Below are 70,913 nucleotides of genomic sequence, written 5' to 3'. Positions count from 1 at the left end.
TTTACCTCACTATTATGAAGTTCCACAATTTTCTTATCATGTTGTTGAGAATCAATGACAACAATATACAACCATTAAATTCTCTAAATTAGTGAACCATTCAAAATAAAAATTGAACTGTCAGTTCTGTCAATAAAAATTGAATTGTCAAAATTCCAAATATAACTACAAGTTTGCTTCTGTGCATTTCAACTTCAACAAAAACTTCTTTATCAATTTCTGAAATGGTTCAATCATGTTATTCTTTTGACAAAGAGAAGAATATTAAATATGCTATGAATACTATTTAAAACAAGCATATCATGGTCAATATACATTATGTATATGTTTTTGTGTATATATATATATATATAAATAAATATATATATATATATATATATATATATATATATATATATATGTGTGTGTGTGTATAACAAAAACTTCTTTATCAATTTCTGAAATGGTTCAATCATGTTATTTTTTTGACAAAGAGAACAATATTAAATATGCTATGAACACTATGAATTCAATTACCCATCAAATTATGAAAAAGAATTTAGAAACAAGCATATCATGGTCAATATACAGTATGTATATGTTTATATATATATATATATATATATATATATATATATCATTAGTATTATTAACAAAATATCTTTTTATGTAGGTGAAACTCTTACTCAACCCAACATCATCAACTTAATTACCAATAGATTGGATTTTGAGGAAACCATTGAAACACAAGAAAATCATGGTAATTATATAACTTTGTTTAATATTTTATTTATACAAATTGTCCATTGTTTTCAGTTCATATACAAGATGAATTTACCAATGAATTGTATTCACAAGCTGAATTCCAAGGTTAGAAAATCATTCATTTCATCACGTTATATTGTTAATAATTATTGCATTAAATTGTTTCATATATATATATATATATATATATATTATAAACATATATTAAGGACATGTATTATAAAGATGAATTCTCTTTATGTTGTCAAAAGGAAAAGGTATAACTTCATGTATTATAAAGACCCCCGCATTTTCTTGCAAGTTCACTAAACGGTAAGGATAATATAAGCAAACAATTTTACAAAACATTAGAAGTTATAACATATTTGTTTTTACTCCTATTGGTGGTAACATTCATTTCTAAAACAATGATAGATATGTGTAAGACCCGAGAAATTTAAATAATTAAATAGATAATTATTTAATAAATGCGGGTAGTATGAGCCTTTATGGCATTTAATGTGGATTGTTATGATGTGAAAAAGTATTAACTCAAATGGTTGAGAGCACTTGATTGTGTAAAGGGACTTGGGTTCAAGTCCTATGTATGACAATTGTATGTTATTTACTTAATAAGTGCATTATTTTAATGTCATGTTTGAATGTGAGTAGTGATAATGTAATCCTAAAATTAGAGGAATTACCACAAAACATGAATTGGTCATATTGAATGGTTATGTGTTGAAACCTTGCTCAGAACAAATTTCACTTTTTTTTTTTTGCCAAATTTTTCCTTTAGCATGAATATGAAAGGGCAGAAAAACCCTAGCCGTAAGAAGGGCAACCTAGGGGGTTGGTAAGGTAGCCACTAATGGTCTTTGAATGGCCATTGACACCCAATTCAAAGCCATTTTCGTTTTTCTGTCATTAACAAGCATTAAAGCTTAGTTAATGGTCTAATTAAGGAGGTTTTTGGAGAAGAAAGAGAGAAAAAGTGAGGGAGCATAAGGTAAACAAAATTGATAGAGAGAAAGAGAGTTATGAAAGTGATCTTTGGGTGAAGTAATACAAAACATCAAGGGCATTAGAGAAGAAACAAAGGTTGGGCTAGTGGTGGCATAAGAGAAGTCTTGATTCTTTCAAATTGAGCAAAAATTGTCCAGGTTAGGGGAGTTCTTTTATGTGTATGAATTCTCTGTGATTATTTTTGTATTGTAATGTATGAATATGATGCCTTGCATGACCAAAAGCCTATTGTTTTCGCGTTTCTGGGAAAATCCCCAAAAACTGCCTGACGGCTTTGAATGTGTCACCAGACGACACATAAGTGATGAACCCAACTTTAGGTTCTCGAGATGAACCGCCTGGAGGTAAGTGTGAGTCCGCCAGGCAACGCGAGCATTGGACATGTTCTTTAATTGGTTTTTAGTTCTGTGATTAATTGGATTCCCTAGAATCATTCATGTGTACAATGTGAAATTATGAGATGTGTTATATTTTGAATGTTACCTATGCGTATGAATCTTAGGAATAGAATGGGAAGCATTTGATCATGGTAACCTTGTTAGGGTTTGTTGAGTGATTTTTATAGTGTAATAAGAACGAAATTGAGATTGTATGATTTTACTGGAAGAGAATGAAGAAGTAGGGAATGATATGATCTGGCGTTATGTAATTAACTGAGTGAAATGCGACTTAGTGGATTTTGGCATGTGCATTGCGTGAGAAAAATCTGGGTTTTCACCCAGAATATGATGTGCCACCTGGTGGCAAGAATGCACCGCTAGGCGAGAAGCGGTGCAGTAGCGACGATTATGGCTTTTGACGCATTTTGGGTTATGTATGGGTAAGTTAAAATTCTATCATTAATGTGTATGTCAAGGTGAATCAAAGGCTAAAGGAGAAGGGTTAAAATAGGATTGAAAGTGAAACCTTGGGTTAGATGTAGTGTATATTAATTGAATGAGGTATTTGGTAACCACTTTATTGTTAAATGAATTGGTTAGGTATATCTGAGGTATTGAGAATAGTTACACATAAGGCAGGTGATTAGAATTGGTTGATGGAAGTGGATTCATGAAGGAAGTGGGGGTTGGGAAATATTAAATCATTGGCATGAGTGTAAATGAATATACACTTGTGGTTTTAGACTATTGAAGTACATATTGTCCTAGTTGAAACCTTAAGTTAAGTCGTGGGATAAAGACCTTGGGGTATTAAGGACTTGGCCAAGAACTAACTAGAATAAATTAGTTGGGTGTTTTGGTTATTATTAACTTATGTGTTAGTTTATTATTGTGCTCACCCTTTCTATTTGTGCTTGGCGATGATCGTGTGACTTGTTACACATGAGCAGATGATATTACAGGTGATGTTGTTGATGCATAGAGATAGATATAGAGCTAGCTTGGGGACTTTGAGCTAGGGATTTTATTATGTTTTCTAATATTTTGTCATATTTTGGAACTTGTAATAACATTTATTACTTTAGTTTTGTTAAGTTGCGGCGCATTGAAAAATATTTTAAATTTTCCCGCATTTGGGAATAATAAAATTATTACGTTTGATTTTCAATTCTTATTTATTTATTTTAATTAAGTAATTTCTAGTAGGGACGTTACAATCTGCATCTCCTTAGTCCATTCTTAATGGACATAAATGTTGACAAAAGAAGAATATGAACATATATTGCTTCAATAAAGAGTTTTGATGATGATGTCTTATGAAGAAGTGTTAAAGACTTAATGATGATTCATGGAGAAATGTTGAAGACTTAAAGAATGCTTATATTCAAATACATTGAAGACTTAAAAGTTTAGTAGTTTAGTTGTTGAAGTCTTGTAATCTGTGTATCTTAGTTAAAATAGTTAAATTAGTAGGTCAAGAGTCAAAAGACAAAACCCAAAGTAGTAGAGCACTTAGAGAATTTTATTTATTTGCAAAACTCATTGGAACAATAAGTTATTCTTAGTGATAATGAATGATCTCAATGAAAAGTGATTTTTGAGAAACGTTTCTATGATAATAGATTATCACTTTTGATAATCGATTATCAGTGATAATTGTGACTTGACTCTTCAATTTCTTGACCCAATTTTGGAATAGGCTTCTATAAATAAAGTGGCAGGCTTTCATTTGAAAACACAAAAATTAGAGAAGTTTGAGTACTTGAGAATTCTATGTGGAAAAGCTTTGAAAAACCTAGTGTGGGTAGAGCGAAAACTCTCACCAAGTGGGTTCTTGTGTGATTGAATATTGTTGTTGTTGTTAGGAAAGTTGTTCATCCTTTGTGTGACTCAAAGGAAGTGTTTTTTCATCTCTAGTGACTTTAAGTGAGGTGTATTCTAAACCCTATAACTTTATTATCCATGATTGTGTTGGCGTTTATTTTAGTGATTGAGTTAATCCCTCTTTTAAAGAGATTAACAACTGGACGTATGGTCTTTTGATCTGAACCAATATAAACATCCGGTGTCAATCTTCTTTTTCCCTACGCTCTTTATTTATCTGTAGTTACATTAAAGGAAACATTTTTCTAATTGAACGTAAAATTTTGAGAAAAATTTTAAAGTATTAAGTTTTATTAATTAAACCAATTCACTTCCCTCTTGGTTTTTGTCCACACGTGAAGATTCTAATGTGTGATTCTAACAATTGGTATTAGAGCTTACTTTAATAGTCATTCAAATTTTTTGAAAATGGTTGAACAAAATCAAATGTTTGCAGAGGGTGTGTTTATTAACAGACCTCCACTTTTTACTGGGGAAAGTTATCCTTTTTGGAAGGTAAGAATGCCAATATTTTTAGAATTTGTTCATAGAGGTATTTGGGATGCTGCTATAAATGGTCATTTTGTTCTTACTATTATTGTTAATAATGTCAACCTAAGCTCTTTTTGCAATGGACTGTGCAAGAAAATAGAATGTCTCGATATGTGGTTTAATCTTTGATGAGTTTTACATGATCTTTGTGTACGAGTGCTCAAGAGATGTGGGAAATTTTAAGAGTAACCCATGAAGACACAAATGATGTAACCCGTGAAGAAAGAACTTATTGATTCAAGAATATGAGATGTTTCATATACTATAAGGAGAAACAATATTTGATGTGCAGAAAAGATTCACCCACATCGTCAATCATATAATATTTTGAAAATCACGTCTTGTTCTTAAACTTAAAAAAATGATATTTATTTTGAAATTTAATATATAATTTTACTTGTTTAGATTTTTTTTCCCAGTACCACGTTTGTTTTTAAGTTTCTCTTTTTAAAGGAAAAATCTTTAGAAGTCTAACCAAGGCCAAAATTTCATCTTATTAAGTGGTTAAAAATAATGTTTTTAAGATTTTTCTCGATGTCACATGTTTTAGAAATCTCTTGAAGTGATTATAAAATGTATTAAAGTAATAAAAATATTTAAAACCACCTTCCATTCTCAAACCTAAGAAATGTCACATCATACCATCTTGCTTTTTATTTGTTTTTCAATAAAATAATCATTATAACTATTTCAGAAGTCTAAAAGAAAAAAAGAAAAAAAAAGGCCTGACGTGAATCAACAATAAAATATATGAAAACTTATTCGAAATTATATATATTTATTCAAATTTACCCCTTTAATGTTTCAATAGAGTATTCATTAACATCTATGAAGGGTTTTAAACGTCACTATAGGTAATTAATGAGGACCAAGTATATAAAGGTGACTCATTAAGATAAATATATCTTAACCTTGTTATCATTTAGGAGTGCAAATGTGAGCTTGGCACAACGGACCAAGATATTGAGCCTGTTGGCCCGCATAAAGCCCGACTCGCTAAAGGTCGCAGGCCATGTAGGTTGGCCTGCAGTCCAGCATCCCGTAAATATAAATGAATATATGGTGAAAATTATTTTTTTTATTAATGCTTTGTTACATATTTGACATTTAAATCCTTCTAATCATGGTGTTGAAATATCTTTTTATCTTTCTTATTATTAGACTTGGTTTTGAGTTTTTTTTTTTCATTCATCAAAATAAAAATGTCTTAGATCTTGCGGCAAGGTCTTCAATTTGGATCGATCAATTTTTCTGTCTGCGTAAGTTAAGTTTCAGCCATTTTCCTTGGATTTCTTCTAGCTTCTAACGCATGTGGGGTTTTTCTACTTGCATGTGTTCTTTTAATCTTCTATATGAGACTCTCTTGATCGGTGATTGTGACGGTAGGTCATGATCGTTCTTGTGTTGTTCCTAGGTACAAAGAGAGCATCATCTTGTGGAGCAAAAGGTGTTGAGTTGTTTTAGGGTTTTTTGTGCAGTTTGTCAGGTAAGGAAAGCTAGTTTTCATTTGAATTGATCATCTTGATTGTTATTTGTAATGTGATTTGTTGAATTGATTAGTTGTATGTTAAATTATTTGATATTTGATCTGTGTTTGGTCTTGATTTGGGAAAATGTTTGAATTTGTGTTTTGAATGATTGGGTATCAATTTCTTTAACTCTCTAAAACCATTTGAAATCAAAAACACTAAAGGAAGGTGCCCAATCAGTCAATTGCATATGATCATTTTTTCCTACATTGTTTTTTTGATACAGTGTCGGGTGTCGTTATAGTGCCATCGGGTGCTAGGCCCTTGACTTAGTGTTGTCGGGCGCCACTTTTGGACCGCCAAACACTAGAAGTTAGTGTATTCTAGGGGCTAGACACCAAACACCACTTTTCCATTGTTGAGTGTAAGACTCGAGTGATGAGTCATTATTTTCCTTCATTCCACTAGCCTTTGTGTACCCATTTGACAGTTGTTCAGTGCTTAATTGTTCATCTTTAGAGTGTTTTCATCTGTTGGGCTTTATTGAGCCATTGTTCCGAATTTGGACTAATTTCACATTATTTGGCCTAATTTTTGTTTTTAATAATTTTTAGGTATTTGGGTGAAGAAATTTTGGAGCTTGGACATTAATATTTAGTTGAAGAGACTTGCCACATCATTGCCACATCATTTCCACATCATCTGAGTGAATGGGCCAACATTAGAGGCCTAGAAGTGACATTTTTGTAATTCTGAGTGATAGAATGACATTTTTGTAAATACTATGGCAATGGGTGATAGGACCACGAAAATTAGGTTTGGATGCATGAGAACAGCCGCACACTCTTCTTCTCCATTCATTCCAACCTCAATTTTTGATGTTTTTAAGCTTTGGAAGGTGACCCATGGAGGCACAAACTAATTTTTCACGTTTTCCACTCGTTTTTGACATTTTATGAGTCTTGGACAACACCTATTGCTTGTATTCACGTTTCCTACACCTTGGGTAACATTTATAGTGAAGCAATTTCGTTTTTTGTTGGTTGTTTTGGCTCTTTCCCTGTTTCTCCTTACTTATTTTCGTTTGTTGCACCATTTAAAGTTTTCTGCATCAATTTGAAGTCATTTGAATGGTTGAATTGCATATTCTGTTGAACCCTAATTCGGATTCCATGAGGAACTAAGTTTAGGTGTTGATTCTTTATAGATAATGAATTGAAACCTTGAGATTAGTGTTTTGTTCGGTGGAGTTATGTTAATCTCTCCATTCTGAATTTGTGTTTGGGTTTAATTGAAGAAACCATTCTATTTTTGCTTAAATTGTAGAGTGAAATCATTGTGTGTTCATGCTTAGTTAACTGTAGCAGATTCATGAATGTGTGCATTGCTTAATTACACTTAAGTTCAAGTTAATTTGCGCTTAGTAATTAATTCGGGTCTCATGAGAGTTAATATAACCATTTTGATTTGTAATCCATGATTGGTGGATGTTCATTTGAAGCAAGGAATTAACGCTGTTTTTACATCGATTTTACACATTTGCATTTAAGTTTTCAATTGTGTGTTACATCCGTAAATCTGCCAAACCCCCCTGTGTTATTGTGTTGTGTTTGAATATGGAAATTGAAGCTTTGAACGAGAACATTGGTCGTTGGGAGACGACTTGGTTCACTTTCATATACTGCATTTTATCTGTTTTAATTTGGTGGGGTACGACCTATATCACTGCGGAATTTAAATAATTAAATAAATAATTATTTAATAAATGTGAATAATGGGAGTCTTTATGATGTGAAAAAGTACTAGCTCAAGTGATTGAGAGTATTTGGTCATGTTAAAAGGACTTGGGTTTGAGTCCTATGTATGCCAAATTTTGTGTTACTTTTTAATTGTGTATTTTCTTTTTAATGTGATTGATCATGAGGAGTGATAATGTAATCCTAGATTTATAGGAGTTATTATGAAACATGAATTGGTTGTGCTCTTGATTTGTAATTGAATGGTTCTGAGTTCAAACCTTGTTAAGAATGAATTAAGCTTTTTTTTTTCCAAAATTCTTTTCGGCATGAATGTGAAAGGGCAGAGAAACTCTAACTGCAAAAAAGGTAGCCTAGTGGGTTGGGAAGGTAGCCAATAATGGTCTTTGAATGGCCATTAACATAAAACTTAATAGCATTTTTGGTTTTGGTGGCAATTAAACCTAATTAAGGTAGTTTTTGGAGAGGAAAGAGAGATGACGTGAGAGAACAAAGGAGAAACTAAATTGGTATTGTGGAAAGGGAGTTTTGAAGGTTGATTTGAGTGAGAATCCAAGAGATAGAGTCTATTGGAGAGGAGACAAGGGCTGAAATAGTGGTAGTGCAAGAGAAGTTCCAATTCTTTCAAATTGAGCAAGAATTATCCAGGTTAGGGGAGTTCCTTTACTTGTATAAATAATCTCTTATGTTTTCGTATTGTGATGCATGAATGTGATGCCTCTACACAATCAAAGTCCCTTTGTGTATCAACAATTGTGAGAGTCTTCCTCCTTACAGAGTGGAGTTCTTTTAAGCCTTATCTTGAATCTTGATTCAAGTGGCGGCACACATCCACTCCTCTTCAAGGTTGTCATGGCTTCTTCTAGCCTAGCCTTGTAGTGGCGTGCTTCTCACATTTTTATCATTCCTTTCCTTTCCATTTTAAGCTTTCTTCTTCCTTTTTGTGTGTGACTTGGGTTTTACTCTTTTTATATGTTGTCCACTCTTATTTGTTTTGAATCAATCCATTCTTCTCTTCTCTAGAACCTTGGAAAGGAACCTTCACATCTAGATAGCTTGCTATTTTAATGTCCAATGGGGATTTCCTTGGTTTTCTTAATCAATCATCACCATATTCATTAATCTTCTAAAAGGAACAAGATAATCCTACATAAAAATGAAGAAGAACAAACCTTTTAAGAACGTTATTCGTGCTTGATAGCCTTGCCTTTGTCTTTAAAGAGATATTCAGTCTTCTCCTTCTTGAAGATGTCATTCATCTCGGAAACAAAAACAAAGTTAAGATGTGAGAAAAGAAACCCCACATAAACAAAAAAACAACACATAAATGATAAAAATTAAAACTTTTAGAAAAAAAGGAGAATGATTTTAGTCTAGTAAAAATCAAACCTTTTACAAATGATCTTTGTCTTGTCTCGGTCTCCTACCTTAAATCAAAACAAAAAGAGAGATGCTCTGAGATAAAAATATTATCCATTGCAAACCATATAAGAAGAGAAAAGAACAACGATAAAAATCAAACCTTTTCATCTCAAGGCACGTATGCATCTCCAATATTTTTTACATCTTTAAAACAAAAACAAAATTAAAACATAGAATCATAAACACAAAAGAAAAATACAAAAGAAAAATCATACCTTTTAAAAATAAATCCTTTTAAAGATGATATTCGTACTTTTGCTCTAAGAGCTCTTTGATATTCTCCTTCTCTCATTCTTAAAGATTTCATTCATCTTGAAAATAAAATAAAAACAACTTTGAGGTAAAAATATCAACCATTGCAAACCATATAAGTATAGAAAAGAATAACCAACATAAAAAACAACACGAAAATGATAAAAATCAAACCTTTGAAAAAAAATTGAGGAATGATCTTCGTCCTTCTACCGATAAAAATCAAACCTTTTTCATTTCGAGATATACATGCATCTCCAATATTTTTCTGCATCTTTAAAACAAAAATAAAATTAAAACATAGAATCATAAACACAAACAAAAAACACAAAAGAAAAATCATAGCTTTTAAAAATAAAACCTTTTAAACATGATATTCGTCATTTTGCTCCAAGAGGTCTTTGATATTCTCCTTCTCTCCTTTTTAAAGATTTCATTCATCTTGAAAATAAAATAAAAACAGCTTTGGGATAAAAATATCAACCATTGCAAACCATACAAGTAGAGAAAAGAATAACCCACATAAAAACAACACAAAAATGATAAAATCAAACCTTTGAAACTTGAGGAATGATCTTTGTCCATCTACCAATAAAAATCAAACCTTTTCATCTTGAGGCATACTTGCATCTCCAATATTTTTTGCATCTTTAAAACAAAAACAAAGTTAAAAGATAGAATCATGAACACAAAAGAAAAACCAATCCTTTTTAAAATCAAAGGTAGTTTGCATCATCACAAAACAATAACCTATCATCAGAGGTCCCAGAATGAAAATATGAAGAGAAAATGAGGTAAACTGATCTGGATAAAATCTTACCATTTCACATGCATGTGTGTTAAGAGGTTTGAATCTGAGTTCTAAGGATTGATAAAACATAAAAGATGAAGAAGCAAGTAAAAGAGAGAGGAGAAAGATGAGAGGGAAAGAGAAATAAGTAGAGAAAATAGAAAGTCGAGAGAGAAAGATGAAAGTTGTGTTATGAGATAGGTTTAGGTTAGAGATATATATGATGCAGACATATGTGTGTTTTTGATTTTGTTTTTTATTGAATGGAAAGAGCACCTAATGACACGTTAGTGTTTTTTTCTCTCTGTGAAGATTTTTTTTTTTGAATGATAGTGGTGCATATATATTATTATATTAAAAAGTTTCCGTTTGTTAGGTTCTCAATTGTATATTAGATTAGATGTTATATTTTTGTGTGATATTTGTTTTATTTTCCTATTTTATGATTATGTATGAAAAACAAAATCTTATAACTTAGGGGGTGAGTGTTAGTGACTATATAATGGACTTTAAGTCCACAATGTTCCTTGTCCCGAGTCAAAGACACTTCAACAAGCTTATATTTGACTCTTCTTATTTCTTATACTCTTGTAATAAGAACGTTGTGAGGTTTGGGTTAAATTATTGTTTTGGAAAGTGTAGGTGTACTCGGGGACAAAGGGCATGTGTGTGTTGTCTATGTGTTTCATTTTGTTTATTTTACTTCTCTATCCAACAATGATTATTATATATGAAAAACAAAATCTTATAACCTCATCATAGATGGCTGCTCTTAACATGTCTGACCCCTTCTTTGCAGACAACAGGAAACGGAAAATTCTATCATCAGCTTCCTGAATGCTCCAAATGCACTGATTATCGTTGAAGTGTAGAGTGAATAGTTAGGTGATAGCAAGAAATAGGGAAGCCTTGTGTGTCGTGGCGGCCGACAGTGTTGTGGAATCGCCAAACGTTCTGCACTAATATTTCACCTGGCGGCGCTTAGGCTGCGCCAGGCGATGGTGCAATGGCAAGGTGTGATTATTATTATTTTTATTGTTATTACTATTATTATTATTATTCTTATTTTATTATTATTTTTATTATCGTTATTATTATTATTATTATTATTTTATTATGATTATGTTATTTTATTATCATTGCTTTATTTTATTTATAATTTTATTATCATTTATTATTTTTTCATTATTATTATTATTATTATTTTATCTTATTAAAATTATTGTTTTATTATTATTGTTTCATTTCATTTTATTATTATTTTTTTTATTGTTTTATTATTATTGTTGTTGTTGTTGTTGTTGTTGTTGTTGTTGTTGTTGTTGTTGTTGTTGTTGTTGTTGTTGTTGTTGTTGTTGTTACTTTTATTATTATCATTATTAGTATTTTATTGTCCGTGCGATATTTTGGGACAATAGTTATGTGTTATTACTATTATTATTATTATTATTATTATTATTATTATTATTTTATTTTACTATTATTATTTTATTATTATTATTACTATTATTATTATGATTTTATTTGATTATGATTATTATTATATTATCTTATTATCACTATTTTATTTTATTATCATTATTATTTTTTCATTATTATTGCTTTATTTAATTATTATTATTATTGTTTTATCTTATTAATATTATTGTTTTATTATTATTGTTTCATTTTATTTTATTATTATTTTTAATTTTATTGTTTCATTTTATTATTATTATCATTATTATTGTTGTTGTTATTTTTATTATTATCATTATTACTATTTTATTGTCCATGCGATATTTTTGGGGCAATGATTATGTGTTCTTCGTGGTTTGTTTATTGTTTGCTTGTTCAGGATTGTGTTGGGTATAACACTTTGTTTTGATGATTTTATATGAATTAATAAAGGAATAGATGTGTGCTTATACTTGAATGATGCGTATGAGTTGTGATGTTGTAAATTTGAGTATATGAAGTATATGAATGCGTATTTTGGTTTATGGATGTTTGTGAATTGAATTGTTGGATGATAGAAACTGAATTAGAGTACCTAAAACCAGTAGTGTCACATTACTGATGTAGCGCCTAGCGGTGCAGAGTGAATAGTTAGGCGATAGCAAGAAATAGGAAAGTCTTGTGTGTCGTAGTGGCCGACGGTGTTGTGGAATCGCCAAGCGTTCTGCACTAATATTTCACCTGGTGGCGCTTAGGCTGCGCCAGGCGATGGTGCAATGGCAAGGTGCGTTTTGCATGGCCTATTATGTTGGTCCTGGTCTGGAATATGCTTGACCGTATCACGAGCGGGTAGGTTCGTGATTTCTGATGGAACGCATGGTTAATATGAGCGGGGATGTTCATATTAGTGATACTCTTGTGTGATACGAGCGAGGAGGTTTGTATGTTCCGTGCTCACACTTGAGAGTTGCTGCGAGCAGGGAGGTTCGTAGCTGGATGCACATGCGTGTTGAACTACAAGCGGGGAAGTCCGTAGAGTTGGACCACGAGCGAGCAGGTTCGTGCAAGCATTGGAATCCCTAAGACCAACTTAAGTGTGTATCTTGTATAGGGCAGTTTGTTTTTCTTAATTTCGTTTTAATGTGTTGCGATGTGGACTTGGACTAGGAGGTGTTTAATTGTGTCATGAGAGGGTAGGTTCATGGCTAGTGGTGAGCACGTGATAATATGAGCGGGGAGGTTCATATTATGATGCTCTCGTGTGAGGATACGAGCGAGGAGGTTCGTATGTTCCGTGCTCACACTTGAGGGTTGCTGCGAGCGGGGAGATTCGTAGTTGTGGGATCACGTGTGTTGGACTACGGGCGAGGAGGTGGACTACGAGCGGGGAGGTTCGTAGAGCGGGACCACGAGCGGACAGGTTCGTGGAAACATATATATCCTGGGTCTATGGTCAAGAAATTGTAGGTTGGAAACCTTAGAGCAGTAAGGTTTCTTTTTTTAAGCATTGGCTGAAATAAAGTAATTTGGGGGTGAACTCTATTTATTAAATTATACGTTTATATTGTTACATGAGCTCACCCTTTCTATGTGTGTTGTTTTAGGTGGAGCTAGTGACGCTTAGAGTCGGAAAGGGGAAAACTTGGAAAGTTTTATAAACTATATTTAACTATTTTGTAAACATTTAGTTAATCAATTTTGAATTATGTAAATTTGGAGTTTATTTTATGGTTTTGAATTTCGAGACATTTTATTAGGGTTTTAATTTTCTGCGTTTTGGAAAAGAACTTTGAAAAATAATAACATATTTAATATCAATTTACTTTATTTTATTTAAATTAGTAATATCCGACCGGGATATTATACCAAATGCATCGATTATCCTTGAAGAATAAATTGGAGTCACTTTTTATCTATCCCCAATAATCCAAAAAAAATTTATCCATAACCTCTTTCCTACAAATGTTTAGAAGCTAGTATATAGGAAAAAAAATGTAGTTAAATAATACTTTTTTTTTAATATAAAAAATATAATATGTACTAAATAGTGTAAATATAAAACGCATGCAGTACTATAAAATATAAAAATATATATTATTTGTAGAATTTTATGCTAAACTTTTATAAACATATTAGTAAATGAAAAAATAAAATAGAGGGAGAGACGTCAAATAAATACATTTAATTCTTTCTCGTCTATTTTATTTTGAAATAAATAAAATTTATCTATATTAAAATTAAAAAATAATAATTTAAAGATCATAATAATCGTAATAAAAATAATAATTTTATTATTTTTTATTATCATAAAAATAAAAAAATGTAAAAACACATGCATAGGTCTATAATAGGTTTTTTATAATATTTTTTCTTTTCTCTTCATTAATATTTATTTAAAAGTTATTTGGATATAAAACATAATACAGTAGAATGGAACTGTTCTCAATTAAAAAATACACATTCACAGTAAAAAATGGTCTTATTTTATTAAAAGTATTAACTTCTATAGGATTTATTTATATTTTAATTAATTTTTTAACAATCTAAAATTTAGGTCGAACTGTGGAGTTGAGAAACTTTATTACATTTAGTAAATTATATTTGAAGCCTTAAAATGACAGTTGACTCCCGCACAGCAAAATAAAATGTAATTTTGAATTAAAATAACTGACGAAGTTATACATTTTCTATTAAATATTTTTAATTTATATTAAAATGTTTATATTTATATTTTAAGATTAAAATTAAATAAATAAAATTTTATGAATTAAAATTATATTGATGAAGTATGTTTATTTAAAATTTAAATATAAATGTAAAAATTGATTTTGACGTATTGATTACTGTCCATAGACCTATTGATTACTGTCCTCTGTGACCTTTTCTTCAAACTTCACAATTCTATCTTTTCACTTTATTTAGTCTGCGATGCTTTAACCATCATCTTCTTGTAATTAACATCTGAAAAAATAAAAAAATATGTTTTAATACATATACAAAGAGAAAAAGTAATTAAGAGTAAGTAAATAAAAGAATGTGAAATGAAAAGGAAAAGACAGAGAGTAATGATGAGGCAGCTAAGTTAGTAGTGTTTACAGTGAAATCTTGTTTTAACTTATTGTTGTGTTCCAAAAATACATTAAAGAATATCTCTCTCTGCACTCAATCCTTTACGTCTTCCTCTACACTGATTTCCTTTCACTTACTGCCCCGTTAGAGTCCCACACCGTATAATTACTGCAAAAGCTCAATCTTTATAACGGAACAATACAGAGAAGATTAGCATGGCCCCTGCGCAAGGATGACACGCACAAATCGAGAAATGGTACAAATTTTTTTTTCTTTCTTCCGAGTTCCTTTTATGAAGTTTCAGTTCAGGTTTGTTTTTATTTTCTTCTTTCTTCCGAGTTCCTTTTATGAAGTTTCAGTTCAGGTTTGTTTTTATTTTCTTCATTTTACAGGGAATTCCTGTCTCTATTCAATGGTATGTTTGAACAAATAATGGATGTAGTTTCAACATCACGTCTGGCGCCAGATGCAACAAATAAATCCATCTCCTTTCCAACATATTTCCTTTCAACTTTTCACAATCAAAATAAATAACCTCATCCAAAGCATCTTCAGATTGCAAGTCCCAACAGGTACTATAGTCCCATATCGAAAGAGTTTTGGAAAGTGAACATGTTTATAAAGCCGGACTTCATACATCTAGTCACGACCTTACTTGAACAGGATCTGTTCTATAGGCTCGTACCTCTGTATCCTTAAGTTCTAAGGAGACAGGAACTGAAGTCTGGTGGATGAACTATGACCCTGTGATCAGAGCGTGATTAATGGTTGGATGGGCTTATTCTCTGGACTGGGCTCATCTTTGGCTGTAGAGGATCGTTCCCAGTCATTAGACCTGGGATGGTTACAGGGTTGTCTGACAGACTCCCACTCAAATTCTTTTTTACATTTTCTCCTTTTCATTATACGAATTTTTTTCATAACTTCATTTACTTTCTCATCTCCTCTAAAACGTTCAATGTTTATTTTACAATTTCAATTTTAGATTATTTAAAAACTAATTAATATATGAATAATACTTTTAATCAGATAAAGTAACCAAATTTTTGTGTGGAACGTCTGGTTTTGAATTAGAAACATTTTGGGTCTACTATTTTGTCTTTATAAAAATAATTATTAGATATATATTAATAAACTAAAAGATCGAGAATTTGCAATGAAATATTAAGGATATTTTTGAGAAAACATTAAATGAATTCATTATTTAATTCAATTTATAGTAAAATGGAAGGTTAAGATGAAAAATAAACTATTCTAGTTACTTTTGAACTAAATGAAATCTTATTTATTCGTTTATCAATATTATATTGTCGTCTCATTATGAAAACCCTTTTTACAGAAAATGTTATTTTAAAAAATATTTTATTTAAGAAATATGTAACTTCGTTCTTTCAAAATCGGATAACGTCTAATCGAGAAATAAAATTTTCTTTTTATTTTACTTTTACTTTTTTTGTTTTTGTTATCGATTAGTGAGATTAATTAAAAAATGTAAGAATTTAGAGAATTGTCGAGGTGATCTATCTAAAATGGAATTTAAATATATCATTATTAAACAAAGTTTATAAGTAGAAAAGATGTTTATAGAAGTTTCATTTTAAAAAACTATTTTTTCTCTAAACTTTAATTTGTTTCATTATGTTGGTATTTATATATAGAAATTATGGATATAAATCTAATTTTATAAATTATTGTATAACTTTAATTTGTTTCATTATTTTGGTATTTATATATAGAAATTATGGATATAAATCTAATTTTATAAATTGGTATATAGTGTATAAATTTTATTTTATAAACTGATTTTATAGATTTAAATTAAATTTAAAATTGAATTTTTTAACATGCATTCAAAAAACTTTTGTTTAAATATATATATATATATATATATATATATATATATATATATATATATATATATATATATATATATATATATATATATATAAATAAGATTCTGATTAGTAAAAGAGAATAAAAAAATATGAGACAAAAATTTAAAGTAAGTTTAATCGTGAAAGTAAAGATAACTTTAAATAAGAAAAAAAATGACAATAGAAAGAAAGAAAATATGGATAAAGGAATCGTTAAATTTTAATCATTTAAACGAATTCTTAAGGTGTTACTTATTTAACTTTTACTAATTAAGATAAGATATGGACTAAGGTTAAACTATTCTTACATTAATTTTATAAAACTCATGTTGTATGTGACATTTCATTTAAATAGAATAAATCTACTCAATAAAGTATCACAAAATTATAATATTAAAGGAGCAATCAGATGAAGAGGAAGCATAAGAAAATTAACCGATACAGTCATCTGTAAGAGTACTGGAAAAGGTAGCTTAGGCATACTACCATGTCATGAACAAAATAGAATCTAAAAGTTGGCAATATAACAGTTTGATAAAGGGGGTTGCCACTAGGACAACTATTACAAAAAGGCCCCATGGCCGTGAAACTGCTCCTAAGAGCCACCAAAAACAGGATACTCTAAGCTGCACCGCTACTATCACCAGACCCACCTTGAACGTTTCTCTCATCTGCTCCCACCAAGAGGTGATCATAGCAAAAGAAAAGAAAGACAAGCACAGACACGAAAATGAAAGGGTAAGCTAGTGTAAAATCATTTGAACATATTATAGCAATCAGGTACTTAAAACAATTCCAAGTATACAACACATTAGGCACACTGAATCATGTTATGGCAAGCAGGACACTATGACTCAATTATCCGGATAAATATAATAAGATCAAATTCACTTGACGCTTACACGTGGTGACCTCTACTGCTCTGCAGAGCCATTGCCAATAGGTTTCACCCTACCATACACATAAGGTTAGTCTTTAAGCATCTAAGGTCATTATCCTGCCAAAGAATAGGACCAGAAATAAAAAGTAAGTTTAATGGTGAAAGCAAAGATAGCGTCAAATAAAAAAAAATGACAAAAGAAAGAAAGAAAATATGATAAAAGAATATGTAAATTTTAATTATTTAAACGAATTCTTATGGTGTTATTTATTTAACTTTTAATTATAAGATATGGAGTTAAGTTAAACTATTCTTACATTAATTTTGTAAAACTCATGTTGAATTATTTAATTTTTATTTATTTTAAATTATATATTATTTTATTTACTTATATTTTATTTTTTAAAATATTATTTTTATTGTTTATAGTTACAATATTTTATTTATCTTTTATATTTATATATTTGTTTTATTTAATTTATTTTTAATTATGTAAATATTATATTTATTTATTTTGTGAAGTGATTACTAACTTATTTATGAAATGTTAAAGATTTCATCATCTAGACTAACAATCTAGCTGAATCTCATTTATTTCTTTTACTCATTTTCTATATTTAACCGGATGAACAACTTAAATTTGTAGGACTACATTTAAATTGATAAAAGATGGACTAAAAAGGTAAAGAAAAGGAATGACGCAACAAAATCTATACTAATAAATTATTATGTTTAATACCATAAAGAATACAATGATATGTGACTTCCGAAGGCTACAAATTGAAAGTGATGGTTCTCTCAACATTTTTCCTTGAAAGACAGTGATTTTGAAGGGAATCGAAATCAACTGCGCCCAGAGCAGAGAGTCGAATGCCATAGGCAGCAAGACGATTAATATCCTTTGGAATAGGAGACTGCATTAGGCCGTCCCACCAACCAGGAGGGAGAATTGCTGTGAAAGCACATTGATTCGTCTGGTTATGACAACTCAACTCTCCACCATATCTGTTCCACACATGGCCCCACCCAACTTGATTCTTTAAACCTTCACTCAAAATATTACTATGGAAACTGCTCAAAAATGAAAAACTTGAACCAGTCGAGTTCTCTCCTGAACATAACAGTTTGCAGATGCTTCAATGGTGCATTCGAAGAAACAAATAAAAACAAAAAATGATACATGAGGACAGTGCATTTACCCAGATTGCGTGTTGCAGCCAGTGCAGCGATTAACTGAGCATATGTAGTTCCAACACGACGATGAGCTCCAGAGACAACAGCATATTTGGCACGAGATGCAAGAAAAAAATCCACAAAAGCAACCCATCTGGGTGCTGGACCCCAATCCTTCACTCTAAAATCTTTCTTGGGCAAATCTTCGAAGACATTTCCTTTGAACTTTCCATAATCAAAATAAAGAACCTGGTCAAAAAGACACCCCAGTTGCATCATGTTCGGATAGTAAGCAATAAAAACTAGCTAATGAAGAAAATTTATTCACTACAGCAGATACCCAGCTCTAATTTCAAAGCACTGATTTCCATGTCACTAATAAATTAAGAGAGGCATATTGTTGTACTCAAAAAGATTCACACCATGAACTGAGAACTTACCTGTGCGAATTCGCTAATGTTGGGCACGATACTTTGAACAAGAGTAGGTGTATCTGACACCACAACCACCTTTGGTCTTGACATTAGGTGCTGACTCTCTATGGCTTTTTTTATGCAATGTAATGCAGCCTGTACTGCTCTGATGGACCTTTAAAAAATGACAGAAAAAGCATCAATCAGTCAAGAACATCCTGCGAGAAGGTTGAACCTCATTCCTATCCCCCCAAAAAAAGAATAAACAGAAGACTCGGTATGTTGCATAGATAATGCGTCAGATATGCATGCAATGCTATTTTATTATAAGGCTAGGCCTTTCGTTTTCTACTTTTTGGTTTTTATGACATTTCTATATTTGAAGTTACGGTTAAACCATTCAAGAGGCTATATTATTTGATATCTTCAAACAGAAATATCATAATAGACGGCGTTTTAGTGCCTCAACAGACAGAGAGTCTATGCATCTAAAGTGTATTCTTTAGACCTTTTCTTCGTATTTGCCTTGTAGCTGAATGGACACGGTACTCAAAGGTGTCAAAGAGATGAGGACATATGGAAACAAATTTGCTACTTAACTTAGCACTATTTTGTTTGACTTCTTGGCAGGCCGTGTATAAAAGTTTTGGAGCTAAGGCAAAGCCTTTAAAGAAATTTAATATAATATGAATTATCAATCTTTATATTCTAGCTTTTTTAGATCAAAGTTTTATAATCAAGCAATTCCAACATTTCGCTTTAAAGAGATAGGATGATTAATCCATTCAATCTATCTTATAACATTGTTAATCTAAGATATGATTTAAGCAATTTTAATTTTAAGAAACTTTTCTCCACAGTTACTGTTATAGTTAATAATACTTTATAAGCATGTGGTTTTACAATCAAACAAAAGCCAATTGTCTAATGCAATGCAGCACTGCACTAATCGTCTAGTGCACATACCAAGTATTCGGCTGCATAGAAAATTGATAAAAATAGAGTATAGATAGAGTTAGTTAAACCAAGTCATTTCCCAACAAATTCAAGTAAAAACTTCACTTAAGACAGCACTTATAGGAATCTGCAGAAATGTTAGAAGCATAAAAACAGTGGTAGTTTTGAAAAGAATAAAAATAAATATAATTAATTCTCCAACTCTTTCATAGACAATTTTTTCATTGGTTATCATATGATTATTATTCATTTAATTTATAAACAAATATCTCAAAATTAATTAAGTAAGCATCAATTAATTTGTTAAGACTCTCACTAGTTCTAATGTCTACAAGTGAGACTCTATTTAGATTCCACATGTTCAAAGAATCCAATCTTTTTACTAAGTCTAATATTTCTGATGGATACTCCTAATGCTTTCAATTCTAAAAACAAATCAAGATCATTAATATCTGAATGTTCACTAAAACTAGAAAACTTTTCATGATTAAGATAACATTTTTGTAATTAATTTTCTCATTTAAAGATTTATATTTTTTAGTTTCAAATAAAATTAAAAAAATGATTCCATATCGTAAAAATTGTTTAAATCAAGTTTCAATAGACGAAATTCATTGTTCTGATATTTAAAGAAAATATTCAATACAAAAATATTCTTAAAATAATGTGTTATGCCATCTCATCATAATCATTTTCATCAAATTATGACTTTCTAAAGATTTTTCGTTTTTCACGAAATTTCAGCTTTACGTTCATTTCAATGGCCATTTTTTGGGTAGAGAACAAAGTCGATGCAAATCAATTTCCCCACAATTTTTTAAATAAACAATAAATAAGGCCTCTTAAATTATCTATACCAATATTCATTTACCTATCATCAAATGGTAGAATCTCACTACAGAGAATTAATAGCAAACAAAATATCATACCAAATATTCATTCCTAAAAAAATTCAAAATTTTCAATTTCCTAAGTTGTTGCAACTTTACTTTTTAATTTAATGTGTTAACAAGATTTTGATAATTGAATTAAATAATATGTCAACTTTGGTGCTTGAAATTTTATTATATTCACAGTTTCAATTCTACTTTCTCATTGATTTTAAGATAATGATTTAGAATAAAATTTACTTTCATTGTCTTCAAGAAGTTTTCATTGTTTTATAGATGATGCAAATAATAATATATACATTATAAAAATCCAAGAAAGAAATAATTCTCGAACATAAATCCCATATCACATAAAACTAAGTTCAAATTATGGATGATATATAAAATGCTATAAGATTTACGTTCAACAATCTTTTTTGCACTCCTTGGATTTCATCCTTCATATTGCGCCCATGATCATAACCTTGTCCCCTTACATCATCAATATCAGGTTTGTTTTACCTTAAAACAGTTAATTAAAATAACAATCATTAATAGTATTACCTAAAATTAGTAATTAGTTATACAGTACCAACTCCAACTCGGACACGACACTACATTAACAGTATTACCTAAAACTAGTAATTAGTCATGAAGAGAGGTTCGGATATATATGTATGAGAAACTGACAAAAATGTGTCCAACAATTGGTTTGACTGTTGCATAAGTTTCACATATTCTGATACCATTTTAAATGGCATAGCTTTTGAACAATTTCAAAGAAAGAAAAATAGATATTGCCTTGATGTCGAAATCAATTGGCTATCATATACACACGTGTAATATAATTTATATATAAGTGCCATGTGAAGACCACAAACAAGATATAGACGTGTTAGTTGTAAAAAGGGAAAAAAGAGAATGAGCATTATACACATGTATATAGTAGGGTCAGTATTCTTGTGTGGGTATAGGACCTGGGTAACAAACAAGAATAATGATACCAATCCCAAAGCAACGCCAATTAGTTGCTATTCTAAATTATAATTTGATTCATGTTGAAATAGATAAAGTTGAGAAGGAATATCAAATGCAATTAATATGTTTGTGGACATTTATATGTAATTTATATATGTAATTAATTATGCTGTGTTTGATTTCATTTTCCAATTCAATTATCAGATAGATTCTGATTTTCAATTCTTATTATTAAAGCTACTACATAGCTCACTCAATAGTTTACTGAACAGGTAAATACATAACAAGAAACATGACCATATAACAGTATACCTCACCAGCTTCATTCATCATGCAATGATATTAGTGTTTAATTATATATTACCTATTCATAAGCATCCGCATATGCAATGAGATGTCAGGATTCTCCCCACCACCAATAACCCAATTGACAGCTGCCTCGACATCTTTTGAAGGGGATACGAGAACCCTCATGATCTCTCCAAATACATTTGGTTGAGATCCCAGGACTTGAGGATCTCCAAATAAATCCAAAGCGGCATTCCTCATCTGAGAGTGTAAATTTTTCAAGAAAAATTGAGCTGCCACGGCATCTGTGGTTCCTTGAAACCTAAAATATAAGGTCCATAGTCATTACGTGATGCTTGAAAGACTAACAAGTAGAAAAACCATGTCACTTTACCAAATGATAGGTTGCTTCCATTCCTTCCAATTGCTACAGAGGACATTTGTTTGAGCTGGCTTTTCAAAATCATCAGTCCTCATAACCAGTTGCCTCCCATATTTGGTTCCACAACCATTTTGTCTCCACAGATGTTTTATTTCATTCATTGTAAAGGTAAAGTTGGAATAGGAAATGTAATCACCAAAAGGATATTTGCCTCTGAAATATACAACCAAGGTGGAAATCAGATAATGGAAAGACAAATTACAGACAATAAATTGCAAGACGAAAGCAGTTTCACAAATCCGTCAATGGTAGACAACTAGTTTTTCATATCTGAGTGGTTGTAAGTACACATATCTAATGTGTCAAATGACAAAGATAGGTTTCCATTGCCAAATTGTTTTTGGAACAAGAAGTCAACACAAGCTTAAAAAATTATATAACAAGCATAGCCAGCAAATGCTCTTAAGGTAGCTAAATTATCTCCTTAAGACTGAGGGTGAGTGATTCAGATATCAGTTTTCAATCAAATTTTTCATGCAGAAACAGTCTGAGTTTGGAGCCCCATTTTTAAAGGGATACCACCAAACCACCCCTAAAATAAACTACGAGTTAGGACTTCATGCATCCATCATAAAAATGTTAACTCTTAAAAATGAAAAAGAAAGGCTTGGGAAAGAACCAATATGCCTGGTTTGGCCAATGATCAAGGACCGGTTTAACATTATACTCAGTGCTGCAGCAGTTAAGACCTTGTACATTTCGTTCCCAAAACCTGCCTCTGCAGTCTTTCCCAGAACAAATCCATGACTACAGAACTGCTCCGGAGGCAAATCCCTGATTCTCGAAGCACCTGTAACAAAATTTTCAACATCTTCTGATTCAAGAACTGTTTTTGCAGAAGTACATGGTTTCTATTCACACATTATGCATTGAATCTCACTGAGAGGTGCGAAATTATAAATTGATATAATTTTCAGAAAAAACAGGATGTAAAATTGAATGATGAAAAAATAGATTAGATAATTACTAGTCGTAAGCAAGTGCATACTTTCACAGCTGAGCAATCTTGAGAGTAAACTAGATGTATGATGATTGAAAACATTAGAAATGTTTCTATAAGTTTTTACTGAAATATAATGCATTTGTTACTTTAGATATAAGTGTAACTATAAATAAAGGCTTATTAGAAAACAGAACAATTAATTAAAACCCAAAATGGCACCTTATGCTCACAAACACAAAAACTACGTAGTATTAAAACTATCCATAATTTGTCCTAAAATAACAAGAGACCCTTTCTTAAATAAGTTATGTTAAAATGCAAGCATTCCTTTACTCTGAGAAAGGTAGCACATTCAATAAAAACAAACAACAGAAACTTGGACACGACATTACCAAGTACCAACAAGCTCCCCTGATATTCAATTAAATCCTCCACGCCTTAAAAGAGGAACTTCGAAACAATAGATATTCGTTCCTCAAAACAGAGAAACTCAAAGAAACAGTCACTGCAGGATATTCATGCTATTAAATAATATAAGCCGCAGAAATGGTAAATCAAACGCAGAACAGGGAGGCACCGTTCAGGATGAAGTGATCCTCGATAATTCTCCTCACTCTCAACGTTTCATTCGCAACAACACCATTTTCGAAATCCTTCCCCATTTCCTCCACCGTCGCACACGGTTTCTCTCCGACGAAGCCCGTGCCGCCGCCATCGGAGCTCGAGCTCTTTGAATCTCCGAGTTTGACATCCCTGGGAAAATCGACAGTGATTGGAGGATCCAACGGCCTCAGCGCCAGCATCAACAATCCCACACCGGTCACCGTCGCACACAGAACCAGAAACGGTTGCAACAGCATTCGCCTCTTTCTACCTCCGCCATATCTCATTCTCTCTCTCTATCTATCTATCTATCTTTATCTCTATTTTTGTCAGTTCAATTTCGATATTTTTTTTTTGGAAGTTATCAAGTTCAGCTAACTCAGCTCCCTGTTAAGCCGGATCTGAAGTGTTGTCTCAAATCTCAATCACTCTTTGTTTGGCATAACGCGTAGCATCGAGATTTATCGGGTTTGGATCCGACCCGGAATCGCGTCTTATTATTGAGATCCGAACCCGCTCGTTGCGGTGAGTGGCGCGCATTAAGCACCGCCTCCGACAAACAAGGCAATAATAAAAGCGGAAAGGTTCATCTCTCTTTTTCTCTCTCACTGCCCATCCCTATCAATTCAACGAACCGTAGTTAGTGAGAAGCACAAACGAAACGACGTAGGAGAAAAAAAAAAAAGTAACGTCAACGGTCAACCACTCAACCCTCACAATAAAAGGACAGAAACAACTATTCAATTTTTATATTATTTTTTTAAAATCAAAAAAGACTACAAACGTATGATTCTCCTCAGCATACGCATCTCTCACTTGTAAACACTTTTTCTCTTTTATCTCTCTCGCTGAGGAGGAAAACATAACCGTCGTCATGGAGAATAATAACAACGCCGGTGACACGCTTAATCCTCCTGGTGGTGCCGCCGCTCAAGCGAATACGTTGTCCCCGACGCGGCATGGTCAGGCGGAGGAGGAACATAAGAAAGAAGAAGCCGCCGCGTCTACTCCGCCAAGCCTCGAGAAACTTGCTCAAGAGATTGACCAATTCGCAAGGAGACTAAGAACCGATGGAAATGCGAACAACTTTGAGATTCCTGACTTCACTGAGAGGTACTTGGATCTCGTTGAAGAGAAGATAATGAAATACGACGCGGGTGAAGGTAAACCGAGATGGGGTGAGGTGTCGGAGGAAGATTCGTGGTTGTTGAACAACGCGAACAGGTTTTCAAAACTGATGACATTGGTGACTGGAAATTATCGTGATCATGAACCGGAGAAGATCAGCGGTGCACAAGTCTCGATGATGAACCGCATTTCCTCAATCCACCAGCGTTTGATGACGTATTTGGAGGAGGACTTCCGGTTTCTGATGGAAGAAACAAGAATCCCAACCGAATTGGATCCCGGAGGATATAATCAGAACAGCTTCGATACCAAAGGAAAACAACACATGGCGGCATTTGAACAGCAAGAGGTGGCGCAAGAACAAGATGGTTTTGAACAAGACACGAATTTCCCGGGGTACTCGGAGGAGACAATGGCCGGCCTAAGCAAGATCGCCAGCGAGATGTTATTCGGCGGCTACGAATCGGAGTGCTGCCAGGTGTACATAATCTCGCGGAGGAGCGCCTTCGAGGAGATTAACCAGAAGCTAGGGTTAGAGAAGATCAGCATCGACGAGATGGTGACGAAGATGCAGTGGGAGACGATGGCCAGGGACATGATCCCCGCCTGGATCAACACGCTGAAGCAGTACGCGGCAGTGTACTTCCCCGGCGAGAGGAAGCTGACCGAGACCGTGTTCACAAACAACCACGCCGTGGCGGTGGGACTCTTCAGCAGCCTCTCCCGCGGCGTTGTGATTCAGCTTCTGAACTTCGCGGAGGGCGCCGCCATGACGAAGCGAGCCGGAGAGAAGCTCTTCAAGCTCCTGGACATGTACGAGGGCCTCTACGAGGTGATCCCCAGCGTGGCCAGACTCTTTCCAGAGGAGTCCAGCGAGGAGATAAAGACAGAGATGAACCATGCCAGGTCCAGACTTGGGGAGGCATCCATCCACATCTTCTGCGACCTAGAGAACCAGATTAAATCGGAGACAGCGAAAAGCGCCGTCCCAGGTGGCGCAGTGCACCCCCTCACACGCTACATCATGAACTATCTAAACATAGCAGGGGACTACAAGAAAACATTAGAGCAGGTTTTCATGGAGCACACGAAGAGGGACCGTGCGGGTTCCACAAGCAAGAATGCAGAGCAGAAGAATGAGGAAACACCGTCTCCATTCGCAAAACAGGCGTTGAGGGTGATGGACCTGCTAGACTCGAGCCTGGAGGGGAAGGCGCGTCTGTACAAAGAGGTGGCGCTGAGCAACTTCTTCATGATGAACAATGGGAGGTACATGCTGCAGAAGATAAAGAGTTCTAGCGAGATGAGCAAGGTGATGGGCGACAACTGGATCAGGAAGAAGTCCTCGGAGCTGAGAAACTACCACAAGAACTACCAGAGGGAGACGTGGAACAGGGTGCTGCAGTGTCTGAGCCACGAAGGGTTGGCCGTGAATGGGAAGGTTCACAAGCCGGTGCTGAAGGAGAGGTTCAAGAGCTTCAACTCTTTGTTCGACGATATTCTCAAGACGCAGAGCTCGTGGGTGGTGAAGGACGAGCAGCTTCAGTCGGAGCTGAGGGTTTCCATCTCTGCAGTGATTATCCCTGCATACCGATCATTCGTTGCGAGGTTCGCCCAGACTTTTGACCCAGGGAGACAGACAGAGAAGTATATAAAGTACCAAGCTGAAGACATTGAGACTTACATTGATGAGTTGTTTGAAGGGAAGCCTCACCAGTCAATCGGAAAAAGGAGAACATAATTAACCAACCTGCCAAATTCTCCCTCCACACAGTACATATCGTTTTACCCCACTTTCATCTTTACTTTATATTACGTATATTTTTTCAATTTTACTGTGAAGCAAAAGTAAATAAAAGTCCAAAACAGCAGAAGAAGAAGAAGAAGAAGAAGAAGATGGATGAAGATGATGTATAATGCTCAAAGGAAATTAGTTAAGGCGTGCTGTGCGGAGCAGTGCAATGCACGTAGCCTGCATGTTGAAATCATGAACTATTGTTTTGCTTTGGTGATGCTCTTATTTTATTAGAAGATGCAGAGTGGTCTTGTGAATTGTTTTTGCTTTTGTTTGTACACAGGATAAATGAAATCAACTTTCAATTCAGAATGGATATCACTTTCACACCTTTTCTCTCATTCTTTTCATTTTTTTTGTTGCACCATTTCTGTTTGTGCTACTATAATAAATGGGATTTAGGATGGATGAAAAGATGAAAATAAATGGGAAGACAAGTATAATACTACTATAAAATAGAGAAACAAAATAATAAGATAAATACAAATTTTGACATGTGAATCGAATTTGGATACTCACCTTCCCAGATAGACATGTTAAATGGGTACATCCTTACCATATGGAATCAAATGAGACAAACTGCCACAGGGTCCAAAAGCTCACTAAGTCTTCATATAAGGTTTTTCCTGCTAAAGATGTGATTGTTTTTTTATGGACTTTCAAACAATATCTTAATTAGTTGTGGAGTTTTTTTCTGTTTAAATTATCGATAAAAAAAATTCAATTTGAATGATATAAACCAGGCAAAAAGAATATCAACAACATTATTTCTTATAAAATAAAGCTACATTGAAATGAAATGGTACAAAAATTGAAAAGGTGTCACTAAGAAATGAAATAAGGTTCATTATTTGACACTTTATAATTTTTTACACTAACTTCACATTCACATTTTTACTATTTATCTTTCATCTTCTTTACTAATATTACAATTAAAAATTACTCTTAAAAGTTTAAGTGAGTGTCAGGTGATTGAAATAGACATAAAAAACATTTCTCATTAAATAATTGATTTAAACCGTTTGAATAATGGAGAAGATTTGAGTTAAAGCCAAATTACAAACTGAACAAAAATATTAAGTATTTTCATATGAAATTCGAAGTTACTAAACAAGAGTATTGTTAATTCCTTTATTATTCCCACTTTTTTTACTTTACAAAAGAGTGCATGTATAATAACACTTTTAAAACATTTTACCAAAATTTTATGATATGTTATGAATTAATGGTCTTTTATTGATTTGGTACAATTACTCTTGTGATTGATATAATTGATACTCAAATTATTCATTACTTTTTATGTAATATCTTATATTAACTATTTGATTTATATCTTTTATGGATTATTATGTTGTATTTATAATTAGGACTCTTCCTACCCGTAATAAAACACATAAGTTGCTCCTTATTCTCTCATTCTCTATTTTTCTTCTATTCTTCTATCTCTTATTAGCTTTATTTTATAACATGTTATCAGCTCTCTAAGGACAATGGTTTGTGTGTCTTGATCTGGACTTTTTCTAATCCTTTCTTCATTTATAATTTTAATTTATATTATTATTTTTGTCATAAGAATGGTTTGACTTTGTTAATCTTAATCTCAAATTATTATTATTATTATTATTATTATTATTATTAATATTAATATTATTACTATTATTACTATTATGTGTATGCTAATTCTAAATATGTCAAATCCTACAAATTTTGAATTTGTGGGATTGGTGACCCTTGATATTACAAGGAAAAATTATTTATATTAAATGTTGAAATATATTTAGATGCAATGGATATTGATGATACCATTAAATAAAGAAATAAAGCATCTGATCAACTAATTTGCTCCTCCGAGAACAATATTGTGAACAGAGATTTCACAAATATTCTGAATTTATTTCATGTCTTTGTATGGTTGAGCTAAGTAATAAAACTTTTGATGAAAAATCATGAGATCCGTCCAACTGGTTCTGCTCCATTCCTAGAAGTGAATGCAACAATATTTCTTATTTATATTTTTATGGTCATAGTTATAGCCTTGGTTGTGGTTGTGGTCATGCTAAGAATCATGATTGTGGACATGGTTATATACAAAAATACACATTTTATCACTATAAGTGGAACAATAATGTGAAAATAAAGAAAAATAAAAATGTGGTGCAAACCTCACCTTACAAGCCAATTTTGTGAGATTAAGTTAGGCTTAAAGTCCACTTTTTAACATGATATCAAAGTCATTGTTTAAAGTCTATCCTGGCGAGATTTGTGTTTGTTAGGCGATGAAGCACTTCTAGCATCTTGGAAGCAACAACTTGATCGAGATGTTGACAACCTTAAAACTAAAGGAAAATTGCAAAATTTACGTTTTGTAAGTTTTTGCATGAGCTTGTAATTTTAATTCAATTTGTTTGATGGTTAGACATAATATTATGGATCTAGCTCTTCTAAAGCTAACAAGCGTGTAAAGTGAGAAAACAAGGATACACTTGTTATTGGTTTTGATTTGCCTCATAAATTCATCTAACTTTAAATGAATGATGGCCTTTAGTTTCTCATATTACAGTTTGTGCGCTTGCTTATTTTTGAGGGGGACTAAATCGACTAGATATGATATTTAAACTTCTTGTTCTAAAGTGTCTAAGCCAAATTTTATTTGATGTTGTCCCCACACACTCACTCCACATAGAATTCATGGCTACATCAATTATGTTATTGAAAAGAAGTTTGATTGTAATTTCTCATCATAAATTTGATATTATTTACATCCAAAATATTGTTAAATGTGATTTTCTTAACCGATTCACTATAGTTGCATAAGTTATGGACTCAAAATTGAGGGGTGAAGGCATGGCCTGCAAAGAAAATTAAATAACATGGTATGAACTACATGAATTATGTAACTTTCTTAATGGAACTTTAGCCTGTTCATAAGGAGCCCGAGGTAGTATTTAATGATTATAGTATAGTTTTCTATAGTTAATTCCTCAATCTCTCTTAGAAATTATCAAAATAGTATGCTTTTAGTTTTTCATAGGAATTGAACAATTTTGTATTTAGAACTTTGCACCCAATTACTCAATGTAGGAAATAGTACCCTTTTTGTCTAAAATTTCTATGGATTCTCTGTTTAACATATGGAGAATGGGACTTTTCATGTAAAATGAACTTTTTCTCCTTTGATTGTGCACACCAACTTTAGTTATGGCTTAATATGCCAAAGCAATGAGTTAAATAGATTTAGTACAACATATACTTAATTAGTATTTTGCTAACCTTATTGTTTGCAAGTTTACATCGTATAGTTGAATTCTAAGTTTAATAAGAGAGATATTAGAGGAAAGAGATGAGCTAATTTATTTAAGGGATGAAGGAGGAGGTACTCCTCATCTTAGATAATTTACATGGTTATGTTGAAGGATATGTTGTTAAAAGCATCCATTAGGAAATAGGTTACATATGGATCTCTCCATGGGAAATGTCACTCATCAATTACATATAGATTTATTTCAAGGGTAAAATCTAAATTATTACATACAAATCTATTTCGGTATATAATGTTCTCATCTGTTACATACAGATTTGTTTTGTGGGTAATGACCTCATCTGTTACATATATATTTATTCTGTATGTAACATTAGATACAAAATATTTTCCATATTACCTATGCCTGTTTTACATACGAATTTTCTTCCGTATATAATCCATCTGAATTATTCAATTACATATGAATTTAAGGCTTTACATACAGATTTTGTTTGTAGAAAAATTGGATTTTTTTGTAGTGCTTATTTTACCCAAATGATTCAAATTCAAATCTAATGGATTATGCAGATGTAGGTTATCTATCAGATCCTCATAATGGTCTATCACAAATAGGATATTTAATCACATGTCATGGCACAACGATTTCATGGCGATATGTGAAACAAACAATAATAACAACATCGTCAAATCATGCAAAAAATTTAGCATTACATGAGGCAAGTCATGAATGTGTTTGGTTAAGGTCTATAATTCAACATGCGCAACAAACTTGTGGTGTATCCTCGGGAAAAATGAAATCAACAACCATATATGAAGACAATAGTGCATGCATTGTTCAATTGAAAGAAGAATATATTAAAGGAGATAAAATAAAACATATTCTTCCAAAATTCTTTTTCACTCATGATCTTCAAGGAAATGGTGATGTAGAGATCCAAAAGGTTCGCTCATGTGAAAATCTAGTAGATTTATTTACAACGTCTTTGCCAAGGAAAACTTTTGAGCAATTGGTTCACAAAATTAGACTTTGTCATCTTAATGATGTAAATTTACATGAGGGGGAGAAATAGAAGATGTAAAGAACAATATTATATAGAATGATGTACTCTTTTTCCTTCACTAGGATTTTATCCCAAAGGGTTTTTCCAAGTAAGGTTTTAACGAGACACATTCTTTTATCGATAGACACCAAATGGGGAGTGTTATGAATTAATGATCATCCATTGATTTGATGCAATTACTTATATGATTGATATGATTGGCAGTCATATGATTCATTACTCTTTATGTAATATTTTGTATTAACTATTTGATTTATATCCTTTATGGGTTACCATGTTGTATTTGTAAATAAGACTCTTCCTATCAGTAATAAGACACATAAGTTGCTTCTTATTCTCTCATTCTCTATTTTTTTTCTTCTATTTTTCTCTCTGTTATTAGTTTTATTTTATAACATGATATACATTATTTTTAGCATTATTTTCCTATGTCATGTAACATATAAACATTGCTTAGGATATTAGATAAAAAGGTAAGTTAACTTCTTTTAAACTCAATTTTAAAAGGTCTCCAATATAATAAAATTGATCGGTCCCTTTACTTTTGATAAAATGAAATGTTACAAAATTAAAATGGTTTGACTAAGAAATGAAATAATGGAATTAAATTGTTTAAAATTAATGGAAAATGTTTGAATAAATATAAAAATGACATAATAATCATAAAATTGTGATGAATGTAAATGTAGAAGACAAATCATGAAGAAATGTCAAGTATTTGTGGATCGTCTGTTATGATTGTACATAAGTCACATGTCATTTAGTATGTCGGCCTCAAGGTGATCATTGATCTTGTAGGTCAAGAAGACATAAATTTAAGGACGACCTCATGCCTTCTCACTTTAGGCAGTTTACACCACTCCTTACATTGGCGCTGCGTAATGTAGAGGTAGTTCTGCTAATGGCAAGATAGTAAGGCATACAACCGTAGTGGCACGAGACCAAGGGAATTGGTGCTTATAAATAAGAGATTACCCTAAGATAAGGAGACCAAACATTACTTACCTTATATACCAACGAAAAGAGAGACCAAGTTAAGTGTTTCTGTCAGCTCCATTAGCTTAAGCAAGAACAATTTGCATTTTAAATATTAAATATAATAAATTAGGAAACAAGAACATATATGCTTGCTTTATTATTCCATTTTTAACATTTTACATAAGAGTACTTAATATTTTGGTCACCTTTAAAAAATTACATTAAAATTGTATGTATAGATTACTTTTGATGATTATTTTCCTACATGTTGTAACATTTAAAATTTTTGTTTAGCATATTAGGTAATAAGAAAGTAACTTAACATTTTTTAAACTCAATTTCTGATGTGAACCCCATTTGCACAAGGGTCGACTTAGGATCTTTAGGGTTAGGAAACTTAAAACTTAGTGAAAAGGTGGATTAGAAAGATGTTGGGATTCTAGTCTGGACAATATATTGGAAACATCGATATCTCGAGTTGTAGAACTCCAATTGATGTGATTCCAAAATGAGATAAAAGTTCACCTTCTGAACTATAATTTAGGTTTAAGAAACACTAATTTTGGATGTGTAGAACGAGAGTTATAACCACGTGATAAATCTAGACAGAAGTGAGTTTTTGATTTCGGGTGAAAGAAGAAGATGTGAATATGAAAGGTGGAAGGAAAGGAGGGGAAAGTCCTTTGATATAGCCAAAGGTTCTTGAATCACTCAAGAACTTAGGAGAATCACTCTCACTAAAATAAAAGAGATAAACTTTAATTTTCTGAATAAAACTTAACTTGTCTCCATTGGTAAAAATGGTTTAGCTTGTATAGAAGCTTTAACCATCAAAATTACAAAAGACCCATAAATTACAATTACATCCCATTTAAGCTATTAATGACCCCACTACTTAGTGGCTGATTGTAACTACAAATTTGGCAGCCCAAAATTCACCCCAAAAAGCATTAGGCTATGCATCCCTCTTGGTCTCCCAAAGGCTGATTCTTAAGTTAGCAAATGAGCTCTTATTACAACTTGAAAATAAAGTAAAACTAAAGTTCATTAATTGGTTAAACCAAAACATAATTTGGTCAGCCAATTTTACAAATCATTAGCTCCTTATTTAAACAAATTAATAACTTAAAAGGAACTGCATCACATTGGTATATTAGTCATTCTCCATTTGAGCCATGATGCAATTCGCAACCTTGGTCTTTTCTCATTGAAACTTAGTCTTGTATTGAACTAAAATGGACAACACTTACTATAGAGATTCTTTTGCTTTCCTTGCTCTAGCTCGTGTCATAGGTCCTTAAAGTTCTTCAAGTGGATCCTTGTCCTTGCTCATTCTCACATCTCTATCAATTTCTGAATGTTTGCTTTACTATAGAAAAATCATTCAACCATTTTACTTTTGCTTAGGGAAATTATGCATAATGAATATAGAAGCTTTTATGTATAATTTGTTTAACACTTCAAAATTTGTTTAGCCATTTTGAATTCACCCAATTCTTTTGAGCTATGCACCTAAAAGTCTAAGGTTTTGCATCTAAAACTAATTTGCTTAGGACACTGAAATGCACTCAATGAATATGACTTGTTAAATGCCATAATTCATTGCTCTATAGAGTGAATTCACTCAATGAAATTAAGGTGATGACAAGGTGACTTTAACAAGGCTCATCGATTTGAGATCCACTCAATAGATTGACATTTGTGACTTATGTATAAATAGCTTTGGATTATTTCTTTATTCATTTGGCATAAAATAGAGTTGAGAATTAAGAGGAAAAAAAGGCTGTTTTATCAGCCAAGGCATAAAGATCACAAGATTTTTTCATCCTTGTTTTTCTTTGCTCTTCGTTTGCTTTTTTCATTTTTGTCCTCATTCTCTTCAATTTGCACCTATCATGATTTCTCTTTAGATAAGTGGTTATCGTGTTTCTATGTGTGAAAAATAGGGCAAGAACACAAGAGAGGATTTGTGTATTTATAAATTTTAATTTTTTTAAAGCTTCATCTGATAGATGTGAACAGACAAAATTTAGTGTTGAACAAACACCGTCAAGCAAGTTTCTTAAAGGACTGTGTCTGATAAAGGGTTGTTAGATACAATTTCAATATGACATATATACTATCTAAAATTACCTATTTCTAATATTGTTTGCACAAAACTCTACTAGTTTGATTAGTAACATATTAATAACATCTAATGTAAAAGATAAGGGTTAATAGATATTTACATAAATTATTTTTATATTAGTTGGTCTCATAGCCCATACTAAGTCTAGTTCTTAATTGACATGATTAAAGTTCTACTAACAAAAATTGCCACTACAAAGATATAAGAATTACTCAGTCACTTTTGGCTAAACACGAGCATTCTTTTGACCTTAAGTTCTCTTCACTAAACATGAGTATTATTTGAATTGCAACCACTCTAGACTAAGACCAAGTATTATTCAAACCGCATCCAGTCCTAGCTATGCACAAATATTATTTTAAAATTCCTTACAAAGCACAAGATAAAGAGAATTAGATGTCAATTATGCATGTATCATGTGAAACAATTTTTTCTTCTTCTTTAGGTAGCCATGACATGACGAAAACTGCTATTTGTGTTACCACTATTTATATATATATATATATATATATATATATATATATATATATATATATTTAATATTAATATTAATATATTTGCTTAATTTCTTTTTTCAAAAATAGTTTTTTTAAAGAAATAATTTTTTTTAGAAAATGATGATTTTTATTTTTCATTTTCATTATCTTCTCTCTATATGTATTTTTTTTTAAACTCGGTTCGTTGGAAATTATTTGTGAAAAGATAAATGGGAGAAGTTTCAATTCAACTTAACATGAAACCGGGGAAAGACTCAGGAAAAGTCAAGACTTACAAAGCATAGCTTGCTGGTATAGGGTTTTTGTTCAATTACTGTTAAGACCGAAACATAACGCGAGGCTTTTACAGAAACGACGCCGTTAGAGCGGATAATTTGATTAATTTTGGAGGAAGGGCAAGGGGTAATTGAGGGAACAACCCAAATGTGCCCTCTAGAGACACGAGGCTTTCGTTTGTTTCTTTCTCGTGTGATCACATTGTATTGTGGATGCCTTTCGCTGCCGTATAAAACCCACGACCGCAGAATCCCAAACCGAAACCGGAACTAAAACCTCGCTACAGCTCACTGCAACTGAAACAATAGTTTCGTTCGCAAAATACTCTTCTTTCTGACACCGGAGAATCTCAGCACCGTGCGAATCCTCCTTCGTTGCTTCATTCGCTGATTCTCTTTAACCGCATTCGTCCTTCCTACTGCTTTGTATGTATGAGCCACTTTTGGGAATCGGAATTCATTTTTCAGTTCTGATTTTTGTTTTCATTTTCTTAAAAATGTTTGGGCTCTTTCTTTGTTCGCCTCGTCTCTTCTGGTATGCGGCAATTGTTTGGGGTTTCTATCGATTAGGAAGATGATGTGTTTTTTATTTTAATATGTTTTTACATTCCTACATGTGTAATTTTTGTTAATTAATTAGTTAATCACTGGAAAAAGTAGGATTTTTATGCGTTCCTGTTCCTTTTTTGGCTCTTTGGTTCGAGGAAAGATATTTGGTGATGAATTCGTGTATAATGGAGGTATCGAACGGTTTGTTGGAATTTAGAATATAAAATCCTGTGGACCTTACAAAAATCCTTCAAAAAACTGTTTTTGTGGATGTCATATTCAATTTCAGTCCATGGCTTGTGGTCATAGCAATATCACTCTTGCATGTGTAAGGGTATAACCCTAAACCGTAAGCACCGACGTGTGTGCTGATGTTGTCATATTCTTGTTGTGTGTGGTCTGAACTCTAAACACTTGCATTTGTGTGGGTCTACCTCTTTAAGTTCATGTGATTGTTTGTCATAGCGATAAGAACACTTACATATGTGTCCGTATATATTTGTTACATAATTGTTGTCATCAGTGAGGCAGCCTGTAACGAAACTTACTGTGCTGAAGTGAATAATTAGGGTTATATCTGGATCTGGTTAATGTTTTGAATCTAAGTACTAACTGTGTTTACTTGTGTGTTTTAAATCCATTTTCTTCCTTTATGTGCTTTGGTCTCGTTAATATTGCTAAGATTGCGCATCCATGCTTGTGATTTGACGTCATCAATACTGGCAAGCCTGTGTGTCTATTGCATGTGTCCATGTGTGGTGGTATTCTTTCCTTGTGTGCATGTTTTCCATGTGTGCATCCATGCTTGTAATTTGATTTCATTAAGATTGGCAAGCATGTGTGTCTCTATGGTTGCGTATGAGCTGCTGTTCTGTCCTCTGGTTGCATCTGTACTTATATTTATTTTTCTGTATCTGATTGTATATAAATGGCCATATCAGCTTTCATTTAATCAATGCACAATTTAACAGCGTCACATCTTTGTATCAAAATTTTATTTTACATTGCAAGTTTATAATTAAAGCAAGAACTGATCGGCCAACGGATTAGATATTAAACTGTTTGATCTTGTTAAGCATATTTCATTTGTTTGCTAAGTCTCATGGCTCTGGTTACCTAGATTTTCGTTTGTTTGCCAGGTCTTGTGACTTTGGTTACTTTAGACTTTTCTCACATTTTTTTCCAGGCCTGTTTGGTAGATTTCTATGCTAATTTTACTTTGACAACAAACTGTTTCTTTTTGTTTTTGTGATTTATTTTAAACTAAAAAATCCCTAATTTTACTTTAGTTTTGTCAAGGTTTTAAATTACGGTCTACAAACACAGTATAATGGTTTTGGAGATCTCTGCAACTGCATCACTACTGCAATTGTGGCTGCACCAATCACAATTTAGGTAATCACAACGCACCTGCAACTTAGATGGTAGCTGCAATTTAAAACATTTATACATGTAATATCTATTAATGTCGTAAGTGTTTATGTCTATCCATCTTTTAAAACATTACATGTATGGTCTGCAAATCTATTAGTTAATTTATTTGCATAATCCTGAAATTCAGTCTGGTTTGCCTTAGCCCATGTTACTTCTCACTTGTCTTGGATAGTGCATTTTGTCCATGTAGAACGTGCCACATAAATAAATCATTTACTATTGTAAGTTCTTAACTACATATTAATATTTTCTAAGATGTAAATTTGCAGCAACACATGTTCAGACAGGTATATGTAAGTTTCAAAATAATGGCACATGTTGGTCTGTTCTGCTTTGACATATCAGAAACCTAGAGCATGACTGGGAAAAGTATTTTCCCATATTTTTTATATTTTATAAATGTCTAAATTGTAGGTCCAGCTCAGAACAAGCATTTTGAATTCTTGGCTCTGATGTGTGTTAACTCTGTACATATTGCTTAACAAGTAGGGATCTGAGTAGTGCTTTCTAGTTTAAGGCATGTTTTCGTTTCAATTTGTTGAGGAACATGCATTATTGAGACACAACCCTTGATCGAGACATTGCCATTCTGGCTGGCGTTAATGTTGATGTTTTCATTGTAGTACTAAAATAGCAGAGCTTCTGTTGTCTGCAGTAGGAATATGTGAGGGAAGGGGTAATTGTAGATATTACTGAACTGTTAGTGGATGGTTGTATCGTTGTTAAGTGATTCTCTGTGGTGGGATTACCAGTTGCAGGACTGTAATTTATATTTTTGAATATTGGAGCTTGTTGCAATGGTTATGGTTAAAACCGATGATCATATGCATGCGTGTGTGTAGGCATTATTGTTAAAACTGATGAATATATGTGCGCATGTGTGTGGGAATTATGAATGGTAATTTACAATTTAGAACTGAAAGGACATTGTATATACATGTAACATGAATACATCTTTGGATTTTAGAGGAAATGTAAAAAATAAATATGTATTTTTATATTATTTTTATGTAAATTTTAGCTTTTGTGGATTATTTTTATATTAGCAGTGTTCCAATTAATATGTTAAAACTTACAACAAACCTAAATAGCAACCTAGTATATTCCTCATGCGCCACTTATTTAGGAAAGTTAGCTATACACTTGTCAGTCTGGAGTAACGTGAACTAGGCAATTATGGTCTAGGCATTTGATGTGAATGGTTTTCATTTTGGAAAGATGAATTTGTTAGGAATTTGTAACTATTTCAAGTACATTTTGCTTGGGTATTTTATTATGAAGGATTACCTCATCTAATTTGCTTAATATGTGTTTTTTGCAACAGCTGATGCTTGTACTTGTTTATCAATAGACAAATCTACATCTTTTATATATTGTATGTTATTTTTTTTTTCTGCCATTAGTTGTATCCTAATCTTGGTGTTTCCTTTGTTTCTTATTTGAAGGTTTTCATCCAGGTTCAGATTCTAGTTGATTAGTTGTCCTGACTCTAATTGGAAAGATGGGTAGCACATTTAATCCACAAATTTTAGTGGAAAAACTAGCCAAGCTGAATGGTTCACAAGCAAGCATAGAGAGTATCCTTCAAGATCATTTTATGGTCTAAGATGTATGTGTTCAGTATTTTATTGTTTAAGCAGTTGTATGTTTCCAATGTTTTGAGTTCGTGCGGCCATGCTTTATTGTCTAACATCACCTATTGCCCAGAATTGGAGCTTTACTTTCTTTGGAAGTTGAAACATGAGCCGTGAAATGTTGACAGGAGTGTAATACTCTTTTAACTGGTTTCTAGGCCCTCTCCTGTTTCCTTGGTTTATTGCAATGATTAAGCCCTCACTTTTAAATGCAGAACTGTATATGGGATTCTATTTGTACTAGTAAAGCAATGTAACCATTATTTGTTTCTCACTCTCTCACACGCACACTCTTATACTCACTTATTCATGCAATATTTTTCTCTTCTTTTTTGTATTTGTTGCATAACTATATGCCGCCGTTTGGATATGATCCTTAACATGGTTAAGCTTTGTCACATTGGTGTATTTTTCATATGAACAAAGCCAAACAGGTTGTTGAAACATGGGATAGGCAATTTCATGGTTCTCGACGTGAGAAGAAATTGGCATTTCTGTATCTTGCAAATGATATTTTACAGAACAGCAGGCGAAAAGGTGCTGAATTTGTAGGTGAATTCTGGAAGGTCCTTCCAGATGCTCTTCGAGATGTGATTCAGAATGGAGATGATTTTGCTAGGAGTGAGGCACTTCGACTGGTACTTTAATTATTCATTCTTAGTTAACAAATCTGATACATGCATTTTGACTTCATTTTTTTCCGTATAATACATAGTAACTTAGGCTGTAGTATTTTTGTTAGTTGAGTTTAAAAGAAATTCTTAGATCATTTTATTTAAAAGAATGAACAAGTTTGGTTGTTGTTTATCCCAACATTTCGTACGTACCTACTCTATTATTGGGCGAGTGCAATGTCTTAGTTCTAAGTTAATTAATGAATTCTATTTTTTTCATAGATATGCATTGAATAGCAAAGATAAAAAGGAGGATGGATGTAAGTGTTTAATGTTTAATATGATTATCTGATTTCTCTCTTTATGTACAAACTATAAATTTTAATGTTTGGTAACATATCGAATCATCTGGTTATCACAGTCAGGTTTGAATCTTGTTGTGGTGAATTTCCCCTTCTATCTCCTTCCTCCCCCCTCCCCTGCCCTGGATTTATTGCCGTTCAATACTAATAGTCAAAGGTCTTAGATTGAAAAATAGTGTGTATTCATCCACTCCACTGATGTATGTGTCTGTATATGAATCTGAGTAATTGACCATACAATTCTGAGAAATAATAAATAAGGGCTACTGCCTATGACATACCAGGTGTAACAAAGACAACTTTATAAAAGCTATATAACAAAAGATATCTGCAAGTTGATTGCTGGAATTGATAAATTCAGCACTAGTCTCCTTGATAACAACTTCTCTATGAAGCGATAATCAATCTTAATATGTTTAGTTCTTTCATGAAATGCTCGATTAGATGCAATGTGAAGGTTTCTTGATTATCGTAATATAACTTCATCTATTGGACTTCACAAAATTTAAACTCTTGAAGTTATCTAATCCACACAAGTTCACATGTAGCTACAGCCATAGCTCTCGGGCAACATTGATTTGTTTCTTGCTCCTCCAAGAGATAAGATTTCTAGTAATGGATACACAATATCTATAGTAGAGTATTTGCTATAGAGAAATCTGCCCGATCAATGTTACAATATCCCAAAACTTGACTATTTCCCTTATCCTCATACAATAACTGTTGCTTGGGAGATTTTTTGATGTACCTCAGAGCGCATATAGCAGCATTTCAATGATTGCTGTGGATCCTGCAAAAATTGTCTAACAACTCCGATGACAGTTGAAAGATCAGGCATTGTGATTGTGAAGTAGATGATTTTCTGCAGCTATTTCCTAGATCTCTTGGGTCTGAGAATGGTTCACCTTGTACCACTAACTTCTGATTTTAATCCATAGGACTGTCATGGGCCTACGGTCAGTCATGTTAGTTTCCTCCAAAATGTGGTAAATCATCACAATGCCTTCCTTTTATTGAGTCACCTTAAGACCGAGAAAATATTTTTAGCATCCGAGGTATTTGGTTTGAAAGTGGTTGAACAAGTGCTTATACAATTATGAAATTTTAATACCATCACTGCCTTTAATCATTGTCATCAACGCAAACAAATAAGTAGACACATTGCTTGAGAGAAGTATGACAATAGAACACTGAATGATCTGATTCACTTTGTTTTAGCCCAACACCTTGTACTAAATGTGTAAAATTCCCAAACCAAGCTCGAGGAGACTGATTGAGACCATATGGACATCTTCATAATTTGCAAACTAAGCGAGATGTCTCCATAGCAACAAACTAAGGAGGTTGCTCAATGTAAATCACCTCTTCTAGCTCTCTGTGAAGAATGAAATTTTTAATGTGAAGTTGATTGTGAGTAGGGGAGGAAGTCTGGGCCTGACGGGCCGGGCCACAAACCTGACAACTTTTGTGTGGGTTGGTCAGCTTTTACCTGCCAATCCGTCGGGCCATAGGCAGGGTGGGGTGGGCCAGCCTGCCAGCACATTAACCACCCATACACTGTAGATCCCATCTTCTGAATTTTTCTTTCAATAGACCTGTGGTGCGGAATGCAGCAAAGCAGATCCCATTTTCTCTGAGTCTCAGCTTTCTCTGATTGTTGCCTTGATTTATCCTGATTTTTGTGGAAATTGTTCAATGCTTTCTCTAATTTTTGCCCTGATCTAGTAATAGAGCCACTTCAAACTGCGGTCAATATAGTGAGACCAATGGAAAATGATAGCCATAGCAAGTAAAAGCTGAACAGTGGTGATTTTGGCTAATAAAGAGAAGGTATAACCATAGTCAAGGCTCTAATATAACTATAGAAATAAGGATCCTATCCTAGTGAGGTTACCGTGTCACTTGCTATCGAGGCACTATTGGACCATCCAAAAATTTCTAATCCTACCCTTGAGATGTCTAGACCCCAATGTGTTGGAAATCTCACATTAATTAGAGATAAAATCAAATTATAGTGTATAAGTTGTTGCGAAAAATAAGGATTCTAGTGGCAGTAGTTGCTGTTTCCTACAGTTGGCACAGTCTCTGGAGGGAGGACTGGGAGTGGGATTGTACCTGCTTTGATACCAAGTTGAAGGTTTTAGACTGAAAAACAGCGTGTTCTCAAACATGCTGGTGTGTATTTATATATTTATATTTGAATCTGAGTAATTGACACTACAACTCTCAATAAGCACTACTGCCTGTGGTATACTAGGTATAACTAACGAGCTTTATTAAAGCTATACAACAAGATGATCATTATTCAACAACAATAATAAAACTTTTCCCTCTTATTCTACCTGGAGTGTGTATTCTGTGCTTTGACATTTATGGACAATTGTCTAATATTTGCTAAATGGACATGATGTTTGATTCTGCTATATTCATGGTTGTTATTCTAAATGTGTTTTCTGATTCAACTGGCCATGGCATTATGGGCTGGTTCTATGGTTCAGTGTTACTATAATGGTGCAATGTCATTTACTTGAGGAATGCTAGAATCTTGGTGTGCCCCCATCTCCTATAAATAATTGATCAATAAGCAAATATGTAACTTGTTTTTTTTTCATGTTGTAGTTTAAGTATTCATGATAAAATAAATCAAGTTAAACATAGGGCGAAATTTCTCCACATGACATGTTTTCTCCTTTTATGCAGATTGTTATATGGGAAGATAGGAAAGTCTTTGGTTCTCGTGGTCAAATTCTCAAGGAAGAGTTTGTTGGGAGGAATGTAGAAAACACTAGTCGAGATGTGAAGCCTACAAACATGAAGGTGGTAATAATTTGTCTTGATGTAGAGGATTTGGTACATGTACTTTGTCAATATGCTCTGCATACTGATTGCATTCTTTTGTTGTATTCTTATCCATTGCAGAGGCCATCTGCAGGGAATGCATTGGAGAAAATAGTTTCAGCTTTCCATGTTGTTTATGGTGGGCAAAAAGATGAAGACGCCATATTGAGCAAATGCAGGAATGCCATTAACTGTCTTGATAAAGCAGATAAAGAAATAGTTTCAGGTATGTCAATTTGTCATTACTTGTAATTGTTTGTCTATTTAATTGACTTCAATAGTTAATTTGTGGTTCATATATAAGTGGTCTCACTTTGTTAGTATATATGCATATTGTATCTCTCCACTATCAACAGTAATATAGCTGTGCTAAATAGTGTGCAATTGTTGGAAGAGTTTGTTGGTTACAACCAGTGTTCTAAAAGTCTGCCATGGCGGAAATTGGTGGTGTAGTTGTAGTTTGCTGCCACACCATAGTGGTGGCAATGTGGGTTTTTCATGGCGGTCCTTTGTGGCTGCTTTGGGTTTCAAGGAATGGCAGTGCCGAACTGTCATGGTGGATGTTGTGTAGTGGCAGTGCGGTGCCTGTGTGAAACGAAGGAGTTGCATTGGGCAACCTTGCAAAACAAAGGAGAAGAAGCCTTGGGTATGTATGACCTTAGCTGAGGCAGTGAAACCCTAATCTTCTGTCTTTTCTTCTTGTTTTCCCACCGGGACCAAGTGTTTTTTTCTTTTGGAAAAATGAGTTTGGACATAGAATCCTACCCAAACCAAACATTATAGCAGAATATTGACCTAGGCCACACTACCGACAATGAACCAACAATTTGTGCAGTCCTGCTGCCCCAGCTGCTGTCACGGCCACTGCTGACTGCAAGTCCCACCCACCCTACCCACATTGAACTAGCAGCCTCCGTTATTTTTTGTTGTTATTTATAGTTTTAAACTTGAAATTTCTGGTTTTAAATTTGATTTTGTTATTTGAATTTCTGGACATGATATTATCATTAATTATGCTTGTCTTTCATTATTATTGCATTAAAATTGTATTTTTGGATTTCTTAAAATTATCTATGCTGCATTTTTTTATTATGTATGTGTATATATTATATATTATACTTTTCTATATTGTATGTGTGTGGTGTGTGTATATGTATATATATATGTATATATTATGTATATATCAGTGTTATGGATATTGAATAACATAAATATTGGAGACCCCAAAAATCCTTTATAAAGTTATAACGGAAATCATATTGGGTTATAACGAAAACGTTAGGTTAGAAGAAATAATATATACATTATAAAAAAAATTCAGAAATATAATTGCTATGCAAAAGTCATGATATTATGTCTAGAAATTTAAATATGGTGTGAAGACAAAGAAAAGAAAAAAATTAAGAACATTTGTGGCACTTGACAAAAAATAAAAAAAAGACATGCAATTGTCTAATGGCAGCGTCTACCACTGATTTTTGATAATCCTGATATCTATCTATATATATATATATATATATATATATATATATACATTGTCCCCAATGCTTCTGCCATAACCCATTATAGCTTCTGATATATTTTCTTAAAGGATTTTTGGGTCCCTGATATTTTCTATTATCCAATATTCATAACACTGGTTACAACTATTACAGTAGAAAGAAACCTTATCCTCTGTTATATCTGCCATTATACAATTGTAAGTTAATCAGGACTAGGTTTTATGTTTTGTTTTGGTTCAATTGAATCCCCGACCTAAGATTCATTTAAGGAACTATCATAAAATAATATAATAAACTGTGTAAAAGAAAAAAAAATAAAAGAAATACATATAGGCAAAATTGAGGATTTGACATTACAATCTTTCTAAAATCTGAGGGCTAAAATAGTGGAAAGTAGATGGGGGGACCAAAATTGCAATTTAGCCCAGTATTTTTTAGTTAAAGTGTTAATTAAGTAGGAATGCTTGTTGATTTCTTCTATATCGTTTGCTATTCAACCAACGCAGGGCAATTTGGTGGATCGGCACTGGTGGATGAGCTCCAGGGGCATAATTCTGTACTGAAGGATTGCATTGAGCAATTAACAGCCATAGAGTCATCAAGGACTAGTCTTGTGTCTCACTTGAGAGAAGCTCTTGAAGATCAGGTTCTTTTGAGACCTTTCTTTTTATAAAATTGATGAAATCAACTTATAGTATATACTTCTGAAATGCTTCTGTTCCCAGGAATTCAAGCTGGGTCAAGTCCGTAGCCAGATTCAGGTTTGGAACTTGTCCAAATTCAATGAGTACTTACATAGTTTCTAACTTTCTGTATAATATGAATAAGTTGGCAAAGACTGGCAAGTATTTTAGTCAATGATGTTTCCAAAAAATTGCATTGTCATTTATCTGAAAGACAGTGGTTAAGAGCAACTTCTCTGTGAAGACATTGAATAAAATATAAAAATGGAAAGAACTGTGTACTTTCTTTTTGTTGGTTCTATTTTTTAATCTTTCAAAGGATTCCTGTTTTCGATTTTTTTTATCTACCCTTCTAGTTTATTCTATTGGAAAGTGGCTCCCAACTACTAAGGTAATTTAGAACTGGGTTTCGGCAACTGATTAATGTGGGAGTGATAGAACAGAGTTGAATCTGCTGAAAAAGAAATGCAATGATATTGAATAGCAATAAGAAACTGAGCTCTCACACAATGAAATCCAGAGGAATGCTCCTAAGAGAAGAGATATTTTCTCCTTGCCTAATAATCACTTGGGTCCTAACAGAAAAGTTATGTGATCAGCACTCCCTCATTCCCTCAATCACTCAATGATATTGAATAGCAATAGAAAAGTTATGTGATCAGCACTCCCTCATTCCCTCAATCACTCAATGATATTGAATAGCAATAAGAAACTGAGCTCTCATACAATGAAATCCAGAGGAATGCTCTCAAGAGAAGAGATATTTTCTCCTTGCCTAATCACTCGAGTCCTAACAGAAAAGATATATGGACATATTTTGACCAACTGCAACCAAAGAATTACTTTTTCCTACCCTCATAAACTCTCCAAAAGTATGGGCTTGTCATGCTGAACGCCCACTAATACATCATCTTCTGATCTGGTGGTAGCACGAGGGTCCATATTCAGTCTTCTATCATGACTTCCCCCTTCAGTTAAAGCCTTGCCCTCAAGGCTAAAAGTCTGGTAACTGACCTTTCTGCAATGATTTCTTCTCATGTAGCATCTTCTGCTGACATTCCCTTCCGTTTGAATTAATCACTTCATTGTATGTTGTCCCTCTCTTCGAATTTATCCCTCAACAATAGCTTCTTCTCAGGACATCTGATTTCCTCGATCCCTCGAGTCCAGAGACAATTCAGGAGAAAATTAATAGTCTTAAATTGCCTTCTTGAGGTGCAAAACAGGAAATACATGATGCACACTATAAACAATTAATTTGGGTAACATAAGTTTATAAAGCCACTTATGCCAACTTCTGAATAATTTGATTAGGCCCACATGAGATAAATAAAAACAGACAATATGTTTGAGAGTGCTTGTATCTCCTCTCATATGTTCTCCTATTTATATTGATAGGAGTAGAGGGAAGAGTAAAGATCTAAAGATAGCACTAGAGTCCTAGGTACATTGATAGGTACAACACATAACAATTTTCCAATAAAAACTATTTAAGACCTATTCTATATTTAAGACCTATTCTATCACTCCCCCTCAAGTAGTGCATACAAATTGTATGTACTAAGTTAATAGCAAATAAATTCAGTTAGAGGCCTTTTTAAGGATTTTGTAACTGCAGTTTTCAAGTTGATCATTGAATTCGATAAACTTAGGACAAATTTTAGTGGACAACATTTCCCAAATAAAATGATTGTTAACATTTCTATGTTTAGTCTTCTCATGGAACACTGGATTGGAAACAATGTGAAGAGCAACTTGGTTATCACAATACATTTTCATTTGCTGAATATAATGAATGTTTAATTTTTAAAGGAATTGTTTCGCCCACACAAGTTCGCATGTACAAGACATCATTGTCCTATATTCAACTTCAGTGGTTGATTGGGCAACTACATTTTTAATCTTGCTTTTCCAAGAAATAATATCTTCCAAAGGAAAACACTATTCGTTGGTAAAGCGCATCTGTTTACTGTGATACTTCAATAGCCTAGAAGTATGATATTTCCAAGGACTTTGGTTTGAAAATGTTTACGTAAGTGTTTCTCTAGTTGAGATATTCTAGCAGCATTCCTTGTAATGACTATATCTTTACCTTATTTGTGAGCTGAGTTAAGGATATATTCACTTCCTAATATATGGGAGCATATCCTAGTCAAGTTCTTTAGGGGATATTATGCCATTCCAGTTAAACCGCCCATCGTAGATAGCAAGTGATATTTTTTTTCCAGCTGCCACAACATGGCTCTCCCAATTTATCTCATGGCCTGAATGGGCTTAGACTAGGCTGACTCGTAGGCTTGTGACTTGACATGTGTTAGAAAATAATAATTATATTTAAAAGAAAAATGAAGGTAGTATTATCTTATTCAGACATATGTATGTATTATAATTTATATTTATATATCAAATCATTGTATCTAAAATTTAAATTAATTTCATCAATGTCTTAAATTTTAAAAAATACATGTTTTATTTTTATTTATTTTATTTAAAATATATATATATATATTTTTTTCAAAGTGGAAAATGGTTCATTGGCCTGACATAGGCATGGTGTAGTCAACACTAATTTATTTGTTTACCCATCAGACCAGACTATTTGATATCTCTAGTTATTATTGTTAAGTTAACGTATGGTTGGTTGCCTTTAACTATTTTTGCCTTTCAATTATATTTCTGCTTTTTTAATTAACTTTGTGTCTTTATATATATATATATATATATATATATATATATATATTGTATTCTTTTTTTGTCTGCAATGCTTCCACCATAACCTATTATCACTGCTGGTATATATTTGTAAAGGATTTTGGACTACTAGTATATAGTTATCTGATATCATTAATAACATTGTATTAGGACTAGAGTTTTAAGTTTAACTCAACCTCAAAACTCCTACTTATGAGATAATGTTTGTACTCACTTATGTATTGTAATTCAGCCTTATCTCTAGTTGAGGTGGGATCTCCAACACTCCTCACGCAGATTACTGAACATATTGAACATAAGATTAGATATTTGTAGGTTGTTCGTTAGCAGCCGGGTAACGGTTGATACAATAAGTCTAACAAATCTTATTAGGACAGATTCTAATACCATATTAGGAAGAAGATTTTAAGACTAATTTAATTTTACAAAACTAATTTGGAAGGTGAGATATACATCAACTTATATACTAAAATTTGGGTGGGATCTCCAACACATTGATACAAAGACTTGTTTATCACTCCTTTTGCTGAAATTCTCATTTTTATCGGAAAGGGGGATTAGGGTGGTGAGAATGGACGCGATTTATTACTTAGTCTTGTAGACTTTTACTTTGGTACCATGTCATGAACTAACTATCCGAAAAGGTCAAGTTCTTAGATGATGATGATTCATGTATATTTTTGACCTTAATAAAAAGTAATTTTACAGTTGTATTTATATTTAGGATGGATACACGTATTGTTTTTAAAGTTGAATGGCTTTTATTATAATGTTTTTATCTGTACTGTTAACCTGGTTGCTGGTGTATAATAGATTTTTATTTGACCATTATCAACTTTTATTCACGTATTATGTATTGACATGTTACTCTTATTTAAGAATGGTATCCCTTATATCTGTGATGCTTGTACATTTTAGGCTGCAAATGTACGGTCAGATCGGGCGTCCAACAACTGCCAACAGTTACTTAATGGCAATAACATTCAGTCGTTAGCTGAGCAGAGCTCAAAGGAAATTCAAACCTCCATGTCATCTGCTAGTTTTAGTATTATTTCTAGTGAAGGGGAGCAATCTGCTCCATTGATGTATACTCCACAAGTGTCATTTTCTCAGAAATCTGGACACATTGAGGAAGATCCACGCAAATCTGCAGCTGCAGCAGTGGCAGCAAAATTGACTGCTTCAACTTCCTCCGCGCAAATGCTATCATATGTGCTGTCCTCCCTAGCATCAGAAGGTGTCATAGGCAATCAGTCAGCAGCTGATTATCACTCTGAGAAGAGAACCAAGCTCGAGAATGACCAACCATCTTTTATGCCACCTCAGAATCCTCAACAACCTCTTCCTCCCTTTTCTCTACCTGAGTCTATTCAACACAATGCTCCTACAACCAACCAGCAATCTACTCCCAATGAACCACCACCTCCACCCTCATCGTCACCTCCCCCATTGCCGCCACCGCCACCACCACCAATGTCACAGTACCCTGTGCCACAGTTCATGCAGACTGCTGGATCCATTAGTAGTATGGCATACAGCTATGGCATGACACAACAGCCGACAATGACAGCCTATCCTGGTGTTGGTGCTTCCACTTTTACCCCTCCTCCAATGGCTACATATCAAGGTTTTCAGGGTTCGGATGGAAATTACTATAACCAGCCCTCATCAATGCCTATGGCCCCAATATCTCGACAATAAGATTCCCGGTCCTAGATGTTCTGGAGGTAAGGTTGCTTTGAAATGCTTTCATACCTCCTCCATCCATAACATTGCTATGGGAATCTGATTCTTGCCCACAGTGAGATGTGCAGATAGTAAATGCTCTGTAACCTTTAGTTGCTGGGCTGGTACTAATTTTCTGAAGTTAAAACAATTTGTTGTGGTCCATCGAGGATAACGGTTTTGTACTTTTATTGAGTAGGGTTTTGTTTTTTGTAAAACAGGTTTTTTATTGCCTTATGGCTTAAATTAGATGTGTGGTTTTGGAGGGCTGTAGGCATGTCGTTGGTCGTGAATCAGTTAGTGTTGTAATTCGACATGAGTCTTAGTCAGCTGGCATATCTTCTTAACATCTGCATCTCCGCTGATGGGCTGTTATCTGTACAGACCTTGTGTTTGTATTTTATGGATTTATAAAACTGTGCACTCAGGGCCAGGCCAATTCTAAAACCTTTTTTATTTATCATATACGTGACAAGATTTTTTTAAATATTCAGTTTTGGAAATTCCGTGTGGTTATGATATACATTTTGCTATAGATTGCTTTATTCTTTATAAAGTGTTTGATGGTTTGGAAGTATTAATTGGATGTTCAATAAGCTAAAAAAGTTCTTAAAAATTCTATTAAAATGTAATCTAGTCTATGTATATGCATAGTTTAATTGTTTTTTAAAGATAAGCAATAATTTGTGTGAATTGTTAGATGATGAGACAAATAAGTTATGATTGGAGATTTCATGATCAAATGCATGTTATAAACTTTAGATTATGTGAGTTCAGTAGACAGGAGAATCTCGGCTATAAGATAGAGCAAGAGACTGCAATTTGCAGTGATGTTTTGTATTTATTCTGCTTGGATCCGTTTATTTTTGTGTTAATAGACTTCCATTAAAAGCTTGCTTTTTCTCAGACAAATTAAGTGTTTCTTTACATAATTTCAGGCATACTATTAGCGGTGGAAAGAAACTACTATCAAAATTTTAGTTGCAACGGTATTTATAGAAAACCCGAGGCTAGTTAAGTCTCCATTATTTAAACTCCAACAAGGTTTTAGTTTTGATTTGACTGTGTTTATTTTATGAGAATAATAGATCACATAATGGATACTAGACTAGAGACTCTTCTGGTTCAGAGTTTAAGTAAACTTTAAATCAGTATATTTAAGTGTTCCTTCTAGATCAGAACTGTCTCATAATTATATGAAGATTTCTTGTAGACTTTTCTAGGATAAGATTTTAGGTATTGGAAAACAAATTATAAAAGCGAGAAAGTCAGAATACTAGAAAAAGTTTTCTGTTTTATCATTTGTACATACACCGTCCAAAATATTTATATTTTATTATTGTCAAATCCAAAATGGCTCAATAAACATAAGATACGTGAGACTGTATAAAATATTAACATTCTTATTAGAAAAAGTTGATATAAGAAAAAGATGATATTTATGATAATATAAATAGAATTCAAGTTATAATAAATTGAGTTATGTTATTATATATGTTAATCTATTGTTATATATATATATATATATATATATATATATATATATATATATATATATATAATTCATAAATATTTTTATATTTAAATTTAATGGGTATCAAATTTTTGTCCCATCTTCATTCCTATTGGATAATGGGTATAGTTTTGTATCTATACTTATATCCGTTTTCTTATATTTCAATATTAATTTTAATTTTTATAAAATAATAAAAAATTACGTAAAAGAAACATAATATTATTAAATATCCAATATTAGAAGGATGATTGTTTTTTCGATATAAAATATTTTGAAATAAATTATAATTATTTACATTTTAGATTAGAATACTAAATAAAATTTTATGAGAACTAAAACATGTATTAAATTTGCAAACATTAATGAAACCTAGTTGATAAAATTAAAAAATATTTTTAAAAAATATAAAAGAAAAACAAATATTCAAATTAAAATATATTTTAAATGTTTGCTTACTTTAATTTTTTAAATTCTAATAAATATGTTTTTTATACACTAATAAAAGTTATAATACACCATTTAATCAAAATGACGCAAAAAATAAATAATAAACATAATAATAAAATATATGTTGGATGGTGATAAAAAAATAATCATGACAATTACATTAAATTTTTATATTGTAGTAAATAAAAGTTATTTATACAATTATAGTGAAAAAATAAATTACAGTTTGATTGATAATGAGTTAGAAAATAAAAAATAATTAGATAAAATATATCGAAATAGTATTTTACATGAGGAAAATAAACAATAAATAAAAATATAAAAAAATTAACAAATGTGTGTCTTAGAAAAAATTTGAGAGACTATTGAAAGAAATCACACAAAGAAAAACAAATGTATAATTAAGGGTATGATAAAATGAAAAATATCTTATAGATCTAAGAAAACTTTTCAAATATCAACATATTATAAATACTCAATGGTTGATAAAAAACGAAAATTGTGTTAACGAAACAAAAGAGTTATTCAAATGAAACAAAAATTAATAATAAAAAGCAATAATATTTTTTCTAATATTACTAGTAAATGAAAGGTTTATGCTATTAAACACTTAAGTTGAGAGTATTCGATATTCTCATGTTAAATAAAAATATATAATAAATAAAAATATTAAAAAATAATATAAATATTCAAATGTGAGACAATTTTTTTTTAATTGACATACATAATTTTAACATAATTACATAATGACAAACCGAATAATTAGAAGAAATAAAAAATAGAGTATATATATATATATAGTTACTTAATTAATTGTGAATATTTTAATACTTTAAATGAGGAGGGAGATGTGGTGGGGATAGGTATTATGACAGGGATATGTACATCCACATACCCAATTGAAAAAATCGAAGATTTCCCATACCCATACTCATACCCAATCAATATGGGGATTTCCCATCAAAATGGAAACGAGTTCGGACAATACCCACATGGATGAGTTTATTTGCCATCTCTAATATTAAGCTTATTATATTAATATACTTACGAAAACTTATAAATATTCTTTATCACGGGTAATCAAACTCAATATTCATTTTTTATTCTCATATAATCAAAATACCATTTACTAACTTAAGTGTAATTTTGTGAGTATTAGAGTAAAAAATGAGTATTAAGTTTAATTTACAGGCTCTTTGTGAGTTTATTAACAAATAAGATAAGCTTAAAATATAACAACATATAATAACATATTAACATATATATATATATATATATATATATATATATATATATATATATATATATATATATATAGTAAATGGATTCAATGTATTATAATCTGAATTTTATATTATCATAAATATTATCTTTCATTGATTTTATAAGTATTAATATTTTATATAGATTTCACACTTGAATCTCATGTTTATCGGACTATTTTGAACTTCATAATAATAATATATTTTGGCTGGGTACGTATGTACACCATTAAAATCAATTGTTAAAGAAGGCCTTCATTTATAACAAAACATTTTTTTTTTCGAAATTGGTACAAATTCGTTTCTTGCATTTACATTGTTCGGCCTAGAGGTAACATAACCACAAACTTTGGGTTTGAAGAGAGTGGTAAATAACAACAAATAGTTCCTTGAACTGGTCATGACTCTTGATCAGACATTATTCAACTTGTGTTATCATGGTGACTGATCAATTATATTAGTGCACAACCTTGAGAGGTTGCTAAAAAAGGGATAAATTGTTCGACCTTTGGGTGTTCGCCTAACCTTCATGTCTTTGCTAGAACCTTTTCATGTGACTAAGCACGATTGGCTTAGTGTTTGAATACTTACAATTCTCACTTAACTTTTCCTTGCATCGCTTCAATTCATTCAAATTTCAAGAAAATAGCTCATTTCTTCATTTTGTTTTCTACATCATTTGATTTCCTTATAGTTGGCCTCTCATGTATCAAGGTGTTCTTCTTATACTATTGTTTGGTTTTATCAATTTTTGGTTTCTAGGTGTTCATATATTTCTGGGTTAATGGCTTATGACATGTTGTATCCTTAGACTAAACTAGAGTTGTTTTAGGAAAAATTCAAGCTCGTGAATCAGACGAGCCCATTAGCAAAAATGAGGCTAATGATAGTGGGCAACTTCTGCTTTTTCTACGATATAATCTTTGTAAAGTTAGGATTGGGTTGCCTTTGGATTATTTGAAAAGGAGGTACTAATTTTGATAAATGTTGCCCCTGTCTAGCTATACCATTATAGTTGGACTTTCGTTCAGACTTTCTATTTTTTTAAATATTGTTTAAACGGTTGGAGGTGTATATAAAGTAGGGATGATCGATTTTTAATGATTTAATTCATATCATTTTAATTCAAATAATTGGATTAAATTTTTTATCCAAATTTATTTTTTTGGCAGAACTAGTTTAGATTTTTTCTTAAAATCCAAATTCAAATTCAAATATTTGGTTCAAGATTTAAATTAAGATCTAAATATTTGGATAAGTCCAAAATCGATTTTTTTCTCATCTAGCACACTTTTTTAAAAATATTACCCAGATAACATATTGTGCATAATATTTACCTGGATAACACATTTTTTTTATGTTCAGAATTCGGTTTCCGGGCAACCGAATTCTGAGCTTCCAGTTGTATTTTTTTTTGGTTATCCCAGTCAGAATTCGGTCCCCAAGACCCAAATTTTGTACTGTTCTTTTTTTTAAATAATGGAAAGATAAAGTATTTTTTTTAAATAAATATAATTAATTTTTATTTTTGTTATTAATGAAATAGAAATAATTAAATAAATTATTTTAAATAATAGAATTATTAATGTGGTATTAGCTATTATAAATAAAAAATAATTTTATTTGCTTTTGAATTTGTTGATTTAAAATTGATATAATTATTTTTTTTTTAAATAGATAAGAGTAAACAAAATTTTAAAAAAAGTAGAATTAGTAATGTGTTATTAGTTATTTGAGGTGTTATTTGAAAAAATAGTAAAATAAAGAATAATTTTTTGTGTTTAAATTTTGTTTCATAATTTGTGAAGTATGAATTTTTTTTTTTAATATGTGTTAACAAAAATTGAAATTATAGGCTTCTTTTAATTTTGGATAATTGTTAAAAATTTTATATTATAAACATTATAAATTTGTCCAAAATAATTTAGAAATGAAGGAAATAATTAAAATAATTTAAAACGATTTCATTATTGTATATGAAATTAATTTTTTATATGTTTTTTGTTATTGTAAAATAAGTAAGAATAAAAGATAATAAGTAAAGATGTGTCATTGAATTGAATGAAGTTTATATTTATTGAAGACAATTCAAAGTACAACATAAACTAAGTGGTTTGATGCAGATCATAAAAGTGCAGGATTATTAGGACAATGATTTCTTGTGTGACCTTCAGTTCTACAATAGGAACACTTTCTTGATTGTCTTCCTTCCCTAATGTCTATCTCAGTCCTAATTCTATTTGATTTAGGACGACCCCTCTCGGTCCTTTTTGTGGCAGGATGAGGCCAAACTTGTGGCCCTTGGTATGGTGGCCAATTTCTTCGTGTCTTAACTCACCAAATAAATTGTCATATACTTTGACGATGACATCCAACCTGTAATGTGGACTTATGTACATGTTGAAGTCGTGATGTGAATGCTTGCAAGCTACAATAACATGTGAACATGGTAGATGTAGTTTTTGAAACTTTCCACAATCGCACAACCTTTCATCTAACCTAACTACAAATTTTCCTGCCGGACGAACCTCTCTAGGATTCACCATCTCCTCCACTCTAAATCTTGTGGTATTTTTATCAAATTCAACGACGTGGTGCGTGTTGGACTTGGAGTCCGCATCTTGTAGGAAGTTCGTAGCATATTCAGAATACACATGACCAAAACTGAGCATTGCAGTTATTTGTCTACCTCTTTTGGTAAAGTATGTGTTGCACTTGGTGTTTGTGGCCAATACTATGGATGAAATTGGCAAATTCCTTATCTTCTTCAGGACAAAATTTATTACTTCAGCCAGATTTGTTGTTACGTGACCCCACCTTCTTCCTTGATCATATGTAAGACACCATTGTTCCCATGGAATTTGGTCAACCCAAGCTGCTGCTTTTGGGTTGTCTTCTCTAATGATGTTGTAGTAGTAGTTACAACGTGGCTCTGTCAATGCGTACGCTACAAATATAATTTTAATAACAATTTATGATTTAATATTGAGTGTGAATAATTAACAGCCAAAAAAATGAAAAAGACAGATTTACATGTAATAACTTACCAATGTTGACGAGGTCCTTTTTCAGAGTTGTATTGTTGAATCTTTTTGTAAAATTTTGTGCAATGTGTTGAATACAAAACACTTGCACGCAGTTCCCTTGAGTCCAGCCACTATTGGGTCTGTTAAATTCTGCACTGATTGAATTGTGGAGGTCTGACATTAAGCATAAATTCTGTTGAGGCGTGACGTGTGTCCTTAGGTTTTTAAGGAAAAAAAAAACCAAGCTTCAGCGGTTTCACCCTCTACTATAGCAAATGCAATGGGGAAATTGTTATTTCTCTCATCTTGTGCAACAACTACTAGAAGGGTGCCCCTATACCTTTCTAAAGGAAGGTCCCATTGACTTGGACTATTGGTTTGTAAAATGAGAAGCCATCAATGCATGGTTTGAATGTCCAGAACACCCTTCGAAAGTGTTGTTGGTTTTGTAGGACGTTGTCCCCATATGTAATTGGACTGGTTTTCAACTTGTATACAAACCTAAAAAAATAAGTTTGCATGGCTTGTAGTAGGCACGATAATCAGTTGTATGACTGTTCCCAGTTTCCATACACATCTTCAATTGCTTGTTGTTTCGCCAACCATGCCTTTCTGTAGGTTGTTATATCCCATAGAGGTTTGGATGGAAGAAATTATTGTTACAATTGGTGTGGATGGGTCTGACTCCACCATTTGTCTTATGTGTTGAGAAATTATTTTTGAGCCCAGGTGCTTGTGGTCTTGCGTTATGAGTTGTGTGGCACATGTGTGCACACCTTCAACTTTTCTAATTCCCCACACTTGGTCCCTTGTACGTAATATTGTCTGACATTTCCAAAGACACAACTGTTGTACACATTGCACCCTCAACCTTGTGGTGTTTGAGTGTGTCGTTTTGTAGGTGCAATGGTTTGTTATGTGGTATCTATTTAAAGCATCTAGAAATTGTTCCTTTGTTTGGAACCTCATTCCTTGGGTCAGGGTACCAACATCGTGGTCAAAGTTGTCATTCAACATTGTGTGGTGGTCATATGCATTTGGGAATTCCTGGTGTGGGCTCTAGTTGTATTCCTCATATAATTGGAAGTGTTGTGGTGGGTTATAAGGGACATGTGTCTGAGGGTGAGGGTCTTGTTGTTGTATGGGGTGAACATCTAGTGCTTGGTCATGCTCATCATGTTCATCAAAAAGTATATTCTCCTCATCTTCACTAAATGCGTCTAAGGATGCCAGAGGTAGACCTAGGTTTTCAACTTCTACGATAGTTGGAGGAGAAAAGGTTTGGGTGTTGTCATGTGCGAGAGTTTGAAAAATATTTGAGGTAGACGGACCGATTAGTAGTTCGGTATATGTTTGTATATCTTTTCCCCACTCCCCTAGGTATGTAGTGTTAAGGTCAAATAATTGTTGTTCTGGTTCAGTGTTTGGATGTGTATGATGCAGATCTAAATGTGTTAAAAAAATATTTTCGGAAGGTCTCGTACCTTAGTTGTAAGTCGTGCAGAGTTCAATAGATGTAACTGTTAGGGTGGCCTGAATCATGTCGAAAACGTCATCCAAGTCGTCGTCATCTTGGATCTGAGTGGTAGTGTATGTCATATGTTGGTCACAAACTTTAGTCAAAAATTTGAAGTGAATGACTGGAAATCCATCCCTTGGATCTCTATTTTCCTTCTCCATAATTATGCGAATAAGATTGGACAAGCAGAAACCTCTATGGATGCGGATCATGATTGTCTTTGCAGATGCAAAGTAGACACCAGTTTGAGGGTCACTGACGATTTCTCCATCATCGTATACACAGACAAGCATTGATCCTTCCATTCTAACTTATCGTTAAAGCTCACGTTCGATGACTTTTCAGAGTAAAGAAATATTGGAAGATTGAGATTGTAAGGGGAGAACGTGGTGGTAGTCTTTTATACCAAAATTAAAGTTATCATGTGACTTGCATGATATTTAATGTTATCATGTGAGTGGCACGAGCGTTTATGTTCTCATGTGATTGACACAACTTTTTATGTATCCATGTGAGCAGCACAAATTATTATGAACCCATGTGACTGACATGAATTATTATTAATCCATGTGACAGGCACGACCTCTAATGTTAGCATGTAACTTGATTTTCATTGAAATGAAAAGCTACATAAACATTTCATGAAGAGGAATGTCATAAACAAAAGTACATACTTTAAATAACAAAATGTAAACCTCAATCTAAGTTGAGGGACACGTTGAAGTTATTAGAAAATTGTAAATTAACTTCGTCAATGACTCCGGTTTTAAGCCTTTATGTAATAAAGGTCATTATCTCAACTGGAAGATGACAAGCTTTTGTTGATCTCATGACAACAATGGACTCAACATTGTCATCTCCACACATCGTACAAGATCGGTAATGTGTAATGTCGCCTGATATGAAGATGGGTAACTTGTAACGTAAGTCTGCTTCATAATCGTCCAACGTTGCACCATTGAATTCCTTGAGGATTGCTTACTTAAGTTGGGACAACGTCATAGTATTTGTTATGGTCACCCATGCCGTGTTGGAGCTAATGTATTTATCGGAATAGTTATCTTCAACATAGATGTTGCCATTGAAGTACACTAACATAATGAATATTGTAGATGTCATTGGGGGGTGGGGTAAGAGTGATGTCGCACTGACTTGATTAGATTGATGAATGAATTGATGAAGGGCATTATTTTTAGGTTGATTGGCTCAGAGAGGGATACAACAATGACAATTTTTGTTTGTTTATGTTAATGATGTGGATTCCAAGTATACCAATTGAACGCACCAGATTCATATCCCCTTAGTAGATTCTTGCAAGATTTTTTTAGAGTGCTTTGTCTTGTAGTCAATATCATAATGTGTTCCAGCTTTAATTATTTGGCATGCGACATGTCAGGTTGAATGCGAATCAGACTTTATTAAACTTTACCACGTGATACGAACATGACAGCCACATTTCATATACACATTGCACGATGAATGCCAATCAGGCTTTATTTAACTTTACCACGTGAACCCACTTTATTGTAGGGTTGAACTTTTTTTTTATGACTTTAAAGTCATCCAGGCGCTTATAAGTAGTCATGTGATTCAGTTGATAATCATAATTGGTTATTACCAAAAGAAGAATGATGATCCATCGTGAAAATAACATCCATAATAGTTTTCTCGTAGCTGTTAACTACGAAGGTCGCATAAACTGTGCTTTTTATGTGTCCACAATTATGAATCTACAGATGTTGAAGGAAGAAATTGCAAGCTATCGTTGTTGCAGTCAGGGAAGAAGAGTGAAAGATGTATGGTTTCACAGGCCTGTCTTAGGAGACTGGGACCAATATGAAACAATTAAGCTCTTTACAGATGATGATGTTCGCGACATGGTTGCCTTCTTCCTTCTACTCCCACATGATCTCCCAATGAAGCTTTCTGTGACCCTACATCCTACTGAAGGTGACAATTTGGATGCAACAACCTCAGCTTCAACCAGTAATGTCGATGACTAAGGCTTAGTTCGTTATGTGTTTATGGAAGTCTTAAAATTATGTGTAGTAATGTTTGTCATTAGTACTTAATTTCCAATAAAGACTTAAGTGTGTGCAATGTAAAAAAAGTATTTGTGTGTAATGGAACTTTTATTGAAGTACTAAGTACCTGTTTTTCAAGGACATTATCTACGGTTTAATATTTGTTGTCATATCTTAAACTTCTGTCATTGGTTCAATTCCATAAAACACTATTGTCATTAACACAATAAAATTTACAAAGTCATTCACTTGAATTCAACGTACACCCTCTTTTACAACTAAGCACCTATTGTCTTTGGACATTAATCCCTTGTCAGATTCACATTAATGACCCTTTATTAGTATTGAGCACCTATTCTGAACATAGTTTCTGTAAAATTAAATAAAATATGTTGGTATTCACAAATATTTCGTTGTTTGGGCCATAGTTTTGAAAAGGTCTTTGCATTGTGTAGTCACCATCATGCAGGCTTTAGTCAACCTCATGCAGACTTTAGTCACCATCATGCAGGCTTTAGTCACCAACATCGACAGACTTTAGTCACCATCATGTTGTGCAATAAACGTGTTAGGAATGTGATTCGTTTGTGTAATCCAACGGTTAACTTTTCCCTTGGCAAGTGTTGAGTCGTCTATAAATGTTGAATGTTGTTGTTTTCAATTCAAGATATCGTCACCAAATCTACAAAGAGTTAATCAAGATGTTGCTATGGAAACAACAACAACACAAGGCTACATAAATTTTTGCTCGGGTATGTTAATTGCATTTTTAATTTACAAACGTAATTATTAAAAATAATCACATCTTTTATTTTTTCGGTTTAGGACACAGAAGGGAGCATTGTGTCATCTTAGTGTCACTCAATGCCTGAACCTCATCCAATTGTTGTGCTTGTAATACAAGAAGCAGAGTTTGGCGGTGTTGCTAAATTGCGACATCTAAAGGTTGACCATGGTTTAGTCACTGCCTTGGTTGAAAGATGGAGGCCTGAAACACACACATTTCATTTTCCAACTGGAGAATGCACCATAACCTTGAAAAATGTGTCACTTCAATTGGGTCTTTGTGTTGACGGACCCCCTATCATTGGTCCAACTATGTTGGATTGGGACGAGATGTGTGATACCTTATTAGGTTTAACACCAGTAAAGGGGGAATCCATTGTCGGTTCTATGATTAAACTGAAATGGTTAAGGGATAATTTGTTGCCTATAGATGAAAATTCTAGTATTGAGGTCATTCATGCACATGCTAGGGCCTATATATTAGGAATGAAAGGTGTTGTTTTAATGCCCGATAAAAATGGGAATAGGTACATTTAATGTACTTGAACTACTTGAGTAATCTTCGAAGAACTAGTAGATATAGTTGGGGTTCAACGTGTTTGGCTGTCTTGTACAGGGAGATGTGCAGAGCAACCAATGCACGTGCAAGGACTATGGGTGGATGTGCTTCGTTGTTACAATCATGGGCATGGTTTGGCATGCCTTTCCTTGCACCCATTTCAAGAGTTCCACCAACTTTCCTGCTAGTTTACCAATGGAGTGACGGTCGAATACTGAATTACAGAAATGTCCCCCACAATGATTTAGTCGGATACCGAGCAAGGATAAATCACATGCAATAAAATCAGGTAACATTTTAGATTTGTATACCGATAAATGGTTGTAACTTAATGATTGACATTTTCAATGATTGTTGTAGTTTATTCGAGTTCCTTGTGGCGGATTGGGCTTTATCATTGATGTTGGAGCATATCGCGACCAAGCAATATGGACGTCATGCACAAGTTTAATTTGTTTCGCCATTGTCGAATGACACCAGTCCGATAGGGTCAAGTTATAAATTTGCTTATCACAGGAGATCCCTGAAGAACCCAACAACCTTAATCATTTACATAAATTAGACATGAGGGGATGACAAGATGAGAACTGGGTTACTAGACATACGCAATGGATACATGTATGGAATAACCGGCGTGACCTTACGTTGACTAGAGTACCGATGTTTGGGTCACTTCAACACACAATGGAGTACATGTCATGGTATACTTCAAATTCATGTTTATATTTGTCAGTTCCACAAATGTTAAGTGATCCTAGAATGCATCGTCAATAAACATCGACAAATGTCCCTCCACCACCACAAACTACGCATGACTTAAACACTCCTCCTTCACCACAAGGTATGTAGGGAACAAGGAATTCAGTTTCACCAAACTCAAAACTAGGCATACCAAGTATGTTTGCAACTTATGTTGAAACACCACCTTCTACATAACCGTGGTTCCATACATATCCCCAAAGTCCAAATTTCTTTGAAGGTCTCCATCAGCCGCAACAAGACTCATTTTACTACGTCTATAATCCTTACATATAAGCATCATCATCTGCTGCAAATGATGATCATGAACTTGATGAGGAACATGAACGACAACCTTCACAGGTTGAAGAACCTAGACCTCAAGTGCGTAGGAGGAACCCCACCAGAAACATGCGTCGACCTCGGTGTGGAAATAGACACCACTACGGTGATTAAAAGGACAAAAATGTACTAATATTTTATTACATATGTATTAGGTCGTCTTTATGTGTTTGTAAGAGTTTGTCATGTTTAACACAAATTCGCACATCAGTAATGCAAGAACTTAATCATTCCAAATGCTTCATTGCTAAATAGTGAACAACAACTTCTTTAGATAAAGTGAACAAGTTCAACCATCTTAAAGTACAATGTTAAAACATATAAAAGAAAACTAAATATTGATGAAGGATTGACCCCAACCAAGGATGGAGGCACATGCTTAAGAAGACTAAGCATGTTTAGAAAGGAAGTTCACTAATCCTTCATCCTTTTCATTTGTGTTTGTTATTTTTGATTCCCTAAGTTGACTTAGTTAAATCAACTTTAGTTGACTTGTTGACCTTTGACTAGGTTTGACTTGTTGACTATAGTTACCTTGACTTAAGCCAACATGCTAATCTATGTTTATTTGCTTTGTAGGTTAATTAGGAGTAAGAAAGCAATGCTAGGTGGCGCATGGTGATTGGGGACCATAAATGATGTGGAGGAGAGAGTAAAACAAAGACATAAAGCATAAAGTGAAAGGCATAAAGCAAGTGTACCTATGTACCTTTGGTCTCCTTTGTTTTTAGCACACTTTGGCCACTTTTTGGAGACATATGAGACACATTCTTTGTCTCCTTTTGTGCTAGAACGAAATTAGCCTTACACACACCATAGTTGGCTCTTTTGTCTCTCATTTTTGTAACCTTATTTGACCTAGCTTCTAGAAGCTAGGGTTAGGTTTTTGTAGAGACATCCTTAGGTATCTTTTATTTGCTTAGAGGCCCCTAAACTCTTCTATAAGGGGTGCTCCTAGACATGTAAAAGGGTTGAACATTTTGAAGTAAAAACACTCTTGTGTCTCAAACATTTGTGAGAGTTTCCTCCCTTGGGAGTGAATACTTTTAAGCCTTATCTTGCATAGCAAGTGGCGGCACACATCCACTCATCTTCAAGTTTGTCATGGCTTCTAGCCTATCCTTGTAGTGGCGTGCTTCTCACATTTTTACCATTTCTTTCCTTTCCATTTTATGTTTTCTTCTTCCTTTAATTGTTCTTGGTTTTCTATGGTTTATGTGCTTTCCATTTCCTTTTTGTTTTGAATCAATCCATCATCTTCTTCTCTTGAGCTTTGTGAAAGGAACCTTCACATCTAGATAGCTTGCTATCTTAATTTCCAGTGGGGATTTCACTTAGTTTTCTTAATCAACTCACACCATATTCAATAATCTTAAAAAGGAACAAGATAATCCTTCATCATTCGGTATAGTCAACAAGTCAAACCTAGTCAAAGGTCAACAAGTCAACTAAAGTTTATTTAACTAAGTCAACTTAGGGAATAAAAAATAAGAAACACAAATGAAAGGGATGAAGGATTAGTGAACTTCCTTTCTAAACATGCTTAGTCTACTTAAGCATGTGCCTCCATCCTTGGTTAAGGTCAATCCTTCATCAAATATGAACAAAGTTGTCACACTTCTCAACTTTCATGAAGTTAACATAAAAAGATATTGTCATCGTCAAGACCATCATTGCATGCCACTGAATGGCATGTTGAAGATCTTCGTCATTCCTTATAAAAAGGAACTCATCAATGCCTTACGCAACAAATTCAGGAGGGACATGGTACTAAAGATGGCTGAGTGGGGGCTCAAATGGTCCCATCAAATGACTTTTTATGATGATGCGCATATGGTTAAGAGTAACCCCATTTGGAATTCTACATAATGAGAACCTTCCATCTTCGAAATCAATAGCAACATTAAAGGAATTATATGCATTGAGCTCCTCAAATAAAACCATTATTACTTGTTATACTAGAGCACTCCACAACTTTTAAACTAAGGAACCACAACCTTAAATAGAACTTACTACCTTCACCTGCATAGCCTGTTAAGAAAGCAATTTACTTTGACCACTGTAAAAGGTTACGCAAATTTGAAATAATTGGCCTGACTTGCACCTTCTCATTATGACAAGACTACTGAACTTTATTGGGAGGTGCCAAAGTTGATGTAGTATATTACTACTCTTAAAGGGGACAGATACATTAATTGGGATAACGTGTTAATTAAAAAATTTAATTTAACCCTTGCAAAAGCTGATGCAAATTTTAAATAATTGGCCCGACTTACACCTTCTCATTATGACAAGACTACTCAACTTTATTGGGAGGTGCCAAAGCTCATACAGTATATTAATGCTCTTAAATGTGGCAGATACATCAATTGGGATAACGTGCTAATTAAAAACTTTACTTTAACCACTGTAAAAGCTTACGTAAATTTGAAATAATTGGCCTGACTTGCACCTTCTCATAATGACAAGACTACTCAACTTTATTGGGAGGTGCCAAAGTTGATATAATATATTACTCCTCTTAAAGGTGGCAGATACATCAATTGGGATTTCGTGCCAATTACAAAATTTACTATAAACACTGTAAAATCTGACGCATATTTCAAATAATTAGCCTCAATTGGACCATGTAATTATGACAATAATTGTCAACTTTATTGGGAGGTGCATTCATTAATGGTATCATATGCAATCTGACACTATGAGAATATGTGTGCACTTTATTGGGATATCAGGTCATGTCAACCTTATTTGAATCCATACCCAGACCCACATCTACTTGCCTTATAAATACATCAACTCGAAAAACAACTTAGTGTCCTCTGCTACTGCATAACAAAACAACCTACTACCAACTCAAACCACTATCAAAATATCAACACATCCAATTCTTTGACATGGAACACTTTGGCATCAACACCCAAGAGAACTATTCAAATTCCTATCTTGTGGCCTTGTTTTCCAATGGTCAAGTGATGCAATGTGAAGATGGTGTGAAGTTCCAATGTGAAAGTCCAAAACTCTTTCGCATACCAGAGAATTGCACACTCAACATTTTCACCCAAAAAGTGTGCTCAACTATAGGGGTTCTAAGCACGACATTCATCAATAAGTTGTATTTCAGAAGACCTACAGTCAACGAGGATAGAGCCATTATGTATGATGCTATTCAAATCTCAACAGACGATGACGTTGCAGAAATCATTCGTTGTAAGTCTCATCTACCTATTAACACAATAATTGAATTGTTTGTTACCTTGACAAGGTCTGCTGACGAAATACTTACTCTTCTACGACCAACTCACTCATCCTCTTCCACAATCCCAAACCCTACTCCGTGTTCACCAACAAAGTTATATTATGGAGGACCTCTTAGAAGGGCAGACATCACAGATAGCCCATATGGTTACGGGCTATACTTTAAATCCAACACTACTGTTACGATGTCAATCCCCCACAATTTCACCTTTGATGATCTTCTACAAAAAATAATGTAGAAAACACATTGTGGGACTCGTTTATTAATAACTCATATTATCTACCTTCGTCCCATGAAGATTTTCAATAACAGACTTATCCATGACACGACTCAAATCAAAACAGATACTGATGTTGAACAAATGATCAACCGGTGGAAAGAAGTTCAATGTTTGGACCTGTCTGTGGCACGTCCTGACACTTGACAATATATTGAATTGTTCATCCTGACAAGAGAGAAATAAATTGTATTTTTATTGCTGTCAATTATGGTACTTGTAATGTCTTTCATTAAATAAATATATTTTCTGTTGCATTATACTTTATAAACTCCAATTAAAATACACAAATATTACTGAAATAAAATTTCAGGTTACATGAAAACAACAACAATAATTAATTTCAACCAAATTTCCAGTATTTGTTAGGATATTTGAAAAATATAAATTCTAACTTCATATTAAAACTTATTAACAACTGTAAATTCTAACAATACATTTTACATAACTTATTTATGTCACAAAATAAATATCAATAAAATTATTACAACAAAATCTAATTATAAAAATATAAAAAAAAATCATACTTCCACGAAATTTTTCTATTTTAAATCTTTAAATAAACATAAACAAATTAATTATACAACACCACCTCTATTATAAATCATTAATTTTTTTTTCGAAATACTATATAAACCAAATTAAAAACAAAATTAATAAACAAAGTATAAATAAAAAACTAATTTCACTTTTATATTTCCAAATTATACATTAAATAGCTTACTACACTGTAAGACTCTAGAAAATGATGTTTTAAAAGTGATAGTGGTTTAAAAATAGTGAGACTCGATTATTTTAATATTAAAATATTTTAGTACAAATAGAATCGTTATAAACGAGTTTCATTATTTTTAAAACACACCATCTCTCTAGAAACCACTTTTCTAGATTTCTCGTCTTATTGAAGAACCCAGACCGTAGGATTGATCCTCTCGGCGAGCTCTTCAAATTGGACCGATCAGTTTCTCCGTTCGCGTAAGTTAAGTTTTCGCTCTCTTTTTAGTCTTTTTCTGTTTTTTGTTGCATGCGAGCTCTCTTCCGCTTATATGCGACGTTTTAATCATCAGTATGAGTCTTTGCTGATCAGTGATCATAATGCTAGATCCTGATCGTTCTTATCATGTTTCTATGTGTAGATAGAGCATCCTGTGGAGTTAGATGCGTTTTGGTGTTCTTTGAGCGGTTTGGGTCTGTAGAGTCGCTTTGTCAGGTAAGGGAAGCCGATAATTACTTTATTTAGAGAGTTCAATGAATATAATAGTGTGTAGTTAGAATTGACTGCTTGATTTGCTGTGAATTGTGAACTAGTTGATGCTTTATATAAGTGGAATTGTGAATGCATTGTATGAGTTGAGGTTGAATTGGAAAATGAACACTTGAATCATGGCTCTAATTGGTATCATCTCACTTTGCTTGAAAACCATTTTGAAAACTATACAACACTGCCATGGAGGTGCCAATTTGGGTCATGAAATCAAGTTATACATCTCCCAACGAAAACCAAAATATGTGCTATTTTTTTGTGCAAGGATGAGCCTGGGAATTCAAGGCCGAGCCTTGAAAAATGCGAGAGGATCAGCGCTGAGCGCTATCCCAGCGGTGCTTAGCATTGAAAAAATGCGAGAAGAATGAAGCTAAGCGCCAGCCGAGCGGTGCCCAAGCGCTGGGACATCTGCAAGTCTGAAACAAAATTTTAATGCTGAGGCTAAGCATTGGAATCTGAGGCTGAGCGTTGAACTGCCAGATTTCATGTGTTTGCTGTTTTGATGTGTTTCATTGCATTAATTGATCTGAAATGGATTATTTTGACTGTCTTGGTATGCTTTGAGTGAGATTGGGTGAATATGGATCTACTGTATGTGAATTATGGAGGAATTTCGTGGAGAAATTCTAAGTGTGGATGAGGTAGGGTATGCAAAGACATAAGGACTCAGTTTTGGTTGGTATCCTGACGCTCCAATAACCATTAAGGCTCATATAGAGTATAATGGGTTATCTCGTGAGGAGTAGCAAAAGGTCTTAGCCACTGGACTCGATCAAGTCTTTGGCGCGAAGGAGACTTACCTGGTGTGATGATTGGATGATAACCCCTTGAGGCCAAACTCTGCAAAGTTTGGGAATCATACACGGTGCAAGCCACCAAGAGGTCCGATGTTAATTGCATATATCTGGATAATTGAGTCTAGAGTTGAATGGCGTGAGTATTGGAATGTTCCTGTGTGAATTTGTGATAATTGATTGTTATTATGCTCTTACTCTAATGTAATCTTCTTTAAATCATTATTAGCTTACCCTTGCTTTTTGTGTTTCTGTCTCATGTTGTATGTTTTCCTTTACGATGATCACCTTAATGGTGGGAGCAGATGTGGTTGCAATGTCAGAGGCACTTCTAGAGGATGAGGAGCCATCATTTTAGGCGGGAGCTTTAGTGGTGGTCAGTTTAGGTATATTTTTATTAGTTTAGTGTAAGTGTATAAGTGATATATTTTTATAGTCATATCTTTTGTAAGATTGTATTAATATATTGTGTACACTGAATTACCTGTTTTGGAACTATGATGAAACTCCCTATTTTTATTAGTTTTAAGCATCTAAAAATTGGGATGTTACATTTTGGTATCAGAGCAGTTCGTCCTTAGGATGATCTAAGGGTTGTGGGTTTGTCATGTCTTTTTGTGTTAAAGTTCAAGTTCAGTCGAGTTTCCTGTGGAACCGAAAGTATTAAGAACATGAAACATCTTGATAAAGTAATGAGGGTGCACACTCATAACTAGATCAAAAGTTGTTTTCCTTTCTTAATTCTAATGGTTTACGGGAAATAAAGGTGATAGACAAATGGTTTTGTTCTCCGTAGATGATGGAGTTTTGCTTTCTATGTCCTTGTTTGTCTTGTTTGCCTCTTTGTAGTTTTTGTTTAGCGTCTATAGTGGTAGAGGAATGCAGATTCAAGGTCAACTTGGCATGCCTACCTTTACAAGAGTTGGATGAGGCCTCTGAAACAAGTTATCGCTTCAAGGGTATGAAGTTGTTGTATGATGTATATTGGTGAACCAGAAAAGCTAAGTTTGGGTTAGTAGTCTGAGAAAAGATGTTGGAGCTTAGCAACATTTGGACTAAGAGAGCTTCAAGGACAATTTTGGGAGCAAATGCCACAAGTTTTCCAAAAGGAGTTGAATCTAGAGGTTAGACATATGGAAGATATCAGTGCATAGAAGTGTAACAATGTTTGAGGAAGAATCAATTTGGTTCTACATCCCGACAATGCTGAGGTTCAAAGTTATACAGATACATGTAATGTTAGGAGAAGTGTCATTAGATATAGTCGTAAGACCATATCTAGTGCTTTCTTGGATTGGTGGAAGAGAAGTAGTTGGCAGATCCTAGGTTGCAGAAAATAATGAGATTGCTTGGCATCGAGCAAGCTAAGAAAGATAAAGACCATGAAGTGTAAAAAGATGAAAAATCTCTAGTTACAGGCTAACATGGAGTAGAGCTTACAGATCAGTCAAGTAAAATGATGTTTCCTAAATAGAGGGAAAAATAATATGTGGATAAGAATGAAGTGGCATAAAGGTTTCATGCTAGGTTCATTGGTCTTTGGAGTTGATAGTAGGGTGTTTCAAGGAAAAGTAGTTCGCATGAGTAGAACAATTGACCATGGGTTGAGACAAAGGAATCTAAGTGTTGGAAGAAGAAGCGTACCATTAAGTTTGATCACGTAGGAGTGACAAAAGCTAATGGAGGCAAAGTACACTAAAGAATGAAAGGAAAAGAAAAGTATGAAGTAATTGAAATGGTGTCTGCGATAGTTGGTGCTAGAGCGACTAGCGCAAATGATCAAATTCAAGGATACAAGGTATAAAAGTGGTGCTTGGGATATGAGTTTGGTTTTGTTTGGGATTATATACTTCTTGGTGTTGCCCATATGGTAAAGGAGTCATTGTTGCCGGTAAGAGGGAGTTGGAGTAGAGATGGTGGTTTGCTACAGTTGCGGTCAAGTGAAGTTTACTCGGGTGTGTCTCATGTTTCATGGTGATCAAAGGATCTAAATTCAAATCCAATTTGAAAATTTTCCTTTACAAGGTTGGGACATAATCTCAAGGGTGAATTGGTTGTTTTCTTAATCTCATTCTTAGGAGATATGATCCCTAACGAAGTAGTATCCTTTAATTCAAAGAGATAAGTCAGTGGTGGTGCATCAAGTGTGGATCAAGCTGAAAGGTGAGGGCAGGGTGTCATATGAATCAGAGTTATATGACAAAGGCAAGCAAATAATAAACGCAAAGGATCTCAGTGGTAGAAGAGTTTATAGATTTGTTCTTAAGTAAATATTAGAATTTTCGCTTTGGAGTGGTGAAGTTCACTTTTGCATTAGTGTCTGGAGTCGAACTTTGCTAATAGTTTCTAATTGGATGGTTTATGCTAGGAGTGTGAAGTAAGAGAAGCAAAAGAAAGATTTGTTGGAGACATAATGGTATAAACTCAGTATAATCACTAGAATGACTTCAAGTTTGATGGATCTTTAAAGAGAAGTTGTGGGTGTAAAACCATTCAAGAAGAGTATTGACTAAGGTTGGAATGGCTAGTAGGACATATGGTTTTAAAAAGGTGGATACGATGATGAGGAAATGGAATGTTAAGGCTGTTATAAGGGGAGTTTAAAGAGTTTTGCAGGTTTTATAGAGGTTTTGAGGAATGTTTCTCAACAATGATTGTTTCCTTATCATAGCAGACATGAAAGGAACATCATTTTAAGTAAACAAAGAAGTGAATTTGTGTATGGATCAGACTAGCACAGCGAGATGATGGCAAATGATACTTATGAAAGGTAAGAGGTGCATGAGAAGAATTATCTTACTCATGATCTAATGGTTACTACGATAGCCCGTTCTTTAAAAACAATAAAGATGTCGTCCTTATGAGTATCAATTAAAAGTGTTCAAGGATCATTCAGGGTTGGAAGTGTGGAGTTGCCCAGAGAAAGTTGGACGAGAGAAATAGCAGATGGTTGAGTTATGGTTTCAAGTTAGGGTGACAAGCTAAAAGTGAGAAAGTAAGAGTAGATGCTTACAGAGAAGGGAATTCAAGATCTTGATTTGATGAGGTAAGAGTAAGAGTTAGTGGATAAGTATAAGTGTTTGAGTTAGGAAGAGAAGATATGAAGAGATTTCATTAGTCTAGTCACCTGACTAGCACTAGTGAGTTTCTCAAAAAGATTGGGAAATGGCAAATTGGACAATCTTAGTTTGAGATGTATTGTAGAGTTGCTAGGTATAAATCAAACAAGAAATTTAAAGTCAAGGAAATATATGCTTCTAAGGTTTTGTGTAAGGATGGTTACATTGGATCAAAAATGAAGATGGGATGCCATAATGAATTTGGTGGTTGTAATAGTTGAAAGTTTTAATTTGAAAATGGAATAACTTGGTTGTGAACTTTATTACCCTTGGTTGAAGTCAGTAAAGGAAGCAAGATGTTATAAGTGTTGTTATGAATAAAGGTGGTCATGAATGTTGATATGGGGCAGTAGACCATAAGTCAAGTGTGATCAAGTTAGTGGAGTGATGCTTCAAGGAAGGAACAAGGTGGTGTGAAGTGATAACTAATATGTTTAGTGATGAAGGATTGACCCCAACCAAGGATGAAGGCACATGCTTAAGAAGACTAAGCATGTTTAGAAAGGAAGTTCACTAATCCTTCATCCCTTTCATTTGTGTTTGTTATTTTTGATTCCCTAAGTTGACTTAGTTGAATCAACTTTAGTTGACTTGTTGACCTTTGACTAGGTTTGACTTGTTGACTATAGTTGACTTGACTTAAG

At 33.2% G+C, this 70,913-nt stretch overlaps 2 protein-coding genes, 1 long non-coding RNA gene, 2 other non-coding genes and 2 pseudogenes across 8 annotated transcripts; 5 read left to right on the top strand and 2 right to left on the bottom strand.

The window, feature by feature from the left end:
• The first annotated feature begins 14,858 nt into the window (after window positions 1-14,858).
• LOC114163881 (uncharacterized) lies at window positions 14,859-15,606 on the top strand. Its single transcript, XR_014993071.1, has 2 exons — window positions 14,859-15,049; window positions 15,105-15,606. It is a non-coding gene; the product is annotated as an uncharacterized LOC114163881 (long non-coding RNA).
• Window positions 14,904-15,008, top strand: LOC114165538 (U6 spliceosomal RNA). Its single transcript, XR_003599728.2, has one exon. It is a non-coding gene; the product is annotated as a U6 spliceosomal RNA (small nuclear RNA).
• Window positions 15,386-15,606, top strand: LOC114165441 (small nucleolar RNA U3). The gene has a single exon (XR_003599709.1). It is a non-coding gene; the product is annotated as a small nucleolar RNA U3 (small nucleolar RNA).
• A 2,584-nt stretch (window positions 15,607-18,190) lies between these two features.
• LOC114191580 (uncharacterized) lies at window positions 18,191-24,681 on the bottom strand. Its single transcript, XM_028080834.2, has 7 exons — window positions 24,135-24,681; window positions 23,242-23,404; window positions 22,567-22,767; window positions 22,249-22,494; window positions 19,108-19,255; window positions 18,694-18,916; window positions 18,191-18,605 (listed from the first exon to the last, which is right to left on the bottom strand). The coding sequence occupies exons 1-7, from the start codon at window positions 24,445-24,447 to the stop codon at window positions 18,268-18,270; spliced, it is 1,632 nt and encodes a 543-aa protein (XP_027936635.1). The 5' UTR covers window positions 24,448-24,681; the 3' UTR covers window positions 18,191-18,267.
• A 91-nt stretch (window positions 24,682-24,772) lies between these two features.
• LOC114191571 (exocyst complex component EXO70C2 pseudogene) lies at window positions 24,773-27,399 on the top strand (annotated as a pseudogene).
• Window positions 27,400-35,436: 8,037 nt separating this feature from the next.
• Window positions 35,437-49,824, top strand: LOC114174231 (ENTH/VHS family protein). Of its 4 annotated transcripts, none has more exons than XM_028059039.2 (9): window positions 35,437-35,710; window positions 37,133-37,228; window positions 38,713-38,844; window positions 39,292-39,539; window positions 42,578-42,694; window positions 42,797-42,941; window positions 44,724-44,863; window positions 44,943-44,978; window positions 48,531-49,824. In XM_028059039.2, exons 3-9 carry the CDS (start codon window positions 38,769-38,771, stop codon window positions 49,311-49,313), a joined length of 1,545 nt encoding a protein of 514 aa, XP_027914840.1. In that variant the 5' UTR covers window positions 35,437-35,710; window positions 37,133-37,228; window positions 38,713-38,768; the 3' UTR covers window positions 49,314-49,824. The 4 variants fall into 4 exon arrangements, with proteins under 4 accessions (XP_027914840.1, XP_027914830.1, XP_027914847.1 ...); XM_028059029.2 differs by having other exon boundaries at window positions 37,123-37,228; XM_028059046.2 differs by having other exon boundaries at window positions 35,437-35,714; window positions 37,123-37,228.
• Window positions 49,825-54,686: 4,862 nt separating this feature from the next.
• Window positions 54,687-57,412, bottom strand: LOC146888808 (uncharacterized; annotated as a pseudogene).
• Window positions 57,413-70,913: the final 13,501 nt, after the last annotated feature.

The sequence above is a fragment of the Vigna unguiculata genome, chromosome 1 (assembly GCF_037176805.1).
Source record: "Vigna unguiculata cultivar grain cowpea cultivar isolate G323 ecotype 2 chromosome 1, ASM3717680v1, whole genome shotgun sequence".
Taxonomy (NCBI): domain Eukaryota; kingdom Viridiplantae; phylum Streptophyta; class Magnoliopsida; order Fabales; family Fabaceae; genus Vigna; species Vigna unguiculata.
Note: the sequence above shows the minus strand (reverse complement) of the source record. Positions and strands in the feature narration are given on the sequence as shown.

What these genes read in the sequence shown, in the direction of transcription:
- LOC114191580 (XM_028080834.2), bottom strand. Translation starts at nt 24,447, where the DNA reads ATGAGATATGGCGGAGGTAGAAAGAGGCGAATGCTGTTGCAACCGTTT. An exon ending in TGGAAGCAACCTATCATTTG is followed by an intron (nt 22,495 to 22,566) that starts GTAAAGTGACAT and finishes CTTATATTTTAG; the next exon opens with GTTTCAAGGAACCACAGATG. An exon ending in ACATTAGCGAATTCGCACAG is followed by an intron (nt 18,917 to 19,107) that starts GTAAGTTCTCAG and finishes CTTTTTGACCAG; the next exon opens with GTTCTTTATTTTGATTATGG.
- LOC114174231 (XM_028059063.2), top strand. Translation starts at nt 38,769, where the DNA reads ATGGGTAGCACATTTAATCCACAAATTTTAGTGGAAAAACTAGCCAAG. An exon ending in TTCACAAGCAAGCATAGAGA is followed by an intron (nt 38,845 to 39,291) that starts GTATCCTTCAAG and finishes AACATGGTTAAG; the next exon opens with CTTTGTCACATTGGTGTATT. An exon ending in TGAAGCCTACAAACATGAAG is followed by an intron (nt 42,695 to 42,796) that starts GTGGTAATAATT and finishes TATCCATTGCAG; the next exon opens with AGGCCATCTGCAGGGAATGC.